The sequence below is a fragment of the Cryptomeria japonica genome, chromosome 2 (assembly GCF_030272615.1).
Source record: "Cryptomeria japonica chromosome 2, Sugi_1.0, whole genome shotgun sequence".
Lineage (NCBI taxonomy): Eukaryota > Viridiplantae > Streptophyta > Pinopsida > Cupressales > Cupressaceae > Cryptomeria > Cryptomeria japonica.
The window spans coordinates 678807761-678879849 of NC_081406.1; the positions used below are offsets into that span (position 1 = coordinate 678807761).

Below are 72089 nucleotides of genomic sequence, written 5' to 3' on the forward strand. Positions count from 1 at the left end.
AAACTTTGTGAACTATGAATTGCTAAAATATTATTTTTATTTTTATTATAGAAATGTTAACAATCCCTTGAAAGTTATACAATTTTGTAGTTGAAACTTAAAAATAGTTCTTCAATATAAACACATTAGAAAACATGGTTTTTACACTAGAAATCCCTATCGATGTAGGAAAAAATAGCTTGATAGGCATCACTAGCTAGTCTATATTGGGATAGTTGTGTCATACACCTTACAAGTCTTAATATGCAAATTAGTTGTGCTAATTATGTTTATTTATTAGTTGTGCCTCATTTGGGAAATGAGGGCATCTTTCTTATGACTTGGCCATTATGCCATGTGTATACATTTGCATGACATGTGTGTAACAATACATGAGAGCATTATGTGATATACATGTGTTTAAGAATATATGACATTGTAAGTGTGTAACAATTTTTATGAAGCACATTAGAGAATGCAATGGTAGAATTACAAAGTGAACCAAAAACCTTGACCAAGTTTATGACAATCTATGATGCATGTCATAAAGCAACTTGCTAAAGGTGCAATATGATAAAATTTTGTAACCAAGATAGTGGGTTCACTATGTCAACTTATGAAAGCATCTTACATGTCCAAGAGAATATCTATTTTTATTTTGGAGCCCAACTTAGACATTGTTGCCCCCATATTTGACATACGTAAAATTTTAATTTCAAATTGATCTCAATGTTGAGTGAGGATCCAATAGGTGTTTACGCGTAAACAGTGAACACGCAATCCAAGATCGTTGCTAGTTAAAATATGAAAAATGGATGAATTTTGGAAATTACCAAGAATTGAGGGAAACCATTTGATAGGCATGTCATTAGCATCATTTTGTGTCATGTGGCCAATTTTTGCCTGAACCCAGTTCGTAATTTGTCATATATTAAACCTTATAATTTTGGTGTTTGTCGCCCAAAAATGATTAAAATATCTCATCCTAGGATTTGACATGAGGTGTAAATAATTGTGTTGGCCCATTTACCTATCATTGACGCGTGATTCAAATTTCAGGACATAACCCCCTACCGTATGAAAGTTATGTCATTTTTCTCAAGCATGAGCATTAAATTTAAAATATTTAAATTATTTTTTCAAATAAATAATTTAATATTTTAGATTATTTTTATTTTGGTCATTTGAGGGAAAGACTTGTCTAAAAACATCAGTTGCATTCCTCCTTTATTCCCCTCCGTGATCAATGGTTTCCGAGGTCAAAATCATAGTCTTTGAAAAAGAAGGTTAGAAATGCTCACTTTTTGAGCATTCTTAACCTCATTTCTTAACCTTTTGCCAAAATGGTTACAAATTCTTAGTTTTTGAGCATTCTTAACCCATATTTCTAACCTCTCACAAAAAGGTTAGGAATGCTCCAAAATTGAGCATCACTAACCTCATTTTCTAACCCCGTGGGCCTGTTTTGTCAAGAAGGTTAGAAATGCTCCGTTCTAGAGCATTCTTAACCACCTCTATAAGAGTCTTTAAAAAGAAACTTCAGACAACATGCTATGAACATTCATCAATGCATTGAAGAAGAGAGGGAGTTCATCATATGTTGCAGCTGCTCTAGAGGTATGAAAGCAAATTACAGGAGCCTCTAAAAGAGATTTCATCTCACAGTTGCAATAATGACAAAACATACATAATATATTTGTTGAATAGACTTTTGAAACTTTCAAGTGGTTGCAGTTGGCAAGGGTAATGAACTCCTCTGCAACCTATGCTAGCATCCTCTCTACATGTGCTGAAATGGAAGCTCAAGCTCTGAAAAGAGTATCGACATCCACCAAAGTATAATACATTTTATGCCCTGGCTAACATGTTTGCAAAAGATATGGAAGCAAAGACGATGCATGAGAAATGTTTGACATAATGATGTATAGTTAACACGCATACCAACTATGGTTAAAATTCATAGAATATAGAAGTTTTGTCGTGGCAATTACAATTTTATTGCCTCTTTGCTCAATAATCATAATTGAATGTCTTCAAACTATCACGATATATGGATTTATTGTGGTTTTAATGAGTTCAATACAATGATAAATGGTGATGAAAGGATAACCAAGTTTACTTTCTACAAATGGTATCTATTTCTCATTGCAATACAGATGTATTTTTGATGGTGATGTGGACTATTTAGATGGTGCCCGATGAAACACAATTATGGTGCAAATGTTTACCAAAAGAATTCATTGATATTGCTTTGGAAACCTTCGAACAAATGAAATTGTAGGCATTGAAGTTAAATTTTGTATCTCTTGCCAACTTTTCCTACCCACGTGTGTATGTAGATTGGAGTTTTAAAACAGTGTATGAATATCACCAAAGCATTATAGAAGTTGGGACTTCTATCAGACATTTGGTTGGAAATGCAAATGTGGAATCGCAGACATTTGTTAGACAGGGTACTTCGAATATATGTCATTGGATTTGTTGAAAAGCCTCTAGAATCTTTCAAATAAATGACAGTGGCATGCATGAAACTCAGTCCACGGCCTATGCCATCTTAGCTTTACATGTTCATCATAGCGTAATGTATGGAGATTTTTTGTTAGTTATTATACTTTGAAATTATTTGGTAAACTTGCATGCTAATGTGGAAACACATACAATGCATAATAGTTGTTTTACATAATGTATCAAGGAAAGGTGGAGCAGAGACAAGTCGCTGGAACTATTTGAAAGAATGTCTCAATGGAATGTGACCTCATGAAATGCAATGCTTACAAAACATGTAGAAGATGGATTTGTTGAAAAGGCTATAGAAACTTTCAAACAAATACGATAAACAAATATAAAACTGCATGCAAAAACCTCTGCCAGTATCCTATACCTACGTGTGCTAGAATGGGAGTTTTGGATCAGGGTGTAGACATCAAGACATGCAGAATAATATATTATAGTTGGGAATGCTTTACTAAAAAGAAAAATGTGGATGGGAAGACAAGGGATGTGAGCTATTTCATATAATGCATTGAAGATAATGTCATCTCATGGAATGAATAATTGTTAGATATACACCAAAATGAATTGTTCAAAAAACTTTAGAAGCCTTCAGGAAAAGGGCAGTTGCACATCGCTCAATTGTTTGATGGAACTCTTCAAAGAGATTCAGAGATATCTATCAAAGCATGAAGGATGAGGAGTTATTTTCAATTGAAAGCTTGCGAAGGAAAACTATTGACTCAATGGAAGGAAAGAATGTTAATTAGATGAAGTTGGAATATGTTTCCTTGAAGGTTAATTTGTTTATGAATGAATTATTCTTAGATTAGACAAAGATTCAATTTCATCTCTACAAGATCAATTATTTGATCTCTTTCTTAAAGTTTTAAGTTTCTAGTTACTTTTTTGTAAAAGTGACTTATGTCACTTAATGTAACCAAAAGTCAGAAAATAGACCTTATTTTGAAAAAGTTATGCAAAAAAAAAATATACAAGGCTTATTATATTTCAAAAAAGTAGTTAGGCAGTACTTATCGAGGTAGTTATAAGTGGTTACCAAGATGAGAGCCTATAAATGCAAGGAATTATCATTGTTAAAGGGGGGAGACTTTTTACAGAGGGGAAAACTCTGTTGGAATTCCAGGAGAAACTTGTAATGACATTTTGACTTGCACTGTGTATAGAAAGGATTTTGGACTTGTATATTTCCAAAAGGATAATGAAGAATATGTCTTAGTTTGTGTGTTATCATTGCTGATTTCTTGTATGTCAAATTGGTAGTCTTTTTATGCATATGTGATCTGTACAATTGATGTGATGATGCACAAGCAACCTTTGGTATCTCAGTTTGAATGTGTTGAAGTATCTTATCTCTTTGTATGTTGAGATTTGTCATTCTTCTTTATCGTCATCTCATGGCTAAGCATATTACCTTTTAAACTCCCCTTGTAATTTGTTGCTAATATTGAGAAATCTCAGTTGATGGTCGTATGTCTATTGTTGGGGTTTCTATCTTTATTTCTTTTTAGTTTTATGTTTTCTCCTTTGTGTACTTTCAGGTTAAAAGTACACAAAAATACTAAATACTCCTATCATACGAGGGAGCTGCCCCTCTCAAACGCAGAGGAAGATCGTGTTTCACAGAACAATCTCTCCAACTGTTGGAACGCTTGTCACTGCTCATTGGGCAAATAGGGTCAGTTTCAGATAAACAACCGTAGTGACAAATCTATTTACCAAGAGACATAGACAATGGAATTTGTGACATAGAGATGTGGGTGTCATACCTCTTATGATAAAGCATGGTTTTCCTAAAACTACTAATGGGTTTAATATTTATTTGAGTACTCAGGGTGAGAAGATAGAAGTTAGTCTCAATATCATATGCTTGTGTGGATCAATTTGTCTCTCAAGGTTGCATAACACTCAATCATGCCCTTTTCTCTTCAGATGTGAGGCGTTCTGGTTGCAAGTGATTTTTGGCAGCTATGGGGTGTTGGATGTTGGTTTATTGGATTGTTATTGGGATGTTGATATGAGATTGAGAGGTGAGTTGTCATTCTTGAAAGATGTGTTGTCATTGATGTCAACATATTTTCTCTATCTATGACAGTGTTGCAGTGAGTTCAGTGAATTGGTTTGGCCAATATGTTTGGATTCAAAATTTGTGGATTAAATGGTTTTTAGATGCTTATCTTCAGTTGATTCTGCTGAAGTTTCATAGGTCCACATGAAGATTTGAGTGAGTTATGAATACCAGTGTTGTGACTAGTTTTTCAGTTGTTTTGCAATGGCATTATGTTAGTATTTTGATTTGCATTGCTCCATATTGTAATATCTTGATCTACGGATGTGTATAGATGATTTGGGACATTTATGAGTATCTTCAATTCAAATGGTTTTTGGTTTGGAGGTCCACACATTATTCTTCTTGGTTAAGAGTCGGTTCAGTTGGTGTTCTTGAGATCTGGAATATTGATGATGATGATTCCAGTAATTTGAGTTTGTGTAGATGTTGTCGTGGTAATTCATGATGCTTGTGGATGTTTCTAGATCGTGTTCCTTTTTGTGTTGGTGGTCTCCATCAATCGATGAGCTCATAATTGATGATTTTCTTTGATATGATGATGTTCTTCATGTTCTTGGTCGACCAGATGCATGTAGCATGTTGTGGATGTTCGAAGCATGCAATCATTGAAGATGTTTCATGTTCGAGGGTGTTGAATTTGGTTTGTACTATGCCTTGGTCGACATTGCTTGGTTTTCATATGATTTTGTAGCATGTATGATTATTTTTTTGTTATTAGGTGGTTTATGTTGAGCCGATCTTAATGATCATTCCAAGGTTGATGATATGTGTAAATAAATGTAATGTAATCAATGTGAATGTGTGTAGTGTGTATTTAATGTTTATATCTTTTGGTGGTCGAGAAGAAATATAAATGAGGATGTTGTAATGTTCTTAACTGAAATTGTACTCAGGAATTTGAAGATCCTATTTCTTAGTTCATAATTTTCGGATGTAATCCGATCTTGTTTGTAAGGTAATGAGCCTTCCCAAGGTTGTAGCCCTTCCTATAATTTGAGCAGTGATCTCTAGGCAGTGTGTCTGAATGCATGTGCATTCCCCATTGTAATAATTCTAACAGAGTATACTTATTTTGTGGGTTCATTCCCACCATGGTTTTTCCGTTAATTGGGTTTTTCGTGTAAAAAATCTTGGTGTTATGTGTGTTTATGATGTGGTGTTGATTTATGTTTTCATGTGCATTCATCAGATCTGAGAATAAGTTTAAGTTGTGTGATTTTTTGTGACAACCGATTCACCCCCCCTCTCAGTCATCTACATTGTTACCAATAATTGGTATTAGAGAAAGTTCCTTTGAAGAATCTTGATCGCTTGAGGTGACCCAGGATGACAACTTTCAAGAAGGATAGTCTAAGATTTGATGGCACTAATTATTCTCTTTGGAATAATCGCATGGAGTGTCACCTGAGATGCATTAGCAAAGATTACTGGACAATTACAAAGAACAAATATACCATTCCTCAAAATGGTCCTTCAACTCCGGATGAGATAAACCAAGTTGAATGTAACATTAGGGCTATGGAAGATTTGTTGAGTGCTCTAACTAATTATGAGATGACAAATGTTTTGGGTTGCAGACTACTCATGAGATCTAGAAGAAGTTAGAAACCTTATATGAAGGTGACAGTTATGTAAAAATTACCAAGTTGCAGAGCATTAAGGGTATATAGGAGATCTTGAGGATGAGAGAAGATCAAATATTACCTCTTTCATGCAAAAGGTGAACGAACATGTGTGCAATATCATATATGTTGGTGGAACATTGGAAGAATTAGAGATTGTTGCTAAAGTGCTTAGATCCTTGCCAGGATCATACAAACACAAAGTTGTTGTTATTGAGGAGATCCGAACTTTGACTAATGCAACAAGAGACATATTGATTGGAAAGTTTGCAGCCTTTGAATTGAGTGAGTTTGGTGACTTCCTTCCTAAGACAAAATCTGCATTCAGGGCCAGTATTTTCAGAAAGGATAAGCAGAGATATGATTCGAGAGAAATTTCTACAAGGAATCAAAATATGAGTTAGAGTGGAAGAAAATTCTTGAAGAAGAGAGAGAGATTGAGGAGCTTTAAGCCCTTATTGCAAAGAGATTACCGAAAGGATCTGGTAAGTATGATGGACAATTGCCTCTCAAATATTTTTCATGCAATAAGATAGGTCATTTTGCCTCAAGGTGTTCGAAAAGGGTTCCTAAGTTTAATCCTAACAAATATAGATTTTAGAGAAAATGTTATTATGTTGTTGATGAAGGTGTAACAAATGATGATTCTAATAAAGGAGGTTCAAGTGATAATGAATGGGTGTTTATTGCTATCAAGGAAGATGATCCTATACCAATTGATTCTACTAGCTGCATAAAGGTAGAAAATGCTTTGGTCACTCAAGTTGAAGAAAAAGATGAATGGGTGATTGACAGTGGATGTTTTCATCATATGACAGGTGATAAGAGTAAGTTTGTAACTATGGAAAATTATAATGGTGGTCTAGTAAAGTTTGGAGATGATAAAGCATGTATAATCTGTGAAAAAGGTTCAATTTCTCTTGATGGTAAGAATAATACCAATGATGTCTTGTATGTAGAATGTTTGAAACATAATCTTTTGAGTGTTGGATAAATGGTTGACAAGGGATATGATCTACAATTCAAGAATGGAAGTGCAAAATTTTGAGTAGTTTTGAAACTGAGATGCATCAGGATCAAAGACAAAAGGTAACATCTTTCACTTAAATGTTGTCGATAAAAGTTGTTTGATTGCTCATATTGATTAAAGTTGGTTGTGGCATAGGATAATGTGTCAAATAAACTTTGATAATATTATCAAGATAATTTCTACTCAGGCAGTGAGAGATATTCCTATATTGATGAAGCCTACCAACCCTATATGCAAGGAATTTCAGTTAGGGAAACAAACCAAAGTTACCTTATGGAGAAAACAAAATTGTTCAAATGGATTGTTTGATCTTGTGCATACTAATTTATGTGGTTCTTCTAGAGTTAGGATCTTGCAGGGAGACAAGTATTACATGTTGTTGATTGATTATTACTCGCGGATGATATGGGTTACTTTCTTGAGAGAGAAATTAGAAGCTTTAAACAAATTCAAAATCTTCAGGGCGATGGTTGAGACAGAGAGAGAATTGAAGCTGAAGTGTCTGAGACCTGACAGAGGTGGAGAATTCACTTCTGATTAGTTCAATGCATTTTGTGAAAAGCATGGGATAAAGAGACGGTTGTATTCTCCTATAACCCCTTAGCAAAATGGAGTTGTGGAAAGGAAGAATAGAACCATCTAAGAAGCTGCTAGAACTATGGTGATTGAAGGAAATGTTTTGCATATCCACTGGAAGGAAGCTATGAATACTATTATTTATACTCCTAATTGGGTGCATATAAAAGGTGATACCGGTAAGACTCCTTATGAATTATGGTTTGGTCATGCTCCTACTGTTAAATATTTCAGAATTGTTGGAAGTAAATGCTGTATCAAAAGGGATGAAGATTTAGGAAAGTTTGATGCTAGATGTGATGAAGGAATATTTCTTGGTTACTCTACCAAAAGCAAAGAATACCAATGTTATAATAAGAGATTGAGGAAAATTGTTGAAAGTACTAATAATTTCAACGCTGATGAAAGCAAGGAGAATCCATTTAGATCCCATGGATATGATTTTGATGATCAGAATGATTTCTCTGACAAAGGGAAACAACCTCGGACCTAGAACCAAATTCAAATTGCTCTGGTGAATCCAGTTAAGCAAGGTGAAGGAACATGTATAGATGTTGGAGAAAGAACACAAGAAGCTGAAGTTCAAGAAAATCCTAAAAGTCCTAGGTATGTAAGGTTGAATCATTCAAAAAATCAGATTATAGGAGATAAGAATAAAGGTGTGCAAACAAGAAGAAAAATTGTTGATGAGAAGGTTGAGTACTGTTTGGTTTCAAAGATTGAACTTAAGAATATGAATGAAGCTTGTAAAGATGAACATTAGGTAAATGCAATTGAAGAAGAATTGAATCAAATTGAAATGAACAATGGGATCTTGTTCCGAGACCTAAGGATAAAATGTAATTGGAACTAAATGGGTCTCCTAGAACAAATTGAATGAGCAAGGTGAAGTTGTTAGGAACAAAGCAAGACTTGTTTGTAAAGGATATGCATAGATGGAAGGAATTTATTTTGAAGAGACTTTTTCTCCTGTGGCAAGAATTGAAGCTCTGAGATTATTTCTTACTTATGTTGCTTACAAAGACTTCAAAGTCTATCAGATGGATTTCAATTGACAGATTAAGAAGACATGGTTTGTCGGTTGAAGAAAACATTGTATGGACTCAAACAAGCCCCAAGAGCTTGGTATGCTAGATTGGATAAGTATTTTCTAAAGCTTAGATTCAATAAAGGTACTACTGATAGTAATCTTTACTTCAAGATTGATGATGATAACATTTTGATTGTTGAAGTTTTTGTTGATGATATTATCTTTGGAGGAGATGATAATTTGACTAAGAAGTTTGCTAATGAGATGCAAAATGAATTTGAGATGTCCATGATTGGTGAGATGAAATTATTTTTGGGATTGCAAAATTTTCAGTCAAATAAAGAGATCTTTATATCTCAGTCCAAGTATGTGAAAGAGTTACTGAAGAAGTTTGGATTAGATGATTTCAAACCAGTTGGTAATCCTATGGTGACCAGATGTAAGTTGACTAAAAATGATGATTCCCCTAAAGAAAATCAGACTAGATACAAATCTATGATTGGTGGATTCTATTCGACTCAAACCGGACCTAATATCGTGAATGTTGTTTGTCTTGTTGCTAGATTTCAAGCCGGTCCTAAAGAATCTCATGGTGTAGCTATTAAAAGAATTTTCAGATATTTGAAAGGGAAAATTGATTTTGGTCTATCGTATCCTAAAGATGATGATTTTACTTTGAGTGCTTTTACTAATGTTGATTGGGTAGGTGACGTGGATGACAAAAAGAGTACCATTGGTGGTGCATTTTTCTTGGGAAAAATATTGGTTTCATGGATAAGCAAAAAACATAAAGTTCCATTTCTCTATCTACTACTGAAGCAAAATACATTGTTGTTGCAAACATTTGTACTCAAATGGTATGGATAAAGAAGATGTTGGAAGATATCAGATTAGTGTATGATGAGCCCATTGCTATGTACCGTGACAATTCAAATGCAATTAACATTTATAAGAATCCGATGATGCATTCTAAGTCTAAGCATATATCTACCAAGTTTCAATTTTTAAGAGAGAAGGTAAATGAGAAGGAAGTCAGATTGGAGTATGTGTCTACCAAGGAATAGATGGTAGATATCTTCACGAAGCCTCTGCCTAAGGATACTTTTGAGTATCTCAAAGAGAAGTTAGGGGTTATTGCCCCTCCTGATCAGAACTAAGATGCATTGTCTTACATTAGTCTGATGCATTTCATAGTCATATCTTGTGATCCAGATTGATGAGTGATGGCTGCTACTCAGGGGGAGCAGTGAGTGGTTCACATGTTCAGTTTTTTAATTGCTAATATGTGCATTTTCCATTGATGTTTAAAGGGGGAGAGAAGTGTGTGAAAAATATAATATTTATCTCAGGGGGAGATATGTGAGCTATCCTCTTTTCTTAGTCATTGATTTGGAACTTTTTTTACATCAGATGTTTCCATCAATTCCAAAGGGGGAGATTGTTGGATGTTTGTTTATTGGATTTCTATTGAGGTGTTGATATGAGATTGAGAGGTGTGTTGTCATTCTTGACAGATGTGTCGTCATTGATGTCAACATATTTTCTCTGTCTGTGATAGTGTTGTTGTGAATTGGTTTGGCTAGTATGTTTGGATTCAGAGTTTGTGGATTAAAGGGTTTTTAGATGCTTAATTCTAGTTGATTCAAGTAAAGTTCTAGAGGTCTGCATGAAGATTTGAGTGAGTTATGAGTACTGATATTGTGACTAGTTTTTTAGTTGTTCTGTGATGGCAATATGTCAGTATTTAATATGCATTGTTCCGCATTGTAATATCTTGATCCACGGATATGTATAGATTATTTGGGACGTTGATGAGTATCTTCAATTTGATTGGTTCATGGTTTTGAGGTCTACAAGTTATTCTTCTTGGTTAGCAATCAGTTCAGTTGGTGTTCTTGAGGTTTGGAATATTGATGATGATGATGATGATGATTCCAGTAATTTGTGTTTGTGCAGATGTTGATGTGGTAATTCATGGTGCTTGTGGATGTTTCTAAATCATGTGCCTTTTGTGTTGGTGATCCGAATCAATCGATGATCTTGTAATTGATGATTTTTTCAGTATGATGATGTTCTTCAAGTTCTTGGGCGACTAGATGCATGTAGCGTGTTGCAAATGTTCGAGGCACAATTATTGGAGATGTTTCATGTTCAAGGAAGTTGAATTTGGTTTGTGCTAGGTCTTGGCTGACATTGCTTGGTCCACATATGATTTTGTAGCATGTATGATTATATTTTTGTTATTAGGTGTTTATGTTGAGCCGAACTTGATGATCATTCCAAGGTTGATGATATATATAAATAAATATAATGTAATCAATGCGAATGTGTGGAGTATGCGTTGAATATTTATATAATTTGGTGGTTGAGTAGAAGCACATAAAGGAGGATGTTGTAATGTGCTATACCGAAACTGTACTCATGCATTTGAAGATGTTATTTCTTAGTTCATAATTTCCAGATGTGATCTGATCTTGTTTGTAAGGCAGTGAGCCTTCCCAGGGTTGTAGCCCTTCCTATAATTGAGTAGTGAGCTCTAGGCATTGTGCTTGAATGCATGCGCATTCTCCATTGTAATACTTCTAACAGAGTATACTTATTTTGTGGGTTCATCCCCACTATGGTTTTTCCTTTAACCGAGTTTTCCATGTCAAAAACCTTGGTGTTATGTGTGTTTATGATGCGGTGTTGATTTATGCAAGTTAATGTTCATTCATCAGATCTGAAAATAAGTTTAACTTGTGTGAATTCCCCCCTTTAGTTGTTTACATTGTTCATTATTACCTCCAAAAGTTGTATTTATTTATTAAATGCAATGCTCTAGATCATCAAGGGGACATTTATATAGGTTTCTAGGTGTAATCCAATTAAACAATATATTGTTAAGGACTACAAATCAAATAAAGAGGCCTTTTCAATGGTGCACTTGGACAAGTCAAAGCAATTGTATACAAAGATTGTGAAAAACCACCTCAGCTTCCCTTCTTTGTTTTTGTTAGTTCAAAGATTACATATGCCTAGTTTGGGATTCCAACAAAAAAAAAATGTCCCTATAATGCCATTGAGTATGTTCCCTGCCACCAAATCCCACTAAAACAATATGGGCCTTAATAATACACAAATCATAAGGCCTTACACTTCAATGGCAACAATCTACATCAACAACATTAATTGGTATAACAAGTATTTCTAATTTCTTTCTAGGCAATTATGAACAAACCCCAATTCACATTCTACAATTCTTTATTTCAAATATTATACTCTGGTCATACAAATTTGAACTTATCAGAAGATACCTCGATATACCATTACACACCAAGATGCAATTGGTAGTTATACAATATCTACATGTTATAAATCAAACTTTTTCTTTAATTATTATTATTTATACTTAAATTAAGGGCACAAGTTCCACAATCACATTTATCGATTAAAAAGAAAAGAAAAGAAAATAGTACAAAGGGCATAAGTTTCCCTAGGTTTGCTAGTGATCAAGTCTTGTCGAATGTAACGCTTAGATATCATAAGAGACAACGCTGGGGTCATGCCCCAGTAAAATGTAGAATTTGGCGATATAGACATCTCTTAATCCTTGACTCTTAGTCAAAGAGGTTTCAACCTAAGACTCATACTCTCATATGAAGTAGCTCAAATAATTTGTGAAAAAAAATAAAAATCCTCCATTAATATATATATATATATATTTTAATACCATCGTAAAGGCTAACATCCCTCTGATATCCGCGGCCAGAGCTTTTACTTTATCCCTTATTATGCATCTCAGTGCTTTATAAGTACCGAAAACGTATCTTGCAACTCATTTGTGGGTAATAGGAAAATCAGATTTTAATACATTAGAAAATGCTTTCCTTATCACTTCATCCATTAGCAGGTTACAGTGAAAATCTGTCAGCAGGGAAATCTTCTGCCAAATCTACATGCTATAATTTGTTGTTTAATTGTTCGAGGATGAGTTGTAAGACAATTTATTCAGAATCTTCTTCAAAGTTTGGTGGATTGAATTTGTGGGTAACAAGAAGTCGGACTATCTCAACTCATGCCAAGAAGAAGTCTAGCAAACCTCAGCTGGTTAAGGAGAGTTCAACCACTGGGGATGATATTCTTGCCGGTTTAAACGAGGCAAGTTATTGTCAGCATATGGTTTGATTTACTCTCATTAGTTTCTGGGTTTTATATTAAATGCCAATGCCAATGGTCTGTGTGATAGTATCTACAACACGCATATATTCACACATACATTTCCTTGTTTGTGTTCTTTAATACCAATGCCGTTATTCTCTTTTATGGATTTTTTTAGGCTTGTACTCTTTACAGCTCTGAATTCTGATGAGTTGGTAATTGTTAACTTCACTTTGAGCATATAGGTCAATTGGACCTTTCGAACGCATCATTCTCTTGTACAGTTTAATATGTTTTTTGGACATTGTTGTACAGTGTACTTTGGAGTTGAAGTCCTATTGGAGGCAATGACAACCTACAGATGAGCTCAAAAGAAATATCCGTCAGTAAATTATAATTAGGCGAGGAACTGTTTTGGGCATCTCTAAGACCTTGCGATAATACGTCTCAAGTTTCCACCATCTGGACCCTCCTTGAGTTAAATAAAATTGATTTTTGGTTAGACAAATATCAATAACGAAGGCAACGGAAAATCCAATGATAATCAGAGGTAAAGTCACAAGCTCCTCATTGCAAACAAGAGATGTATGCTGAAGAGTCCTTGAAGACATCATGACTATAACAGATGAAAAAAATGAAGCTTTAGGTTCATACGTTCAGACTGAGAGTAAGAAAAGTAATTAAAATTGGAATATATAAGATATTGTTGAACTTGAATGTAATTGACATGTGTCCCTGCTTCAAGGCGAAGGAACAAACACAGAGGAAATATGGCTTCTCAAATGTGAAAAGCCTTCTAGGTTTGGCAAACTTGTTTGTGTTCAGAAGAAACCTAGAAGGTGCTTATTGTTCGAGTTTTATAAAAAAATTAAAATGTTCATTCAAATACAGAAATAACAAAGAGGATACAGTGGATACTAACAAACACTTACATTGGATCTAAACTTCACTAAAACTTCAGAATACAAACTATGCTATAAGTTTCATCTCATCAGCCATAAGTTCTTGTAAACCTAACCCTGCGATCTATTTCTTCCTGTGCTTAAAATGAAAGTGAAATTTTGCTCTTCCTTTTACACTTATTACTTTGTCAAGAAGATTCATGACTTAGATGTGACTTGCTGTCAGCATTCAATGAGATGATCATCATGGTATCTGATGCAAATAGCACCTCTGTGCCTACAAGTTCTCACTAACAGAATAATAAAAAGAGGACTGGAAATGAATTCAATTGTTTCAAACAGCCATAGACACAGGAAAATATCAAAAAACAATAGTAACCTGCGACACGTACTTCCATTAATCTCCAAAAAGGTAAATATAGAGCACCAAGATTGGTTCTTTCTGTGCTGAAAACAAAAAATCTATTTCTACTGCTCGTATACTCACCTCTACCAAAAATGGAGCATTATTTAGCCATCAAATAAGAAGAAAAACAAAACCCACAACTTTTCTCCTCTTACAGCAGCCAAAAAGTTGTTGGGATTAAGATGTTTCAACCTTAGAGTCCAAACATGTTTATTTAATTATTTTATTTTATTTTGCACATACTCTGAAAGTCCTAAAGTTTAAGGAACTATGTCATAGGCTTGTATGTTGGGATTATGACAAATTTCTATTATGACTATGATAGTTACTAGTTCGGTGGAAGAGTCATCAAGAGTTATTTTTTGGCAGCTGATATTTATGGTGGAGTTCACTTTTTACAAGTGGTGTGAGGTAAGGAAGGCGCCTATTCTTGGTCATGGTAATTTTTATATTGTACTTACATTGTATTTGGCAAGATGACCGTTATGGATGAGATAGGTGTTGTTTGCTTTGGAAGTTGCTATGTGCAACGTGTCATGAGATTAGCAAGATGTTGTTTATGACACAACTTACCTCTTAGGCATTGAAGATGGTTTTGAAAACCATGAGCTCCCACCTCTTTGTGTTGAGCTCTATATATATGTCGATTTGATAAGATAGGTTGGTTATTTTCTAAGACATCATTATAGTGCCAAAATTGCTCTAGAATTCTTTGTTGCTGTAATTACTCTTAAAGAGCATTGGCTTTGTGCATTGTATTGTAACTGTTGGTTGTTGCATGATAATACAATTGAGTATAGTGTTTAGAGTTGTGGGTTTTTTCTCGAAAGGGTTTTCCCACGTAAATCTGGTGTTATGAGTTTATTTGTTTAAATATGAATTTGTATGTGTTTATCTATTCTGTAACAGTTAAAGGGTTTGTAAGAAATTTTTGCATTCACTCTCCTGTTAGATTTAGCATTTGGAAGCATTTTTCTACACTTTGCTATCTTTCAAAAGTGGCGAAAAAGAAAAACCCAAAAATAGAAGACAAAGAAATGGAAGATTAAATGGTCTACAAGAAGCCACCAACATTTCCACATTAGCTATGAGAAAATTCTGTTAGGTCAGATCCATCTGTTACATTATCTTTCCCATCTTTGAAAGATTGTAAACTCCTAGTTTAGAAGAATTGGACTATGTTGCCATTCATATGAGAGTGCAAACCTTTTAGTAGGCTTGTCATCAAGGTTTTCTCTTGGATTGTTTGACACAATTCTGGGTCATTATCAAAATTTCCAACCCCAATCTTCGTGTGGAGGGGAGTCCAGTGCTGATTCCACCATTCAATTTGACCAATAAAACTATGCAAAGTCCTCAATGTAGAATCCACAAAATAATCACTACTCTAATCATTGATAGACTTGAAATTTTTCCTCTCATTCCAATCATAATTCACATCATTGCTGTTTTACTGAGTTAAATAGTCACTTTTAACCAAATTTCTCTTCACATTCATGGGAGATTTATTATGATCATGCTCATATCCCCCCAACTCACTATTCCATTCAGCCATACTACAGTCAACTGAAATTTCAACATCTACCTTGTGAGGTTCACCAATCATTGTGTTAGTTGAATTTTATTGCAAGTCTGCCTCAAATTTTGTTTGAACTTCACTCTCCAAATCATTTGTCTCTTTTGCTTCGAAATTTTCCTTCAATCCCTTTTTGGCTGATTTTCACTTTTTTCTTCAAGCTCAAATCTAGCTTCTGCAGAAAAGACAAAACTACCACTTCAAATGCTCCTTCCTCTTTCTATGATTTTAAGATAGTTTTCCCTCTTTCTTGCTGAACCTCATAAGTATTATCTCTACCTTGATGGATTACATTCCGGTCATATTGCCATGGCCCATCCAACAACAAATGACATGCATCCATCTACACCACATCACAAAGCACTTCATTCTCATATGGACCAATTTTGAAAGCAACAAGACAAGACTTATCCACAAGCACACTATGACTCTTCTTTAACCTAGAAATCTTGTAGGGGTTAGCTTTTGGAATAAAAGCAAGTTGTAATTTATCAACCATTTCTATACTTACTAGATTGTCAATAGATCCACCATCTATGATCACCTTACACACCTTGTCCCTACATTTGCATTTTGTTCAGAAGACACTCTTCCTCTTCCAATCAGCCTCGGGTGTTTCTTAGCCCCCAGATATTAAGGTTCTTCTAAACATCAAGTTTTCTCGACTTAGCCTCAACTTCTTCTGACAATTGCTTTTCTTGTTCTTGAGCTACCATCACCCTTTTAGGGTTGTGAGGGCAATTTATGGCCTTATGGGATTTATCACAAATAAAAAACTTCAAGGGCTGCCGCCCTCCAGAAGGCGATCATCATCATCCTCTACCTCCGAAGCCTCCCCTTCCTCTTAAGTCAACCTTCACATTTTTGCTTTCTTCTTACTTTTCACTCATGGTAGGTTCTAAAGGAACCTCTTTCCCTTTATTTTGATAGCTTTCACCCATTTTACTCACCATTTTGTCTTTCCAGTTTAGTTGCTCGTCAACCATAAGGCATATTCATATGCCTCATCTATAGTAGGAACATTTACCGATGCAAGCTCATCTTGAAGTTGAAATTTGAGCCCATTCACCTGCTGGGCTGCCACTTGTCCTTCACTCTCTTGTATATCCATTCAAATTTGAAGCCTCATAAACTATTTAGTATAAGTCTTCACTGGCTGATCCATATGTTTTAAATTTTGAAATTCTTTAAACAATTTTTGTTGGTGATCTGAGGGCAAAAATTGAGCTTTTAGATGTTTTAGCATCTTAGGCCAAAGCTGAATTTTATCTTTTCCTTGTCTTCTTGAATTCTACACATTTTCCCACCATAGGGCTGCATGCAATTTCAACTTGGAGGCAATTTTTACTCTTTTTGGATCATCTTCATCTATTTCTTCCATCTCAGTGTATTTCTCTAACTCTTGGATCTAATCTAAGAATATATCAAGGTCAAGGTCTCCTTTGAAATCTGAAATATCCAACTTCATCTTAGAGTTCTATTTTGCCAATGCCTCAATAAGCCTCTCCATAGGATCTAATATCCTAGTAGCATTCTCCAAGTTCTCTGGTTCCTCTTCAAACTCATCCAAATTTTATCTTGCCTCAAGGGTTTCTAATCTTTGAAGCACTTCACAAGTGTTCTTTCGAGGGGTTGCATTCCTTCTGCCTCTTCTCCCCCAATTGACACAGACTCCCCTCTCAGCCATCACGAATTGCTCTGATACCAAATCTCATGCAAATAGCATCACTGTGCCTGCAAGTTCTCACTAATAGAATAATAAAAAGAGGACTGGAAATGCATTCAATTGTTTCAAACAGCCGTAGACACAAAAAAATAGCTACAAACAACAGTACCCTGCAACATGTACTTCCTTTAATCTCTGAAAAGGTAAATAGAGAGCACCAACATTGGTTCTTTCTGTGCTGAAAACTAAAAATCTATTTCTACTGCTCCCATACTTAGGTCTACCAAAAATCTATTTCTACTGCTCCCATTACTTAGCCCTTAAAAAAGATAAAAAGAAAATCCATAACTTCTCTCCACTTGTAACAGCCAAAAAGTGGCGAAAAAGAAAATCCCAAAGATAGAAGACAAAAAGAAACATAACAAATGGTCTGTAAGAAGTCGCCAGCATTTCTGCATTAGTTATGAGAAGATTCCATCAATTCAGATCCATCTATTACATTAGTATTCCACATAGGGAGAGCAATTATCAAGTCGGAAGGTTGGATTTATCCAGATACTGGTATCAAGTTCTCATCCTTGTCCTTCTTCAAACTCTCTAGGATAGGCTTCATTACTGAGGGAGTTGTAGAAACATTCTTCCACCAGGCACCTTTTTGCTTTTACCTTCTTCTTATTCGATTTAAACCATCCTTGGCTCTTGCAGCAATACTGCCTAGAAAATGATGTTACATCTACACTATCCAATGACATTTCAAATATTACTATTTAATATGCATATTTAAAGGAGTTTTTGCACTTGAAATTAATATTCTCATAATTTGATTTGTGACTTCTTACTAAATCTTTCCACTCTAGGATCAACTCATATAGAAGTCCTTGGCTTGAAGCCATCGGTACACAAAGGCAAGCACTATTCAGAATCTTTAAAATTTTCTCTTTTACACTGTGAAAGCTTTAAACTTGCCAATGGAGTTGCCCAATCGTTGTAATGGGTTTTGCCTATCAAAATGGAGAGGAAGGTTTTCCAACCTCACCCAAATGGATATCGAAGCAAAGATTTACTAAACTCAGATCAAAACTAAGCTATCAAGGCTTGAGGCATAACCCGAACCCTTCAGAAAACTAGGGACCTGTCTTGATAATATCTGTATTATACCTGAATTTGGAATGCAACTATGAAATTCCTTTGGCATTTAGATATCATTTTGGAGTTGGAAGGGATTGACTGGTGAATATATATGATACAGGAACATCCCTAGGCATTGTGGAATATTGCACCATTTTGGAATTAGTGGCTTTGTGGTTTAGTTAAGTTGTTTGTTTGACTATTAGTTGGTGGTTATAAGTCTGTGATAGAGAAAGTGCATTTTACTACAGTTTGGAGTTGGCTTTTGCAATTTCATTAGTAGTTTTTCAAGTGTGAAATGGATGTCATATCAAAGTTTGAGAAGAATTGGATAAAAGGAAGATCATCATTCAATAAGAGAGCACCTATTGGGTTGACAATTCTGCGTAGTTGTTACATTTTTCATATGTGACAGGTTGTTTGGAGTTTGTAACCGTAAAGGAATATTTGTGTAGTTTATTGGACCATGTAAGATGTATGTTTAGCATTTCATATAGGTTATCCACAGTTTTATCATTTGAGCATGAAAGTTTGTTATTTCTAGCTGATGACACATTTTATGAGTTATTGGGTTTTGCGCCACCTTGTGGTCAACATAGATCATAGAGGAGGCATGAGGATGTCATTTAATAATTTATATATGAAGGGGGATTGTTTGGAAGTAAGCGAAGAGGTAAGGAAGGAAGCAAAGTGAAATTGGGAGGTCTGAGATTGAAAATGTGAGTAGGAATAAAGGAGTATGATGTGGGGCACGAACTAGAGGGAACTAATAGTGTGGCATTGATGAAGTTAGTGGAGGTAATTTCTATAGAATAGTGTTTGATTAATGCAAGTGTACTTGAATTATCATTGCAATAGGAGTAATGTGTGTAGCTTATGTAGCAAGGTTGTGGAAGTTGTAATCATTGTTGTAGTCGTGTAAGTTTGAAATCAAGAAGATGCTATTGTTAGTATGGGGAAATTCTATGTTACTGCATGTTCTGTCTTGGTTGCATGGCTAGATAGTCCTTCATTGGACCCTTTAACTGTGATTGCATCAAGTTGTATAAGAGAAAGGTATTCTATAGCAATAGCATCAGGTAGAAGATTCTTGGAGCTTACTGATTGTAAGCAAATAATCAAGCTGTGGTAGTCTATGAGAAGCTTGTTAATAGAGACAAGAAGCCAGTTAATACAGTACTCACTATGAGAAAATTTATAGGAGTGGTTGTGGATAGATTGTTGACATGGAGGCACTTCTCATCAAGTCAAGATGTCACCAAAGAGAGGGTGAGGGCGTTATTAATGTTGCTAGCAGAATGGAGGAGGTGTATGAGATGAATTTGAGCAAGATCGTTGGAGGATCCTTGACCCTAGGGCCAAGGAGAGCGATGAAGAGCGGGAGCTAGATTATGTAGACTCTAGTGGAAGCAAAGAGGGTAAGGAATAAGGAATGCTGAAGTCCATAACCAACATTGGTAAGAGGACCAGAGTGGATATTCCAAATTATTTTGGAAATTTAGATTCCAAGGAGTTGATAGATTGGATCACTGATCTTGAAGATCATTTTGAGTATGAGGACATCGTGGACCTGGATACGGTGAGATTGGCAAAGACCAAATTGAAAGGTCATGTTGCAATATGGTGGAAGGAAGATCAATAGAGAGGAATAGGAAAGACAAGCCTAGCATTGGAAAGTGGGATTGGATGGCGGAGAAGCTGAAAGACAAGTTCATTATGGCAAATTACCAATTAGAGTTGTTGAAGGAGTTGCACAATTTGACGAAGAGAAGCATGGCTATGAAAGGATACATCGAGGAGTACTACTCACTGACAATTTGGTCTAGACATCATGAAGGAACTAAGAAGGTGGCAAAGTATAACGATGGCCTAAGGGAGTTCACCAAAGAGGAATTGGGTATGTGGAATATCTAGGTAGTAGAGGAGGCCTACTAGTTGGCACTCAGGACAAAGAAGAAGCTGAATTGATAGTTGGAAGAGAAGCAAAAATTTTAGAGAGAAAAAGAGGAAAGGGATTAGAGTAGCAAGATGAGGTGCAGTGATAGAAGAGCAACCCCAAGGGGTCAAGAGAGAGGTATCTAGTACCACAATGAAAGGGAAAGCTGAACTTCCCATCGCAAAGAGAAAAAAGATGATAGTTTCTATTGTAGTAGTAGGAGAGCTAATGATAGCACCTACTGTAGAGGTAGAGAGGGTGATGGATGTTATTTAAAAAATGAGGGGACTGATGAGACATATTATAGAGAAACTCAATGAGGAAATGGAGAGTATTCTTAGTAGGGTAGACGAGGATATGAGAGGAAAAGGCATAATTTGTTTAGAAAAACCTATACTAGGTGTGGCAAAGGACATATGGCATTTGAGTGTCAAGGAAAGAAGATAGAAGATAGTGTGCAAACTATGCATAGGGATGAGAGTTCATCAAGGAAACCCAGGGACGTGTCCCCAATCTGAAAAACCCCATCCCCATATCGGGGACATTTCAGGGACTTGGGGACTACTACCTGATGTCCCCCTTTCTACCCTAAATCGGAAATGGTGTCCCCTGTCGTCGGGGGTGTCTAGCCACCCTGGGGACGTCTAGGATGTCTCCCAACCATCCCGGGGATGTCTGGGACGTCCCCCAACCATCTCGGGGACGACCAAACATCACCAGCGTCAAGGAGACTTTAAAAAAAAATCACTTTCAAGCTGCAAAAAAGGCATTTTTAATTGTTTTGTGGGCCCCTACCTCCCATGTCACCCAAAAAGTCATGAGGCAAAATATTTTGACTCATTATGATTTGTATGAGAGGAAAAACAATGGAGCAGCAAGAGGGTTTGAAGCAAGCAGCCATTGAAAGAAGAGGAGCAGCAACATAGAAGGAAAAGAGGTTGAATCTTCGGTGGGATATTGATCTTGAAGACGTGACCCTTGTTGATGAGGAGACACCTAGGGGATTGGTTGGGATTTTGTTGGATGAGGTGGACGTGGACCATGACAATTGTAGAGATTCAAAGGACTCTGATTTTGATGCAGTGCTAGGAGCTGCAGATTAGGGGCAGCAGTGTACTTTGTTTTTTTGTATTTTCAAATCATAATTGAAAATTAAACTATATGGCAGTACTGTAGCCTTTGGGCATTTTGTATGTTATTTTTTTAGTATCACATACCTATTGACAATGAATTCTGAATTATGAATGCATGTTGAGTATTGACAATGAATTTTGAACACAAATGTTGTATGTTAAAACTTAAGGTTCTAAAATGTTTTCATATGCATGCTATATACTTTCATATGAATATAATGTATATACGCATGCTTTCTCCATGTTTTCATATGAACATCTAAAATTTTCCTATATATTTAAAATTTTCCCTATATTTTATATAGCCATCCCCTAGCTGTCCCCAAAATTGGCAAAACAAATTTCTGTCCCAGAAACTTGTTCCCCCGTCCCTAGCCGTCCCTGTCCTAAAAACTCGAGGTAACATTGGATGTCACCTATCTCAAATAGGGCCTTGAATGTGGAGATTCACTTGTTTTGAGGAGAGCCTTAAGTAGTGATAGAAGGGATGAGTTGGCAGAAGAGTTTGTTTAGGACCAAATGCAAGCTAGGAGGTAAGTGTTGTGATTTTGTGGTGGATAGTGGAAGAACATGCAATTTGGTATCTTTGGAAATGGTTGACAAGAGGATGAGGCATCTACACTGGTATAGGATTGATTGGATGCAGTAGGGAGACAGGATACCGATGGAAGAGCGGTGTTTGGTGAGGTTCAACATAGGAACATATTATGATGAAGTGTAGTGAGACATTGCATCAATGGATGTGTGCTATCTATTGTTAAGGATACCTTAGTGATTTGATATAGATGTGTATGATGGAAGAGCTAACACCTACTCTATACAAAAGTATGGTCAAAGACACAAGTTGATAAAAGTGAGGGCAAGCGAGGTGCAATTTTACGACAATGCTAGAGTGTATTGGGGAGGAATGGTATGCATTGATTCCAAGGATGTGTGACATTGCTAGATTGTCAAACAACATTGCAAATGCAAAAGAGGTATTGCAGAGGAGAGAATGTGAGAGCAGAGCTCATCAAAAAGTGGCCCCTGGTGGATAGGATAGATGAGGGATTGTATTGAGGAACTTGTAGTAGTGGACAACATAATAGAAAGGTATGCGACAACCAAGAGAGGGGCTAATAAATGTGAGGGATTGGTTAATAGAAGAGATGAGGATTGTGAGTGATAGTAAGCCAAGAGGATGTGGCACAAAAGATGGTTGGTGGAATAGAGCACCGCAATCATAGAAATGGAAGTTGAGTGATATGGCAAGTGGAAAAGGCGAAAGTAGTACACAAGGTGGGTCATTTGAGGCATACTTGAAGTGGTGGAAGGAACGAGTTAAGGACATAGTAGGTTGGAAATCTCAGGAAGGTGTAGGTTATCCTAGAAAATGAGGGACTTATTTTCTTTTACCAACCTTGAGTGTTTGATTAGAAGCATCCCTGGGCATTGTGGCAATCTTGCACCACTATGGAAATAGTAGCTTTGTGGTTTATTTAAGTTGTTTGTTTGTCTATTAGTTGGTGGTTACAAGTCTATGATAGAGAAAGTGCATTTTATCATAGTTTGGAATTGGCTCTTGCAGTTTCATTAGTAGTTTTTCAAGTGTGAAATGGATTTCATATCAAAGTTTGAGGAGAACTGGATAAAAGGAAGATCATAGTTTGATTTGTGAATGCTAAGTGAATTGGCAATACCGTGTAGTTGTGATGTTTTACATATGTGACAGGTTATTTGGAGTTTGTTACTACAAAGGAATATTTATGGAGATTCATTGTATTGTTTAAGATGTATGTTGAACACTGTGTGGAGTTCATTCACCATTATACCCTTTTAGTATGGAAGATTGAAATTAGAGAAATGGGAATCGCCCAAAATCGCCAAGTTTGGGCGATTCCCTAGTCGAGTTGCCCTCTTTGAGTTTGCCAAGTTCGGACTCGGACTCGGACTCGAACGAGTCCAGAGGGTCAAACTCGCCAAAATTGCCAACTCGGTGAAATCACCCAAAATCGTGAGTCTCAACAGCTGGACTCTGCCGACGTTGGGCATAATGAAAGTAAAGAAAAGAACACAATTTAAAAGGTTTTTTTATGATGTTTTTTTTTGGTTTATTATGCTACGCCCCTAAAAGTGAACTTCATCTCATTCATTTGGCAAAATAGGAGGACAAAAGTGAGTTGTGAAGAGAAACAAGGGTTCATTGAAGAAAAACCAGCAAGGAGGAAGCTCAAGATTTCATCCATTCATCACATTGGGGCTGCATTGTACTTTGACTTGGTGCATCAAGAGTTGGAAAGGAAGAGTTTGCAGCTCATTTCAAGCTTCTTGTAAGAGGTAAGTTTGATTTTTTGAGTTTTTTTTTGTTTCTTGTAAGCAATAATTTCATTTTCTATTCATTTCATTTGAAAGTTTTACATTTTTTTCCAAAATCTTTTGTATGTAGGGTTTGTAAATTTTTATTTTTAAAAAAGTAGGGTTTGAAATTTTGATCAAACCCTACATTTTTAAAAAAAAAATTTACAAACCCTACCTTAGTTTTTTTGAAAAAAATGTACAATGAGAATGAATGTACAAATTCTCAAATATTAATTTTTTTTGTATTTGTAATGTCTTATTGTAGCAACCTTCACTTTCTTATTTGCCTCAATTTTCACAAAACTATCATACAATGTCTTCTTCTAGACCCCCACATAGAAAGGACCCCGCTTGGATATTTCATGAAGATTTTCTCAGGCAAAAAACAAGGGCAGACAAAGTGGTGTTTTGCAAAACAATATTCCATGGAGGCATTTATAGATTGAAATACCATATTGTTGGTGTACATGGCCATGATGTCGAGCGATGCGTAAAAGCAACTATTGAGGCTACATGCGAGTGCTATGTAATGGTTGAAGCACTTGAAAACAAAAAGGAAATGGCAAAGAAGCAAAAGGAAGATTTTGTGGCTATTGGAAGTGGAACAGCTTTAGGTTGTGTTGGAGGGCCTTCTTCCATGCCTCCATATCGTCCCACTCACCGTGCTACTGCTAGCACTTTTGCTTCTAAAGGTGGCAGTGCTAGTGCAAAGCAGAGAGAGGCACAGTAGAGCCAGAGGCAGACAGTGACACAGATATTCTTGATGTTGGTGAGGGTGGCATGGTGTCATGGGGAGAGACTATGGCTGCCGAGTCATCCAGGACCTACCTTAGACGCCTTCGTAGGGGGGCCGGGGCCTAGGGATGTAGGCTCCTCTGAGCCATAGGCTTGTAGTTGTTTTACTTTTGGTATTTGTATGGAACATTTTGATTTGATCATATGATGACATGGATTTTTTATTCCATGAGTTTTGTAATATTGTATACATTTGACAATATTTATATATCTATGTTTGTTATTTCGTTCAGCTACAATTTGCGTTTATGCTTATGTGATTGATGTATACTTGTGTATGTAATCAAATTAGCTTCTATTTGATGATGTTATTGTGTCTTTAAGGTGTATTTAATAAAGGGTGCATGAAACAAGTTTTAAATCCTTAAAAATCTCTAAATTTCTCTAGTTTTTCACTTTGTCGATTCCAGCCAAGTTTGTGCCGAGTTTCGACTACGAGTCCCAAGTCCCGAGACGAGTAGGCCTCACCGAGTTGGGTCTGAGTCCCGAGTCCCGTTTCTTTGATTGATATACATGGTCGATGACATGTTTCATGAGGTATTGGATTTTGTGCCATCTTGTGGTTGACATAGATCATATAGGAGGCTTGAGGATGCTATTTCTACATGAGTGGGGATTGTTTGGAATTAAGTGAAGAGATAAGGAAGGAAGTAGAGTGAAATTTTTTAGTTTAGAGATGGAGAATGTGAGTAGGAATAAGGGAGTATGATGTGTGGCACAATCTAGAGGGAACTAATAGCGGGGCATTTAGGAAGGTAGCGGAGGTCATTGCTTTAGAATAGTGTTTTGAGTAATTTAAGTGTAGTTAAATATTCATTGTAATAGAAGTGTCACGACCCTCCTCCCTCACAAAAATATTAAAAAATAATTTATTTATATAATACTTAATTATTTAAAAAAATTCTAATTTCTATATGTAAATCAAAATTAGGATAACAAATTCATTTCAATTTGGATGGCTTTAAAAGCATCTATTTATCAATATTTGTCCTATGTAATTGATGGGAGTTATAGATTATGTCTTTAAGGTGCATTTAATCAAGAATGATAAAAATAGCGAGCAGAGTGGGAGTAGAGGAGAGTATAAGAACAAAAGATTTAGGGAATGAAAGACATCGTACTTGAGGGGAGGAGGAGAAGAAGGGGAAAGGCATGGTGAAGAATTTAGAGTGTTTTTGGGCAAGGCATAAATTATTTTTCTTTCTGCAACCTTCATATATGACACCTTTCTTCCATCATCTATCTATCAATATCTGTCATACGTAATTGATGGGAGTTACAGATTATGTCTTCAAGGTGCATTTAATCAAGAATGATAAAAATAGTGAGCAGAGTAGGAGTGGAGAGTATAAGAACAAAAGATATATGGAATGAAAGACATCATACTTGAGGGGAGGAGGAGAAGAAGGGGGAAGGCATGGTGAAGAATTCAGAGCATTCTTGGGCAAGGCATAAATTGTTTTGCTTTCTGCAACCTTCATATATGAAACCCTTCTTCCATCAATTTACTATTCAGATTGCATGATAGTTTTAAAGGCCTTATCACCCAATCCATTTAGCACATACCTTGCCAATATTCATGCCATGAAAGTCTATTCAAACCATTTTGCTGCATAGATCGCATAGCCTAGTCTTGCATCTACTTTTTGCTAAGTTGCAGGGTTCGCCCCCCTAGACCCCCGGTACTGGTCCGGTTTGGTCTTGGTCTAGGGTCTTGGTCTGGTCCACCTGTGGTCCGGACAGGGTTCATGATTCACAGGTTTGGTTCGGACCAGGTCGAACCCAGGAGGACCCAGGTCGAACACGGGGGTCTGATGGCCCAAAAATGGTATTTTTTTTGCAATTTTTTGTTTTTGAAATCCACCGTATAAAAAATTAAAATATAACCCTAAAAGTGAGTTTTAAAACATTAACTTGGCTCATTTCACACAAGCAACATGACTACAAGCAAGGGGAAACGAAGATGTAGGATATAGAGCCAGAGCATCCTGATTTGGATGCTTTCACTTCTCAACTTGTTGCATTTGATGATTCGGATAGCAAAGTGCAAGTGTAAGTGGCATTGGCATTGGTTCATCTAATGTCAATGTCAATGATGAGGAGGAGAATGAGGTTGATGAATTAGAGAATCCATTTGATGATTAAACTTTAAATTGTTGAAATTTGAAACAATGATACTTGAATATTTTGTCATTTTGATATTAAACTTGATGTATATGATGCTGTTATAGTATGATCATGATGCTATGATTACAAGTTTATGTTGGTTTTGCTGTTTATAAAATTTACATGTTTTTGTACTAACGAACCCAAACGAACCTAAACCCCTTTTCAAAATTTCGCTGTACCGGTATACCGGTTCTTCGAACCCGAACCGACAACTTAGACTTTTTGCATACATTTTCCAAGTGCTCAAATTGGAGCATGCATGGTGGCTATAGGCAGCGAACATAATGACACTTGTTTCCTTTCCAATCAAATGCATTTGTAAAATGGCATAGAGAAAAAGAGTTTGAAAGTGGTAAAGGAAAAGTGAGGGATTTGTCACATGATAGCATAGCCGACTTAGTGAACTTTGCAGATATGGAGTCGTTTGAAATTTTATAGTTTAATTTCTTGTTTGATCTATCCTTTCTCTGCATGTTGAATGATGGAACGGTGAAGAAATTACTTAGAATCCTTTCATGATGTCATGATATGAAACCTTTGAACAATTATTTAGTGCCAAGTATTGTTCAATCTAGCATAGATAACAATTTAGGATTTTGACAATCAGTTACTAAGACGTAGTGCTGGTATATCTTGATTAATTATTTCTGGTTACTCACTTTAACATTGTGTTTCATGACTGTGAAATCGTAGTTTTTGTCCATGTTTCTATCCTTTACTTGCAATATTACTAAATCTGTGTTACGTGATTATTAAGTCATGACAATTATAACATCTGCTAAAATTTCTAATAACCATTATTCTAATTCTTGCCTATATTTAAAATTGATCATGCCTGATATAAAGGTAGTTTGTCAAGAAATTCATGTGTTTGAAAAAGTGTGCATTTTCTATGATGTATTTTGATAGACAACCCACTTGCTTATACTATTGTGTATGTACATCTGCTATAGCAGTTATAACTATGAGGTTTGATGATAATATTAGGCCTTTTTAATGAAAGTATATTGTGTATATAGTCTTGCATGCAATGTATCCCATGAGCTCATGTGCCATGTTTATGCTAACACCTTTTGCATGCATGCCTACTCGATTGGCCATTACTTCATCTTGCAATCCTTATGTTCCTTAACATGAAACCTTTGGAGACATTCTGTCCAAAAAATTGCATATCCTTTCAGTGCGCATCGATGGATGTCCATAGCCCTTTTTCAAAGCTCTCATTTTGGCACGGACAGGAAGGGAGAGTCAACAATTCTCTTTCTTCATTTATTTGAGTAGTCAAATAAGTGTATTTGGCACCTTTATTTCAATTTTGCACGATATTAAGATTCAGTCGTACTTGTCCTTTTTAATAACTTTTGGCTAATACTCTTAACAAATATGAAAGCCTTTTGGCTTAAATTTTATAGAACTCATATAGATCTATGCTTTCACTGTTTGCATGCACGTTTATATATTCCTCCCCAACTATTATTATCGGTCACAAAATTCTAACTCAATGCATATCATGTAATCATCTACAATCCATGTGATGACAGTTCTTGGAAGTTTTCCTGCATATTAAAATAGTTTTCATGCCTTGTCCATGCATGCACATTTTGCATGCATGTGTACCAGGATAGTTACAAATGCATCTATTAAATTCCTCATTGCATGCTTTCCTTTAATCTTTGAGTTTGCATTTTAAGTAATATCTTTTTTACCCTTCAGATTTCTCATATGAGAGGCTTTGTAAGAAAGCCAAGCACCATGCATCTGGAATGTATGATTGCTAGGTAGTAGTCATCTTTTACTAGAATTAAATTCTAGCTGTTGTTTAATTCCTTAGGATAGTGCATTTGCCTTAATATAAGTATAATTTCCAAAGAAATGGCTAGTTTATTTTATTTTTATCTAATTGATCATAGATAATGCTTGGGACATGAAAAGAGTATATTTAGATATATATTGTAAGTAGCAAGCTAAGTAGGCTTGATCTTGGGGTGAACTCCATGAGTAAGCACGCTTGAGTTAGAGTAGTACAGGGATGGCTGACCTCTTAGGAAGCTTTGATGCTTCACCCCTATGAGCATCACCTAGATGCAATGACTGCTAAGTGGAACATTCATTCTCATGAGACATGGGTTTATGTGAACTACTAATGAAATGACAAGGAATGCAGTCCTTATCATCATGCTCAAAGATGTGATTGGATTTGATAGCTTGAAGGAGCTGTAAGAGGCTTGCGTGTAAGCAAAGTTCAAGATTCAATTAATTTTCATGATTCAATAAGGTGGATAGCAATAATTAATGTATAGAAGCAGTCCTACAATAACATGAAAAGAATAAGATTTCTTCATAATTCAGCTAACAAACAATTGAAATTAACAGATTGCAGTGGTTTGCATTACAATTATTTTGTTTACTCTTTAAAGCTGGTACAGTCGGAAACAACATCATGAGTAATAATAAGACCTGAAGCCAAAATTCTGTGTATGTAGCAGACTTTAAAAGTCAAAAGATTTCACATTACCCGAGATGATACTATGTCTCAAGATACCTCAGAGGCCAATGTGCCACTATTGAATGTGCTTGTGGAATGCTGAGAATAAGTTCAAAAACTGTCAAACTTTGAATGGGAATTAATGCAAGTTGTACTTATACATAAATTACCTAGCAACAATTGATTTCAAAGGTTCTGCTGTATAGACATTTTTGTTTCGATTTGGATAAAACATGGTATTTTTATGGAGTATCCATTTGCAAAACTTATAATGTCTGCATGAGAGCACAAAGTGTCCTGATTCCCTGGAATTCTTTTTTTTGCACTATGCTGTAGGGATGCCTGAAATGCTTCTTTTATATTAGGGTGCAGTGACACATTGAATGTTTCTTAACATCTCATATTCTTAGTCTCACATTTTGGCTCATATATGCCACAATTCAGATCTCAAACGAAGCGGTGAAAGCTATGACTAAGCAAAACTCAGAGGCAATAGAGGAATTGAAGGACAAAGTTGATTATTTGGAAAGATATTTGGTTGAGGAAGGTGAAACTGAAGCTGCAAAATTTATGATGATAATTGGAGGAATGCTTAACCATATAGTAAGATACAATTTTAACTCTCAAAAAACAATATTATGGCCTTTTCTTCCTCTGAATTGCATTCACGGGCCATATTTTTACGTTTTTAATTGGCCAACATATTTTCCCTATAAGTTATCATTTTAGTTTGAGAATAACTAATACTAATTGTGTGAATCGGGTATTCTTCTGCTGTAACTTATGCTGCCTGCTGAAAAAGGTGAGTACAATGATGTTACAAGGCAAATAACTAATACTAATGGCACGAGTTGTATATTTCTCTTCTGCAGGTTCCTGCTGAAAAAGATGAGCTAAATGATGTTTATAAGGCTGCTCTGAAAAAGATGTGGAATATTGTTGAGGATTCAGGATGGATTCTTAAATTTGAAAATGAAGAAACAATGCAAGAGATGGTGCGTTATTGAACTTTTTAATTGATCCATAAACTGCCTCAGATACTCTCAGATAGCTCACCAGTTACAGATATCTCTAATTTGGCAATTCAAAAGAACCTCCATTGAATGAAAACAAGTGTTACAGTCCTTATAAACGTGGGGCAGCCATAGACATGCAATCAAACATTATACCAAAGCAACGAAACACATGAAAATGATGCAACACACATTGGACAATGGCTGAAACGCAAGGATTTGGTCTGGAAAAACCCTAAGGGGTAAACTTCCAGTTTGGATGAACAAATCTCTATCCAACTCCACTATCAACAGTTACGTACAATCATGAAAGATGAATATAGTTCTGATTCCGACCTTCACAACTCCTCAACAAGTTACAAGAGTATTAACATCCATTGTCGTGCTGCTCCATTCCATCCTCGCTCCAACAATGGCTTGGAATCCATAAAACTACTTACAAATTAAGGCAAAAAAGAGTGCCAACTTTTATGAAGGCTTCAAAACCTCCTTAAGTAGAAGCTCGTTCATCCCACAAAACCTGAAGCACAAATCCCAAACACTTGGAAGTGGAAACGAACAGCCAAAAATTTTCAAATTCCATGTAACACTCAGACTGAACACGTTTGCCAGTTTCACACCAATACGTTTGCTGGGACAAACATCATGTTTGCTGCCTGTAGAAGCAGAAAACTTGTCAAAACTAGCAAAACATGTCAGTTTTGCAACTACATGCAAGATCATCTTTTTCCCTAGAATGCTCTAAACCCCCTCAAGTCTTCAATAAACCTACATATATGTCCTCAATGTGCCAGATTGATAAAAATCTGCTCTTCCACATGAATGATCACCTTGATTGAAATGGAGAGAAAAAATGATATTTCAATCATAACCAAGAACAAAGTTGCAGATCATTAATTCTTTTAACTGTGACAATACTAAATCTCTTGTGCCCTTTTTATCCTCCTCACTTTTATTATATAAACCCGAAATAAGTGGATAGGTAGCACAATGCTTGTGATCTATATGTTCTTGTCATTGGAAGTAATTTGATCCTTTTTAGCTTATGGAGTTGTGTTCCCCAATGCTATTACTAAGGTTCTTCTAGAATGAATAATTTCTTTCAACACCTTTCCATGATTGGAAAATGCACCTATACGAACTGCAACCTTATCCTTTTTGATTCTCAACATAATTTCATAGATATAATGCATAGGTTGCTATTAACTTTATATGATACTCCGGCCACTGCACGCTGACCTTGAATAACAATAGTACTTTCTTATTTGAATTCGAGAGAGTGTAATCTTAACCATGATCATACCGTATAATGCTCCCTAAACTGTCACATCTCCTAGTTATTATTCTGTTATCATTGAATTTCAAGGTTTTATCAAGAAAATCATATCTATAGATGGAATTGTCTTTACCCAATGCCTCAAGCTTTCTCCAAATATATAATCACTCTTTTTCTTTTATGAGTTGTGGTTAGTAAGCAGGATTCTAATTGTTGTATTTGTTTTCTCCTTTGTGGATGAGGTTGGGTGGCAATGCCACTTTTTACTAAGCTTCAAATTCGCTCAAATAGTTGTAGTGTCTTAACATGTTCGATCTTTATTTGCAGGTTGATGATGATCTTATACCACCTGTGCTAAATAAACCTTACTAAAGCTTGCCATCATTGGAATGCACCAAAACTAATGCAGTCTTTGTGGTTGATTTAGCTCAATTGAGAAGCTAATACGGCTTTTGCAAGGTTGTGAGGCAAAGTTGCTTGTGCTATAGAAGTTGGAAATAATAATATCCAATTAGAAGAATAGTATAGATGTGCTGATAAGGGCAGAGATCATAAGGAGAATTAAAGCGGCCCCTTGTATCTAAATGGTTAGGATAAGGTCAGTTTTGAACCTATTTGGCAAATTTCATTTCCGATTACAGTATCAGTACAAGATAGGATGGTAAGAGAGTTAAATTGGATTAGCCTCTGTTGCAGAATCTAAAATACTTGTGCCTTACAAATTTATCTCATGCAAGGCAAAAGTTCAATGCTGATTCCTTTATTACCAGAGGTTTGTATCAATATGAAAGGCCACCTTAACAATGATTAATTGGATGCAATTGGAATTACCTAGCTTAGGTTTAATCTACGGGTCTAATTACCTTGAGTGAGTGTGAAGTTTGAGATTCTTAATTTTTCCTTTGGAGTGCTAGACCATTTTTGGAGCATGCCAATTTAGATCCTAATAACTTGCATTGGGTAATTTTTTATCGATCATTTTAGCATTCATTTTAGAATTTAGCTTTCATTTTATTCAACGTCCAAAGTGAAAGAGGTATGAGTGAAAGCAAGAGAATGGGTATAAAATTCTATCATAAATGTTCTAGAAATGGAAACACACAAGGCTTTTCTAATCAATATCAAATTTAATGAGATATAATGTTGCAACCAAGAGAGACATCATTAGCATATAATTAATATTATGTCTCCATTACCCTACATGATTGTAACTCAAAGTGGGTTAATTATAATTTACTTTGTTTTGCCATGCAAATGTGTTTGTGGATGCCAAGGCATTTCTCCACAAATTTTATTTTGACATTTTATAATAGGGTTGACTTTGATATAGTAACTCTAGAACATTAAACTTCCAAATTAAGTATTGCTAAATAATTTGATATATATTGGACTTCCATTGATCAAACTTGATAATAATTTCTAGGTGTTACATGGCATCATTTCACCTTGTTAGTTAATATTATTGTTATAGTGAAATCATTTGTATGAGAGAGTGCCATAATAAAAAAAAATAAGATGCAAATACTTCATAATAATAAGCCACTTTTGAAAGGGAAACCTCTAAAAGTTTTAAATAAGAATAGATTATTGAATATGATGCTTATAGGTATCATTAGGCAATATTAGTACCATATCCCCTTAACTAACCAAACTTGCAATAATTATATTTAGAAAGTTATGAATGACTCAATTGAAGATTGTGAGCCATGTAGTTATCACGTATCTCAATATACACTATAGGCTAAAGGCATCACAAGCCCCTCCCTTTCACACCAATGTCCTTGATGTTGACTATGTTGGGATATCGCTACATAAATATTTTAGCCTGTCAAGACAAATCCTCACTAGGCAAACTCTTCCACTTGATCAAATACTTTGTGTACACTTGATTTGTTGGAGGCCTGCAAAACAACAAGCAAACATCAAATGCACCCATGAAATATTTTATCAAGAAATCTAAATGAAGAAAACATGTTCATCAAATCAAATTGCTCAAAACCATCTCATGGTCCTCTATCTCCAAGGATCTTCAAGATTCAAGGTGGCTTTCAACTTGGAAGAGCACTTGATCTTTTAGATGTCAACCTAAAGCACGAGATTGAAGGATAATCTAGGATCAAAATGGATGCAAAAGATCCTAGTGATTAGATGAAAAACTATTGATATGATATGGATGAAGAACTATGATAGATGATATGCAAGATGGAGGTGTATTTCCAAATTGAAAGTTTAAGTGATGTAATTAAGCTAAGATGAAGATGAGATATGAGAATACTATGGAATTAAGCTAAATGATAATCTAAAACATGATGCAATTAGGATGGCTTAGATGCTTGAGGGTGAACAATTGAAGCTCCTTGATAACATGCACAACAAAATAACTATAATATGGATGCAAAAGATGATTGATCCTAAGATTGAAGAAATGGGCTCTATTTATAAAGAAAATAGAGAAATGGATGGCCAAGATTGAGCAATCTTAACAAGGGCTAGGATTGAAAATTATCAATCCATGAGGGGAATTCAATCCAATCCCAAGTTGACAAATGTCACCTTGAGATGGCTTGAGAGGATGCTAAGTAAGCATTGGAGATACCATCAAGGGATAACATCATTGGATAATGCCCTTATCCAAGGGAGCATGCTATTGTCCAAGAGTTTAACTTTTGTGCAAAGTTGAGGGATGGCCAAAGGGACAACCATCATGGGCTAGGGTGATGTCTTGTAAGAGGCATTAAATGTTCTTTGAAGACTTTGGATGTTAACTTGTTGAAAGCTAGATAACCTTACAAGTTTGGAAGACTTAACAAGTTAACTTGTTGAAGAAGGTAGAGTCTTCAACACATTTTGAAGATTTTCTCCAAATTTGGAGAAGTGACTCCCCCAAATTTAGGGATGTGAAATGATTAGAGGAAATGGGCTAGTTAATGAGGGATTAGAGGGGTTCTAGAAGAATATTAGCATGCTAATGGAAAATGTAGGAGAATGCAAGTGGAGGGAAATAGACATTTTCAGATAAAATAAAAGATTTATTTTAGCCAAAAGGGGTGCAACTTGCATTTGTAGGATTTTGCAAGTGGGGGGACTATTCACAAATAAATAATGATTTATTTATATGCAAAGGAATTTTAATCAAATGTAAATTCAATTTAAAGGGAAAAGGGCGTTTTAATTAAATAAATAAGATTTATTCAATTAAATGGTTAAATGGCTAAAGGGTACTTAATCAAACTTTAGTTTAATTAATAGGTTAGGCTAGAAGAAAATGATTTTAATCAAATCTTTAATTTGATTAATAGGCTGATTGGAAGAATAGGGATATTAATTAAACCTTAGTCTAATTAATAGGCAAATAAATGATGATTAAATGAATAAAAATTCATTTAATTAGTTGTGCAAGTTTTAGGTGTCTACACTCTGTAATCATTCTCATGTGCAACCTCTTTGTGTGTAGAGGATGATTCAAGGTACAAAATTATTCTACACTCCTCATCAAGCTCTGGTAACTTTGTATATGTTAAAATTAATTGCTCAATAACTTTCGTCAAGTAGGAAACATAGAAGTTTGAAAGCATTTTTGCCAACGAAAGTAACTTCATTTAGTATGCCACTCTTCTAATTTTCTATTGGATGCATTAAGGCCATAATACTTAGGGGAAATCTTTTTTATCCTTCTATTTCAAGAACAACTACTTATATGATTACAAACACATGAAAATCCAATCTCCAACATCAAAATGCTTTTTCACTACAATGTTGGTCAATTTGTTGCTTGGTGTATTTTTTTGCAATTGCCAAATTATCTTTAAGACCAAAGAGAGCATTTTATCAATGTTGAATGTGTTTGTAATCCCAAGAAGGATCCCTCATCAATGAGATATAGATTAAAGGGGATATAATTTTATAGGTATTTTTTATGTCACAAAAAATTGCTTTTTTGGAGGTTTCTAGAGTATAATTTTGGGTCAAAACTTTCATTGGTCTATTAGAATTGTTGCCAAAGGTAGTGTTTAAAGAGAATGCTTTTAGATATCTTTGATCTCTTTCCAATGAGGTATGGAAGATCAATTTTCAATCATCGAGCTAGGAGATATGACCTTTCAAAGATAGGGTAAAATTCAGTATCCAAATAGATAACATAGGACTTCATGTCAGGGTTTGGGGGTTAAGGGTACACCTTACCTTGGTCGCAAATAGAAGGGAACTCAATCCTCGAATGCTCGAAGTCTGATGCTTGAAGAATAGTTAGGGGCCTTTTTGGAGGTTTCTAGAGTATAATTTGGGGTCAAAACTTTCATTGGTCTATTAGAATTGTTGCCAAAGGTAGTGTTTAAAGAGAATGCTTTTAGATCTCTTTGATCTCTTTCCAATGAGGTATGGAAGATCAATTTTCAATCATCGAGCTAGGAGGTATGACCTTTCAAAGATAGGGTAAAAATCAGTATCCAAATAGATAACATAGGACTTCATGTCAGGGTTTGGGGGTTAAGGGTACACCTTACCTTGGTCTCAAATAGAAGGGAACTCAATCCTCGAACGCTCAAAGTTTGATGCTTGAAGGATAGTTAGGGGTTGCAATTCAACATATCGAAGTTTGACAAGGAACCTTGGAGGCCCAATGCCTGAAGTCTGAAAACTTGGGACCTCCAATGTTCAACGTTTGAATATTTTAATCGAGGATCGGGTGTCGGGGTTTTGACCTACTAAGTTTGAAACTCGAACCTTGGAAGCTTGACGTCTGATGTCCAAAAACTATTAGGGTTGCAAGCCCAAAAATATTCCCTTTTGAGGATCGGGGGTTAGGGTTCACTGATATATTTTCCACACAAGAGGAACTTCGAAGTTAGAAAGTTTGATTCTCAAAACTTGCTAGACTTAGAAATTTTAAGGCAAGGAAAAGGCTTTCGTGGGTCGGGGATACACTATACTTTTCTCATAAGTGAACTTTTGAAGGCTCACCCTCAAAACTTGAAGCATGAAGCACTTAGGCAAATTTTTAAGTATGTAAAGAACACTTTTGGAGGTCAGGGCTTGGGGTTGCACTAGGCCTTGTTCACACACTCAACAACTTTGTGAGGTACAAACTTGAACTACGATGCTCGAAACATTTAGTCATTTTCTGACTTTTTGGACTATGAAACAACATAAATGAAGAACAGGGCAATATTCCTCAATTGGGTTCAACATAATACACAGTCAATTCATAATAACATGATTAGAATCTATATATATATATAAGCATCATAAACTATTGAGTCTACATGTATAGGCCACTGCAATGATAAGCATGCAATATCCATATGATCAAAAGAATATAATTGTAACAAGGATGCCAACATAAAAGAATAATCTTACACACAATTCAATAATAACATATATAGTATTGACAGTGGATCAAAATGATGACAATAGAATGCAAACACGGGAGGCATTCAAATTTCTCTCATTATTATTATTATTATTAGTTTTATGGTTGCATGCATGAAAAATGGTATATTTTATTCTAAAAAGATGGATATAAACTATTTTTAAAATCAACACAACGACAAGCTTTTTTCTACTTATTGTTAAGTGTAATCAAATGAAAAACATGAAATACAACTAGTGAATTAAAAAAAAAAGTGATAATTTGACTAGAAACAATATTTTTCAATCAAAATAACACCTAATAAATCATATAAGATTATGGGGAGTTTGTTGGTTTTATTTTAGAAATTAAAAAAAGTGAATCAATTTCTTGTTGTAAAATTGGCATGAGTTGTATAATAGTTGGTGTTTTCTTTGTGGTTGATTGTTGTCTTGTTTTTTTTTGTTTTCTTATGTTTTGACAATTGTATGAATACTTGATACTAATGTCTTATCAGTAAATTCGTAAGAAATCTTATCTAAATATAAGGAAGTCTTTGTAACCTTTTTCCCACATGGGATCTAATGTGTATTCTCCATTTGATTTATCCAAGTGTGTAGATATTTGCCATTGAACTTACACATCTACCTTTGGTAGTGCATTTTGAGATTCAAAATTAATGTTGACCATGAGTTGAGGTTGTGCTACATTTAGATCCAAATTGGGTTGTCCCATAGATCCACCTTGGGGTTGTTAAGTTGGTCATGAAACCAATAACTTATTGACCAAGTTTGAGAGAATATCCAACTTCTTACTAATGTTATCCAAATCACCTTGTTTGACTATGTCAAACTTGATATTTTGCATATTCTTCTCTAGCAGGTAAAACTTGTCACCCAATGAAGAAAATAGTATGTCTAAAGCCCCACAAAATCCAAAACCTAACTTCCTATAACATCTTTTAGACATTTTTTACTTAGCATGTATGCATTTTTCTCTAACCTTTTGTTTTTGACTTTGTCATGTTGAAGATTGACAATTTAGAATTTCACCTTTGATCCAACTTTGATTGATAAATTCATCTAGGTATTTTTCACAAATTCAAAACAAATTTAAATATATTGAAATTGCTATTGTGACTTAATATATTGTAATCCTCATTTTGAAAAAAAACCCTCCAAGAAATCCAATATTTTGTAGTCTTAAAAGCAAAATTGGTAAAAGCCCTAATTTCATAATAACTTCTTAAAAAATGCTCCCAACTACCTTAAATTTGGACTCCAATTGCTACAATGTACACTCGATCAACCCTCCAAATTTAAGAAAAATATACACCCTGTTTTTTTCTTTTTAGGTGCCAAGAACATGCTCTAATATCACTTGTAATAAAATTAATCGCACAAAAGAAAAAAAACAAGAAATAAGATGCATATACTTGATAATTATAATCCACTTCAAGGGGGCAACCTTCAAAAGTTTTAAATAACAAAATTAGCAATACAATGCTTAACTACTACTCACTTCCTCATATATATTATTGTAGTGTTGAAAATTTCATGCTTGTGCAGTTTTACATTTACGTTTCAAACCCGCCTCAATCTAGTGTTTAATAATAAATTTTGATATTTCTATATGAAATATTTTATCTTGCATTCAAAGAACACAAGATGTTTTCCTTTTGGCTATCCATGGAGGTTAAAAGAGCCAAACATGAGTTTGATTGGGGCAAATCCCCAAAGAGCCCCAATTATTTTTCTCATCTCTGTATTGAACAATTTGAAAAGTTTTGAAACGACTAATAAAGGACGACAATGCTACATGAGGATGTCAATGCATAGAGCTTCAACATCTGATGTCGAGTTTCTCTACATTTGTATCTTTATTTGTAGTTAAAATTAGACTTATTCCTTATATTTTTTGTAGGTTAGTATTTACTTTATTCCCTCTATAGTTTTAACTTAAACCAACTTTTGATTTTAGTTTAAAATATATTCTTCATTTCTATCTTGTAAATCTCTTGTTTTATATTGAAATTTTGTTTGCATAAAGTAGTTATCTTTTTGTTGTATCAAGCTTTTAATAATACAATTAGCACTCTTAACTTTTATGAGGCTAACCTAGCTTACAATAATTATACTTGAGGATCCATAAATGACTATTAAGAGTTATGTGAGCCATAAATAGAAATCACATATTCCAATACATGTTATAATCTAAGGGTGTAGCAATTCTCTTTTACAAAATATCTTATATCCAACAAATAACATACTAGTCATTAGGGCTTCCGGATAATCCATGCTAATACCCATGTTAATGCAAGAAAGATGAGTAGATTTGACATGAGAATTGTGCAATGTTGTGATCAAAATTATTACAAATCTCTTTAACCTCTATGATAGCCACAAGAAACTTAGAAGGGAGGCAATGTACAAATTTTGGAACCTTAAGCAATAAGTGACATCTATGTTGCACTAGCACAAGTAGCCTAATCTTAGATGCATGATGAAAAAAATTCTATTAAACATGGCATTAAGTTTAATCTTACAGATATGGCAAATGATAATTAAAATAGGGCTTCTTATCACCTATTATGGTTGTTACCACCAATGTAGTGAATGATAAAAGCGATTTTTGTTTGTCATGTCTAATGTTATACAAGGATTGCAATCTTTGTTAACAACCATATTAATGTGAATAAATAAAACACCCCATCTATTTGTATTTTTTTAATTTTTACTTCTAATAACATGCCATTTATTATATTTTTATATCAAATTATTGTCCAACAAACATGATCTTAGTGATTCACACTATGTTAATGAACCCTCTTGTTTTTGTAGGTGCATATTTTAGATGTGAAATACAAGTGCTTGAAAGATTAGGACATTAACATTTTTGTAAAGTTTTATTATAATTTTATCTTCATGTTTTAGATAACAATATTATACATTTTTGCTATAATGGAAACAATATATTGGATATCAATTGTTAAGTGAGTTTTGTTTTGTTTTATTATCTAATGATGTATGTTATTATTATCATGTTAGTAAAATATATACTTTTTGGTTTATCTCTTATAGATATTTCAATATAAATGGTTTATTAAAACTTATAATATTATAGTATTTGTAAAAGAAATATTTTTAAAAAATATAAATCATTTGATATCAGCTGAATTTTTGTTTGCCTAAAAAAAATATTTACTATATTACCTTCGGCAAGTTTCAAAATAATTTACTTAATATAAAATAATTCTTAACTAAAAATAATTATAGATATTTACTATATTACCTTCTGCATGTTTCAAAATAATTTACTTAATATAAAATAATTCTTAACTAAAAATCATTATAGATATTTAATATATTACCTTCTGCATGTTTCAAAATAATTTACTTAATATAAAATAATTCTTAACTAAAAATAATTATAGGTAACATCAAATCTATAGCTTTTCCTCAAACTTAAACATTTAAACAAGTTCATATTACAACTCATAACTCTGCTCTATTACTGGGTGACATTAAGAACGAACCAGAAGGCTATGTTTCCAACTTCATACAAAAATTTGCGTGTTTAACTTATAAGCAATGATATCTAAATGAGATTGCTAAAACATAGAATTTTCTGATTTGATCTTTGGAATAAACTCGGGGAAATTTCAAATTTACAAACTCCACCATAGGTGGTAAAACATCAAGGCTTATTTGGGGCCCGGAGCCTTTTTCTTTCCTGCTACCGCAAACCTCTTTCCTTTTAATGTCCGGCAATTGTTTTTAGTTCGTTGCCCTCTGCAAGGCAAACCTGCTTGATGCCGCCGTCCTCTATAGCATCGAATTTCAATTAACCTCCTGATGGCAAGACTGTTGAATCGGCGCTGCAAATTCATGAATTCAATCACAATCGCAACATAAGAGCACCCATCTTAGTACCAAAAAGCATTAATAAAAAATAATTTAATAAATTACTAAGAAAGATTATGTCAAATAGAGCAGAGCCCTTCTTGGACAAGGATATAAAAAAAATGTTTGTAAGAGAAATATTATGTCTTTACATATACAAACAATATGAACTTGAGTGTGGACATATTGGACTAGGAGATTACTTTTTACAGAAAGACACACTTCCCTTGACAAGAAACGGGGATGCACTTATGCTTTGATTGGAGATAGAGATACAGATTCGGCAGCCAGCCAGTAGCGATCACAGGTCAAGATAAAGAAAACGCGAGGAATAGAGATGGATATAAACACTTACTGGGAATATAAAGGAGTTAAAATTGAAACAATATTTAGTGTACCAATATGCTGAAATCAGCACAGAAATTGGGCTCATGTTTTTTAAAGCTTGGATGCTGAGAAGTTCTCCAGCAAGTGACATAAACTGGTTTGATCCTGGTGACTCGAGAATCCCGCCTAATTGTATAACTAATCATTCCAAGCATGGAAACAGTGAAAGATTAATAGCCTAATAAATTTTTAAAAATGTACCAATATGCTGAAATCAGCACAGAAATAGGGCTCATGTTTTTTGAAGCTTGGATGCTGAGAACTTCTCCAGCAGGTGACATAAACTGGTTTGATCCTGGTGACTCGAGAATCCCGCCTAATTGTATAACTAATCATTCCAAGCATGGAAACAGTAAAAGATTAATAGCCTAGCATTGTATTTCTAACAAGAGGATTTGCCCTATAACTAAACTAGTGAGACTGCATTACACTTGCCAAAAACATAGGAACCATCTATAGCCTTGTACCAATTCCAGAAAAATCCTGAACTCCAGATCATAGAGACAGAAATCCGGAAAAAAGCATGTCAATCGGTGTACAGGAAAGATGGCAATCTGATTTGAAGTGGATCGCCAACTTTGTTCCCTCTTCATGCGCACATTTCCCAATGCCCAATAGACTGGTAATTAAATCGATGAAATTAAAAAATTGCAAATAAATCTGGATGGCAATATGTCTCCTTTTTTATCCGTAGCTAGGTTTGTCTTTTGGGAGCGTAATAGTGGCAAATATGTAGTTACTTTCAGCTTTCAGTTAGGAATGTTTGTGTTTGGAATAAGGCGGCTGTATCAGGGTGTCTTCCAACTGAGCAGTGACTGAGGCTTTCAGTTAGAGCGGCTGCATTTTGAGTTGATTTCATCCTGTCCGTACCTGTTAGTCAGCACAGTGGTGGACAGGAAAAAGGAAGGTGTGTGGTCAGTTAGTTAGAACTGAAGTTTCTTTCAGTCAGGATCAGTTAAATTAGGAATAGCCTTGCCAATTAACTATTGTCAATTTAGGGAGGAACATTTTAGTCAACTGCCATCCATTAAGAAGCAGAATTAAATAGATGGAATACACTTGAAATTTGATAAAACAAAGTCATTTCTTTTTCGTGTTTCAGCAAATGTTGCTTGGAGACAAAATCCTTCAGGTGCAGAGATTAGGCTTCTTGAGGATGGAAACCCTTAAGCAGCAAATACACACTCAAACTGACATCTAGAATGTGAGTAGTGCCTAGTTCTGCATGTGGGTGTGTTTAGTAAGGCGTATTGGTTTGATGAATATCTATATGCTTATGAACTGTTTTGAGGAAATATAAAAAATAAGTATTGTTTGCTATAATATTTGTGGATTTGTTATTTTGTATGTTTTTAGTTTGAGCTTTTACAGTGGTATTAAAGCTGTGATCTTGCCAGCCTGTGAAAGGGAATAGAACAAAACAAAATCAGATACCAATATTGCATGACAGTGACTGACGGAGGAGAGCAAAAAATCGCACATGAGGATAGAGCAAGAATTCTTCAACTTGATGAGATCCTTCAAGGATGGTCAGCAACAACTCATTAATCTCTTTGCCCAGAGTATGCAAATGCCTGGACCAAATCATGTCACTATGCCTCCAGATAATGATGCACAAAGGGAATCCCCATTTTCAGCAGCAAACCAGAACACCTCATTCAAATCAGTCAGTGGTACTGAACTATCAAGATTTACTTTCTTGCAGAGGATTTTCAACCACTTTGACCAAAATGATGAGGAGATTGGTTATGAAAACAATGAATTAGAACAGCGGCAGGTAGCAGAGGAGCAAATTGTTGAGCACAAACCTGAGTAGTTGACGGAGGAGAATACCAGCACTAGCAAGGGTACACTTGTAGCTCTTTCTAGAGCACCCGAATATCCACAATTTCACGAAGTTGAAGCCCAAACTGATGGCAATCTATGCAGGTGTACTGGATATTGTCCCTTATTGGATGTTTTCTAAACATTTGAATGCAGACAATGATGGTAACTACAAGCAAGTAGATAAAAGAAGTAGTTATTTGAAGTTAGAGCTTGACATGGAAGATGTTTGTGATAAGAAGCCATGGGACCTAGCACATGGGAGCTTGGGAAAGGGATAAACACATTTGATTGCAGTGTATTCTGATGAAAATGGAGAGCTTGAGTTATGCATGGCAGTACAAAGTGTGGATAATGATGATATTGATAATGAAAGAGTGGAGGATGAGGTATCACTCATAGGTCATCTGTCACCAGAGGGAGTTGGGTGATATCTTAGCTTTGTCTTGCTTTAAGGCAAGCAAATTCAGGAAAGGAGGGTTTGTCACGTCCTCTTTTCAACCAATAGGTAGGTTTATCTTTTGGCAATGTAGGAGTAGAAAGTATGTAGTAATTTTAGTTTTCAATTAGGAATGCTTGTGTTTAGAATAAGGTGGTTGTATCTACGTGTCTTCCAATTGACCGATGATTTAGTTTGGTATTGTTTTCATAACTATTAGTCAGTTAGAATTGTAGTGGACTGGGATAAGGAGGGTGAGTGGTCAGTTAGTTAGAACTAAAGTTACTTTCAGTTAGGATGACTTCAGGTTAACATTTTATTGTTCGTGGAGATGTTTCCCAATGCCAATAAATTAGTGATTTACTTGTGAATAAATCACAGTTTATTAAAAAATTGCACTCAAATAAATCATGATTTGCTTTTGGATAAACAAGTCTTTTAAATTTTTGTTCTTTTCTACTTCTTTTGATAAAATTAAATTTTTTATTCATATTGCAAAGAGGCTAGAGGCTAGTTACAAGGAGACAAGATGACCAGGAGAAAACGTACAACTATATCACTAGGAGAAACTTAGGAATTGCTATTGGAGTCATCCTCCTCTTTAATGTTCGGGATGTTCGCACCTATAGCTGAACATTCTTCAATAGTACGAAGCTGAGCACGTATTTTTGGTGCTAGAATTCTAGTGTTGAAAATAGTGTCCAAAGATAATGCCTCATCTCTTCACGGTCTCTTGTATTGGTAACAATCTCATTCAAACTGTTCATCTGATCGTTCATAATACTTCTTCTACAGTCCCCTTCCATATATAGGTTGAGAGACATCAGCCAAATTTCCCACCTCTGACCAGTTTCTCAAGATAGCCATTTCCATAGGATCCAACTATTTAGATTTTGAAAGTAGCAAAATATTCAAGTTGTTGAAACATGCTTCTCTAATCTTCCTCCAAATTTGATCCTTGGATTTACTCATATTGTTAAAGATCCTCCTTTTCCTTTCTAACCATACTTTAAAAATAATAAAACTGGGGACCATAATCCAAAGAATTTGAAGATTATTCAGAGCCACCAGACTTTGCTAAACCATCAAATACATCTTTAAGGGAGATTGGAAAACCCATTTAATATGAAAACTATCGATAGTTTAGCTCTACTCCAATTGTCTTTTACAAAGTCACAATGACAGGTGAAGTGAGCACCCTCTTCCTCATGACATAAGCACAAAAGGCATTCACTAGGTCTAGAGAAGCCTCATTTTTGCAATTAATTCCGAGTAAGCATTCGAGAATGATAGGGAATCCAAAGAAAGACAACCAAATCTTAATCCAGCTTTGATAGACTATTTGAGAAAGTTTGTTGCACCCATCTTTGATTAAATAAAAACCTGAACTGTGCATGTCAAATCCCAAACCATCTGCCTCCTGACTCCAAATATGCCTAATATTGTGGAAAATAATGAAACGTTCCTTTCCTAACTTTTCACAAGGCACCCTCAAGAGGGGGAAAAGGTTGTCATCTCCTAAAAGTACTCTCTAGTTCCACCACCTCATCCTAGAAGTCCTTGACATTGTCATTAAAGGGTAAAGATAAGGATACTCGAATGGTTTTTCAACAATCCTTGTGTCTTCCCAAAAGGCAATATTTCTGCCATTTTGAATGGTAGAGAGGTTGAACCTGCATATGACATGCTTGACCTCTTTTATGCTCTCCCATATGGCCAATCCTTTAGGAACATCATTATTCTCGATAAAGAGGATCAGATTGTCACCAAACAAGTATTTCTCTTCCACACTAATTCTCTATATCAGAGATAAATTTCCAAACAAGTTTTGCTAGAAGGGCTTGATTGAACATAAGGGTATCCTTGATACCTAGACTACCAACATTTTTAGCTTTACAAACCTCCTTCCACGCAACAAGGAGATATTTGGAATGAACTCTAAGTCTCTATATCAGAGATAAATTTCCAAACAAGTTTTGATAGAAGGGCTTGATTGAACATAAGGGTATGCTTGATACCTAGACCACCAACATTTTTAGCTTTATAAACTTCCTTCCACACAACAAGGGGATATTTGGAATGAACTCCAGTGCCTTTCCAAAGGAAATTCCTCATGGTAGTGGTAATATTAGAGACGATCCTTTTGGGAGCTAACAAGAGGGAGAACTATATATAAGAATGATCTAGATAGCTGCTTTTAGAAGCACTACCCTTAGCCATCTTCCTTTCCATCTCGTAGTCTGACTAAGCCAGTCCAGGATCAGAGTACAAAGATGCTTCTTGTTCCAACCTCCAAATGGAGGAAATCTGAGGTAGGTATCAAGAAAGGGTCCTCTCTTGAAGGACAAATATCTACAAATAAAGTCTTGTTCCTGATCCTTCAAGTTCATACAAAAAACTTAATATTTCTCCTTAGTAAATTTCTGACCTGAAACCTGTTCATAATCTCTGAATAGGTCTTTAATAATTTGGCATTCTTTTATCAATAGAGATGCAAAGAGCATTTTGTCATCCACAATTGATGATGAGAAGTCTTTTCCCATTGATAAAGCCCGCAATCCTTTAAGAACTCCTCTTTCCTTGAGGACACCAGTTCGCCTACCTAATGATTCCACCATGATATGAATAAGTAGGGAGAAAGGGAGTTTCCATGAAGCTCGATAGTGACATTTGACAGTCATTGATAGGACAAAAAGCTTATTAAAGAGTAGCATCTTTTAAACCAAGCTCTCCAATCATAGCTAAACCCAAATTCCTTCAAATTCTATCCGAGAAAATTCCAATTAACTTTGTCATAAGCCTTCAAGATATCCAACTTATGGAAAATGCCCTTTCTAATGCTAGCCAATTTCTGCTCTTTTTTACATTCCAGATTAAAATTTGGATTTTGTCAAGCACAAGTGCACTCCAAAGATTTGAACTTGTATTTGAAAACTTGCGTACAATTTTCAAGAAGTCATTCAAAAATTGTAAAATAATTGATTTTTCTTTATAGTTTATAAACAATTATTTTTTAAATCTCCCCTCTTTTAACACTGCAGATTAAGATTTGTTTTCTCAAGCACAGGTGCACTCTAAATATTTGTACTTGTATTTCAAAAGGTGGTCACAAATTTTGAGAACTCATTAATCATGATTGTTAAACTTGAATTGCTGCACCTATGGCCTCAATGCCTGTATCTTTTGAAGGGTTTTAAGCATCGTTAAAAGCTAATAAATTATAAAAAATGGTATGTGCCATGAAGGTCCCCGTTACCTTGGAGGCTATAATTTGGGCTTGATGATGGGGTAGTACCCCTCAATCCTGCCTATATCACAATATGAAATGTGCCTAGGGTGCTGCCCCTTGACACCGTTGGGGGCTGCCGCAAAAATACCTTTGCTCTAGTTTTAAGAAGCAGAAAAATATAAAAAATTGTTTTAGGTTGGCAAGATAGATAAACAACATTTTTTCCCTTCATTTGGTTTGAAATAACAAATATAACAATATCCCCCTATTTTTATCATATTTCAGCATTTTATAGTTTCTCAAGTTTTTTCCAAAGTAATTGAATTCTATCTATATTTCTGGTTTGCCAAGTCTATCCCAATTCCAAATAATGCTACTATGCTCCACCTAGATACAGAGGTAAAATCACTTTGACGAAATCTGATGGAGTAAGGGAAAATTACAAGAACTCTGAAACTACATTCATCTTATACTCACTGATTACTATCATACATTAAAAAGACGAGCTACAATACTACTGTTGGATGTTTTTCATGGGTCCCAATTCCAAATTATATATTTGGAAATATCTAGGTTGTGTGCTCTATCCACTTATATACCAAAACATTACACTGTTAACATATGTTGTAATAAATATTTCAACACTTTCTCCTTATTACAACACAGTCCAAAGATGCATGGGGATTGGGACAAACAAAAAGTCCAACATAGATACAATCAAATGATAATCAAGGATGCACTCATCAGTTCCCCAAGAAGACATGAATTGAGACACACCCTATAGTCCTACATACACACAATTGGGTGAATAGGGGCTCACACAACATATCACAACAAAACATTATGTGCAAACAAGGACACACTAAACTATTCGCCAAAACAACATAAGTGAGAGTGAGCCTTGCTATGCTACCTCAGTGGAAATTGGCCTCACTGAACCACTACAAAAGTTTCACCATCAATGGAAGCTAGGTCTCATTAAACAACAATGAATTCTATTCAGAAGGACAAATCAATAGTTCAGTTCAATAAACATATGCATCCTCACCATGCTCATGGGGAAGGTATTAATCACATGCAACATAATCATAACCTTCATTGTTGTTATCACCAATGAGCAAAGCCTTGTCTTTTAACTATCCATCTATCTAGTCATTGCTCTTTGTAGAGAGTTCAATATATAACCCTGTTGCTTGCAGTAGAATCACGCAAACCTATTCTTTGATGTCTATCTTGTACTTGAGAATAAAGAATTTTAAGCTTGTTTTTTACAACCACCATAATTTCTTCTTTAAACAAGTCATTATTCTTAGCTCGAATCTCTTCATCGATCAAGGATGAGATTTTGTTTTCCCAAATTGGATTAGACTTGCTCCTTAAGCATAATCATCTACTATAGCTTTTATTCCAGCTAATTAATTTTTCAAGAACAAAAATTACTTGCATGTTGACGGTTAAACAATGTTGTCTTAAACAATCTCTGCTTCAAATTCATCTTTGCACCAGTAGCTTGTGATCCGAACATACTACTAAAGACAATCCCAATCTACCTTAGAAGACTTTGAGTCTTTGACAGGTCTATGTGATGGAATTTATCTTGGAAAATTTTGGAGGATCTATTTGATGCAAATATACATCAGACAACCCCAAACCAATTACACTCATATCTTTTTGATATTTCATGGTCTACTTTGTAGTCTTGCCAGCATTCTGCAATTTTAGTGTCTTTCCACCAACAAAATCTCATTGATATTTTTTGATTAGGCAAGCTGTAGCTTAACTTGCCACATGTGGAAATCCTGGCCATCAAACAAGTTATTGGCACTTGTCTTCTGCATGGAAAAATTCCCTCCTTCAACATAAAGGTTCATAAGGATGCTGATTACTTTGAAAATGCATCTCATTTACAATGGACTCAGAAAGATGACCTCTACAAAAATACATTAATGAACAACAGAAAAATTATTAAACCTAACCTTTTATAGGAGCTGGTTTTTGGATGCTTAACAATGATGTGTTGCATATGCTGAAATTTTTTTGTCAGATAATGCACAATGGAAAAAAAGTTACTGAATTAACTTGATCTACAGCCAATTAATCCGCAAATATCAAATTCAGCACAACATTTTTGTTGTTGTTGTGAAAGGCAAGGTTTACTTCCGTGTTACTGGTTCACTGCTGGGAGTCACTGGGTCCGGTACAGTTCAAACCCAATTCACGGTCTGGTCCGGTCCACTGTGGGTTTGGACAGGGTTCTGCCCACAGACTATGAGTCTGACCTAAATGGACCCAGGCAAACCCAGGATGTATTTTGTCCATTCACTCGCCATGCCATTCCACCAAATTTGCCGATTTTCTAATTTTTGTTAACTTATTTTTTACTCCAAAAAGGTCTATTCGCCTCCCTAACCCTAAAATATGACATAGAAAACATCTAAAAGGCAATACCAAACTCATTTTTCATATTGTGAATGAAAAACAAAAATATTTTCCTCCATTGCTGAGCTTATTTCCTTGTTTTCCATTGCATGGATAGAGTTGAAGATTGGTAGTTGATCTCTCCAAGCTGGTTGTTGTGTTATTCCTACACATTTGCAAGCATTGTTGTCAAGGAGATAGTAGAGGAAAATTTCTTCAAAAGAAGTAGGTTTTTTGAAGTTTTTTTTTTTTTTTGAAGTTTTTTTTACAAATGAACTCTCTAGTTTTGTTTTGAAATTTTTGGTTTGTTTTCATTCTTCTAGGTATCTATAAACATGCTTATTTTTAAATTTTTTTTAAATGAATTAACTATTAAGTTGTTTTTATATACAATATTTTCAAATTTCATTTGTTTCAATTTTTTGAATGTGTTGTTTATTGAACTTATTATCTTAGGTATTACAATGGAAACCATTTCTAGCTTTGTGAACCAAACCCACTTCAAAATAGACCCAAACTCTCCCCCTTTTGGAAATATGTTGAAATGGTACAACTTCTAGGTGGTGAAGGTTATGTTTGGATTTGAGGTAATTGTACAGTTAGATATTTGAGCTCATATAGTTGAGTGAAAGTCCATTTGTGCGAAATCCCTATACTAGGAATCAAATTTTATCTAGGCAGAAAAGATAAAGGCCATGTAGATGAGCTAGTCTTGGCATATATTGAAAAGCAAGCAAAAAAACCCAAGCATCAAGCCATAAATCTAATCATCCTTTGCTAAAGAAAGGATCTCAAGGGATGAAACCCCCTCCACTGCCCTCTAATTTTGAACCTACAAAAACTCAAAGAGCCATCTATTTTTGTCCATAACCGAAGAACAACCTGCGATCTCTATACATAAGAGATCAAAGGGACTGTTGAAAAAGGCATTTCAGAAAGAGTCTAGAGAAATTGCCAATCAAGACATAGCAAGATGTGTCTATGTGAATGGATCGGCATTCAATGTTGTTCACTCACCATATTGGTAAAAAAATGGTGAAATCAATTAATGAGGCTCCAAAAGGGTAGAAGTGCCCAAGTTTTAAAAAGGCACGTAGCACCTTATTGGATAAAGAGGTGAAATTTGTAGAGGAATCCTTAAAGCCCACAAGGGATTCGTGGATCTAAATGGGAGTGTCCATCGTTTCTGATGGATGGAAAGATGCAAAAAATCACCATTGATTAATGTTATTGCAGTGTCCCCTAAAGAGGCAATGTTTTTGATAGCAATGGATTGTGAAGGAGAGGTGAAAGATGGTCCATTTATTGCTAATATTCTTTTTCAATTCATTGAGGAAGTGTGCCCTAAAATGTTGTGCAAGTTATAACAAACAATGCCACAAATTGTAGGGCTGCTGGGCTATTGATTGAGTGTTGTTATTCCCACATTTTTGGACACCTTGTGCTGTCCACTCCCTCAACCTAATGATACAAAAAATTGGCACCAAAATTTATTGGATCAAACAAGTATATGCTAAGGCCACAGAGATCCAAATGTTCCTCACCAACCACCATACATCACAAGGCATATTTAGAACATTCTCGAAATTAGAGTTGCTGAAGGCAAGTTAAATTATAAATATGTTTCACTTTAGTAAACATTTTAATTTTAATTTTCAAAAAGGTTGCTGAGATCTGTTTTACCTCCAACACAATTGTGTTGAGATGACTTGTGAAGGTTTATGAGGCACTTTCTAACAAGGAAATCAGCCAAAATTGGTCCATGGAGGCAATTTAGCACTACAAAGGCAACAAATATTAAGCAAATGATCCTAGATGACATTTGGTGGAATTGTGTTGAGTGTCTCCTCAATTTCATTGAACCCATATTGAGCATGATCCATTATATTGACATGGACAGGCCTTGTTTGAGTGAGCTACTTGATGGCATCAACTCAACAATTAAAAATATGAAAGTCATCATAAATGCAAAAGAGCAAGATTCTAAAGAAAAATTCTTCAAAGAACTACACGAAATCATTGTAAAGAGATGAAACAAGATGACCACTTTGTTGCATCTTCTTGCCTTTGCATTGAGTCCCAAATATTCTAGTACTCAGCTCCTTTCTGTTGTCACAAGAGTTGCCCCATATAGAGATCTTAAGTTGCTCAAGGTTACAAGGCAACACTTCGCAGACTCTTCATTGGTTGTGACATGCGAGATTGTGATGTCCCCTTATGTTAAAACTTAGGAAATAGGGACAATAACTTCAAAGATCAATTGCAATAGACTTTGCAATAGACTTCTTTCCACCAAAAATCTCTAATAGTACTTAAAAACAATGATAAACAATGCTAATCAGCATAAGAATGATAGATTCAATACACCGTTGATATTACTAATAAGATGATGATATCAGTACAAAATATCATTGAGGTTTCTGATTCAACACTTAGATGTATGCGAGAGGGTCTTGACCTATATATCTGTACTTAGTGCAATGTAATTAATGTAAAGATTGTCTCTGCTGTATCCAATATGTTCACTGGTAATCATGCCAGAATTATCTCCCTTCCATAATAATCCCTTCTACATTTCTTATTCGTCTTTTATATCTTTAAGTCACTCAAGAAGGGTTGTGATTCAATGAAAGAAGGCATTCCTTCCCAATGGACATGTCTTTATTAATATTACACTCTATGCTTTATTGCCATCTTTTTCATGATTAAGCGCTGCTTTGTTATATACCCAATTGTTGCCGCCTTGTATACTATTTGTTTCTTTCTAGCATATATACATAAGTCTGATTGGTCAACATATAATTCCCAATGTAGTAAATAATACCTTAGTCTTCTTTAATTAGGGTCAGTTTGCTAATTTATTTGCCATATGGTCAATTACGAGGCAAATCGATGCCTTAATCTTTATATCCATTACTAACATCGTCCCTACTCACGATCGAACGATGCTTTTAAATGATCATTCTCATCTCCGTTAAATACTTCAATACTCTTCTTTGACCCGTTCATGAGAATCCTTCTAAACGGTGTTTGAGTAGGAAGCGACTCTGTGATTCTTAGAGTGCCCAACCCATGAAATAGCACCTTCCTTCCACAACGATTACATATAAAGATCCGATATGTCCTTAATCGAGATCATTGATTATTACTGGTGATGTTTAATGTCAATATTGAAACAATTGTCTAGGAATAAGATTTGTGATATCTCATTCACCCCCTTCGGCCAATACCATACCATTGACTATCTATTCTTTTGCAAGTTTTGTCTGCAGTTGATGGGGGCATCACAGTCTCCCCTCCTTGAAATTGCTTGCCCACAAGCAATGAGAGACGTTAGACTAATCCTCAGTAGTTTGTATTCCTCATTTCATTTGGTTGTCTCCAATGTTCGCTCGATGTCTTGGATTTATCTCTGAATCAAAGCGAGGGTAAACTAAACATATATTAAGGTGAGGATTAGAAGCATGAAACACATCTATGATCTCCAATGTAGTTTAGATCGTTCTAGTTATTCCTATATCAAGTGTGAACCAAACATGGAGCATACACATGAAAACACAAAGCATACACATGAATATATGCAAACACGGAGTATACACAAGTACTTAAAATATACGTATGAATATATGCAAGCACGAAGCGTACAACAAATACACATGTTGTCAAACCTTGTTTGAAATCCTGCATTAAGTTAGGAAACCATTGGAACTAATAATATAAATTTCTAAAGAAAGATAATTAATCATAAATTAACTTGACTAGGATCTTGCCCAACTTCCTATAGGAGCTCAATCATAAGAAAATGGGAGTAAGAGGAATGATGAGGTGTCCAAGAGCTCTACCCTAGGCCAAAGAGCGGAGTGAAAGCCAAAGCCCCCTTGGCCTCATGGGACCACCGGTCAACTACCATGAGGTGGGCTACTTAGTGAGGTATCCTATCATCGTTCCCCTTCATCACTTCCATCCTTATCCCCTTGTTAATAATCAATTATGATGGAGTCAAGAAGGATACACTAGGGTGTCCTAAATATCCTTCCCCTCTAAGTCCAAGAGTGGTGGACTCCGTCTTACACCCCCTTGGCCTCATGGGACCATCGGTCAATTACCATGAGGTGGGTTACCTAGAGGAGGACCTCATCACCATTCTCCCATCTTGTACTTCCGTATATTACTATCATGACAATTTGCTCAATAGATTCTTCATGGATTTCTTATACATTTCACAATTGTGTAATTTTAAGACAGTTTTCTCTCTTCCTTTCTTACTCATTGCTGTTGGAGCTCCTTAGGTGTATGTATTCATGATCACTAAATCTGTTCATCCACAAAACTCCATTTGTTTGTTGTCTCATCCTCTTTTGATTGAAGGAATTTAAGATTACCCTCATCATATATTGTTTTCTTGCAGGGGTTTTCCCCTTCATGGGGTATAACTTCTGTACGATGGCCTTCACCTTTTCTTTCGCACTTATGTCCCGGCTCCCAATTTTCTTTGCACCAATAGCACAAGCTTTTATTCTTACATTTACTCTGGCTACAAGCATGCCCCTCCTCCCAAGGATCTTTACACTTGTAACACAACTTTTCCTCTTGATGTCCTTCATTACAAACATGCCCATGCTTCCATGGATCTTCACATTTAAAGCATGGTCTTTTCTTTCTAAGTTCTTCTCGAGTGGCTTGAGAAAGAAATATTCCCTCATGCTTGTCCTCCTTATGGAAATACTTAGATGTAAGATTTTTAGACCTTTCTTTTAAAGATGAGGTGTCAAATTTTAGGGCCTTTTGAATGGCTTCTTCCAGGTTTGTTGGTTCCATGGCACTTACTATGTTTCTGATTGATTCTTTGAATCCTTCCACAAAGAGGTAAGTGAGTCTCTCTTGAGATATTTTTGGTACCATGACAACCAACTTTTGGAAGTCAGTGGCAAACTCCTCTACTTTCCCTTGTTGTTTAAGTTGAGTTAATTCTTTGAAATACCATTGTGGATGTTTTTGGTCAAATCTCTTGATGATCTTTTGTATAAACTCATCATAAGTGGTTATGTATTGATGGCCTTGGGTGATAAGACCATAGTGCCACCATTCATAGGCAGTTTCTATCAAGTGCAACACTGCAGATTTAATTGCATTTTCCTCGATCATGGGGCTTAGTGATAGGTTAGTATCTAGCTTTTGGACCCATGAACATGCCAAAAATTTTCCGGATCCATCAAAGGTAGGGAGAGTTATTTTACTTATTCTTTCTTTAAGATCCTTGACAGAAAGTCTTTTTCTTTTCATGTTAGGGATGGCCTTCAATTTGCAATCACAATAATCTTTAAAAGACACATTCCCCTTTAATTCCGCGTCAAGTCTAGAATATGCTTCTAGGATTGCATCCACATTATCCATAGGTCGTGCGTTTGCTTCTTCTCCTTCTTCCCCCTAGTCTTCTCTAGGTAGGAATGAGGGTCTTGTTGGCCTCATATTGTAAGTATTATTATTATGATTATTTTCTGAATGGTTGGAATTGGTGTCCCTTTCATTACTCTGGTGGGGTCTAGTCCGATTGTTACTGATTGATTGTATAGCTTGAAGGAGAAGTTGATTGGTTCTCTCATTTTGTTTAATCAGTTCTTAGGTGGTTTGAGCTGTTTGCTCCATAAAGGCTCTCAAATCATTGCTTAGCTGTTCACCCATCTTGTTTCCCCTTCTCTGCATTAATTAATAGTCCATAGTATGGCAGGAAAGTTTGCTCTGATACCACTTGTGACATCCCCTTATGTTAAAACATAGGAAATAGGGACAATAACTTCAAAGATCAATTGCAATAGACTTCTTTCCACCAAAATTCTCTAATAATACTTAAAAATAATGATAAACAATGCTAATCAGCGTAAGAATGATAGATTCGATACACCATTGATATTACTTATAAGATGATGATATCAGTACTGATATCATTGAGGTTTTTGATTCAACACTTAGATGTATGCGAGAGGGTCTTGACCTATATTTCTGTACTTAGTGCAATGTAATTAATGTTAAGATTGTCTCTGCTGTATCCAATTTGTTCACTGATAATTGTGCCAGAATTATCTCCCTTCCATAATAATCCCTTCTACATTTCTTAATCGTCTTTTATATCTTTAAGTCACTCAAGAAGGGTTGCGATTCAATGAAAGGAGGCATTCCTTCCCAATGGACATGTCTTTATTAATATTTGTAATGTCCCAAAGGAGGCATTCCTTCCCAATGGACATGACAATATTACACTCTATGCTTTATTGCCATCTTTTTCATGATTAAGTGCTGCTTTGTTATATACCCAATTGTTGCTGCCTTGTATACTATTTGTTTCTTTCTAACATATAAACATAAGTCTGATTGGTCAACATATAATTCCCAACGTAGTAAATAATACCTTAGTCTTCTTTAATTAGGGTCGGTTTGCTAATTTATTTGCCATATGGTCAATTATGATTTGTTAGGCAAATCGATGCCTCAATCTTTATATCCATTACTAACGTAGTCCCTACTCACAATCGAACGATGCTTTTAAATGATCATTCTCATCTCCGTGAAATACTTCAATACTCTTCTTTGGCCAGTTCATGAGAATTGTTCTAAACGGTGTTTGAGTAGGAAGTGACTCTGTGATTCTTAAAGTGCCCGACCCATGAAATAGCACCTTCCTTCCACAACGATTACATATAAGATCCAATATGTCCTTAAACGGGATCACTGATTATTATCGATGATGTTTAATGTGAATATTGTAACAATTGTATAGGAGTAAGATTTGTGATATCCCATTCACGCCCTTTGGCCAATACCATACTTGGACTATCTATTCTTTTGCAAGTTTTGTCTGCAGTTGATGGGGACATCACAAAGATGCAGTGAGGGCTGAGTTCATGGGTTGTGCATGCTCCAATGATTGTAGTCTTGATGCTCTTTGGGACTAGTATATGGTCGATGCTCATAGTTGGTGAAACTTCCATGATGAAACATACACACACCTACAACCTCTTGCGATCAAAATTTTATTCAAGTTTTATTAAAAGAAAAATTCTTGTAAGTTTTATTTATATTTGAATTTTTTAAGTTTTGGAACTCTTAACTCTCTAATTTTGTCTTAATAGGTTGGTAGTTTATTTGCATCTAAAAGGAATTGAAGCACATACTTCTTCATCCAATCAATAAAGCAGTATAGACTACACTCAAAAAAGGCAGAGGACTTGGTGTATATGCATTCAAACTTGTGGCTCCTTACACACAAACAAAGTGAATACAAAGAAGTGGTATATCGAACTATGTATTGACTTGGATGCTTCCATTGTCCACTTTGTTGCACTTGAGGTTGCCTAGTGAGCATGAGAGTGCTAGTGCCAATGCTAGTGGTAGTGGTAGTTCCAGTGCTATTGCCGGAGGCACTATTTGTGGTTCTTCTAATTTACCGCAACATAGACCATCTAATATGGGTGATGATGATGATATTTGATCAATGATGGTTGATTGTTGATGGTTGCCATTATTATTTTATAACTTTTAAAGTTTAAGATATATCATGATATTTGAGTTTGACTAATATTTGACTATTAATATGGTGATGTATATTTTGAACTTAATTACTGCTGCAAGAATCTATATATTTCTGATTTTTATATGTTTTTGTACGGACAAACCCAAAGGGAACCAACCCCCAGTTTTTTTGACCCAACCATCAAATCTGAAGCCAAACTGGTAACTTAGGTTTACTTCTATTAGCAAAAAAATATTGTGCCCATGCTGGTTAATCTCTTCCAACGCCGTCTACTACATACTTCATTTTAAACAGCTCTCTCATTCACAAGGGCTTCACTTTCTTCAGACTGCTACAAGTTTTTAGGGTGTTTTAAGTACATCATAGAAGTGTCTTAATTCCCTCACAACACCACAATTCTTTATGTATTTTCTGATCTTATGTAAACTCGACAATAATTTTGTTTATTCTCAGCCTGCACTACTCTCTAGGCAAGATAACTTATATCTTGCACAAAATTAGAGTATTCTCTAATAGCATATGTTGTCAAATAAACATCCATGTCAACCATGCAAAGTTCAAGAATATTTATATAAAAACTTGGTTTGCTGTAATCCTATTTCTCTCAATAGAGCCCTATCATCAAGCTCTTATCTCTCAACTTATTCTAATCTCCAGACGAATGTTATAATCATTCAACAAACACAATAACGAGTTTATATAATTTAAACATATATACTAAACCATTACACCGTTAAACCTATAAAGTTATAGAAACTCCAGCACTTCCAATGTTTCCAGTGAGCTATCTCATTTAGTTCACTCAAAACATGGGATACAAACTTCAATACCTTCTATGCAGTTTATCAAGAAAAGCGTTGTTAATTACTACCACATTTCATTTTGTAAGAAAAAGCATCAAATTTTATAATGGACCTGAGATTTGAAATCATCTTAAGACAACATAAAGTGTTGAAATTAAATGAAGTAACATACCCACTTGGTAATTTTTTGGAAAGAGTCACCCCTAATAGCATATCTGCCTAAAATTACCCCACCGAGGCAATTTACTGAATCCATAAACATAAAAGCAACTATTTGAACATTTTAAGTTCAAAATAGATTACCAGGTCTCCTTCAATCATGTACTTGTTGACCTCGCCTCGAATTTTAGTAAGCTCTTCCTCAGCGAGGTCACGAGTGACCTTGTTCTCCATACCCAAGTCATGCAGTACCTGCCTGGCTGTGGTACGCCCTATACCATGAATATATTGCAGAGAATACTCTATTCTTTTGTTGTTGGGGATTTCCACTCCTCCAATACGAGCACACCGTATGTCCAACCCTGTAAACTGTTAACAAATAACCCTGAGAAACTCCCAAAAGCACAGGAACCATCCACCAAAGTAAATGTGGTCGTATATCCATATAAACAGTGCTTTGTTGAGGTACGAAAAGTATTAAGAATTTGCTACGATATAACAAGGGTATTTAAGAAATAACACAGGCAGAATCCACCAAAGGTAAATGTGTTCGTGTGTACATATAAACAGCGCATCGTTAAGGTATGAAAAGGGCATTTAGGATTTGCTACGATATAAAAAGGAGTACTTATGAATTGGTGTTTAATACCTTGGGAATGAGCGAGAATTTCTGCGGCATGCGAATGTTGGTGTCCCTTCCTCTGCTAATACCACTAAATCCAGGAGGCAATTGTATTGCCATTGCAGCAGCCATATTGGAGTGCTTCTGCTTCTGCTTCTGTTCTTGCCGTTTTGCTTATTTCCTTATCCTGATATATATTATGTGCCAAAGTCACTGAATGGTCGAGACGAGACTCACTCATTTGTTTGGGTCACGGGGTCCTATGGATAATAGGACCTAATCTTTCCCAAAGAGGGGCTATAGTTGTGTGGGATTTTGGAAATATGTGGTGGTGGTATGAAATTTTACAAGAATTAAAATAAAATATGATATAGTCTATTTAATTATTTACATCATATCAGCATTTCTAATGAGAAGTATCAACATAAATTTGTATAAATTTGATTATAATTTTTTTAATAATTTAACATAAAAAAATTATTTGTTGTTTGAATGATACCTATCACATTCTTATTTAAAATATAACTTATATGCAATCTAAATGATCTCAATATCTTTGGTAATTATAAATTATTATCTCTAATTTTAATATCTAAAAAAGAAATACTATTTATATTATAAAAATTTACATTATTATTTAAAATATAATTTATATTCAACCTTGTATTATTTTAGAACCTTTTAATAGCCTTTCACATATTTTTTTAATAATTTAACATAAAAAAAATTATTTGTTGTTTGAATGATACCTATCGCATTCTTATTTAAAATATAACTTATATGCAATCTAAATGATCTCAATATCTTTGGTAATTATAAATTCTTATCTCTAATTTTAATATCTAACAAAAAAATACTATTTATATTATAAAAATTTACATTATTATTTAAAATATAATTTATATTCAACCTTATATTATTTTAGAACCTTTTAATAGCCTTTCACATATTATGATAATATACATGGTATTTATTGTGCAATCATGAAATTCATAATGGTTGAACAAAAATATCATTTGTTCAAGCAATATCATAATCTTATTTGAAATAAAACTTATATGCAACTTAAATGACCTTAATACTTTTTTGTTATTGGATTAAGAATATAGTTACATACATTTTGGTAATCATATATCTTTGTCTCTAATCTTAATATCTAACACAAATGATCCAAAAATTGAACACAAAATTATTATTTATTGTTATAGAAAAATCACATTATTATCTAAATATAATTTATATTAAACTTTAAAAGATTATACAAAGGTATTTTTTATGTTTACCTTTTATATTTGTGATAGGACAAACATATAATATGAAGTCTTCCAATGCATATACATTACCACCAATATAGTTGTACATATGAATAATATTTTTCTATAAATAAATTACTTGTTTGGTTGAGTATCTTATTTTATAAATTATACACTTATATTGAATAGCTATGATATTTTATATGAAGTTCACTTGTTAAGGAATGTATTTATTATTTTTATATGGAATTCATAAGTTCTCATGTCGAATAAGAGTCTATCTTGACAAACATTCAGTAATTTGTTGATTTTTATGTGAGCTAATTATTGATACTATATAATATAAATATTGCAAGACTAAATCATATAACCCCAAGTATTTAACACAATAGGATCCCACCCAACTATTGGCCACTCTCCCCTAATTTCTATCATTGTATTTGTGTGATACTTATTGAGGTGGGAGGAGACCATTTCAAAATGGAGGAGTCCATTTCAAGTATTAGCGGATATCCCCAACCCAATTATACAAGTATTCTCTCACTCTATTTGTCTCCCTCAATCTCTAGACCTATTTCTCTCCAATCACTCTCCCTCTCCCCTCCTCTCTCTATCCCATTCTCTCCTCTATCTCCCAAGCTCTAAATTTTATAAAATTTTAGACTGTCAAATTTCATTAATCAGAAGGTTCCTATAACAATTCTCTCTCTTTGTCTTCCTGAAGCTCTAGACATGTCTGTCTCTTCTCTCCCCTAGCTCTAGACCTATCTTTGTACCTCTCTCTCTCACCCTTTACTCTCCACTCTATATCTACCCTCTCCCTCTCTTTACAATTACCACACTCTCTCTCTCTCTCTCTCTCTCTCTCTCTCTCTCTCTCTCTCTCTCTACATACCTCCCCATCACTCTCTCCCTAGCTTTATTTCTCCACAGACCTCTCTCTCTACTTATCTCTATCTCGCCTTTCCCTCTCTCTCTACATACCTCTCCTTTCCTCCCTACCTCTATTTCTCTACATACAGCTCCCTCCCTCCTTCCCTCTCCATTCATCTCTATCTTGCCTCTCTCTCCCTCTCCATCCTCTTAAGAAATAATGCTTTAAACCCACATGCAAATAATTCATTTCCTACATAACCCATGAGAGAAAAGCGTGCATACAAGCATACAGAATCACCATAATGCAAAGATCAAAATAGACAAGCCACAAGATAACACAAAATATATCATGGGTAAACCCTTATGAGGGAAAAACCCAGCGTCCAAAAACATCCATACTCCATTATATTAATCAGCCATAAAACAACATAGAGTTACAATGAATAACTTTGAACCATCAAGCTCTCTTGTGCGTTCCCATGTGCCTAAGCATGAATTCACACATCCCATGCCATGTTTCACAAATGCAATCCTTCAAAGGACTCAATACAATGATAGCCCAAAACCATCAGCCAACCTTAACCACTAAACATGTACGTGCTTATATAGACAAAATCTCACACAAAAACAACTAGTGGTAAAGTAAAACCATGTGCTAACTACCACTTGACCCCACATTTAATATTGGGTACTAAGTTTTCTCTTTTTAAATATCTTTCCCCAATATTAAATAATTACAATATAATAATACCATGTTACAATATAACTCATCAAGTGGCCTTGAGAATACTCCCAAGGAATCTCTACATGTTACACACCCATGTGCAACATCAAATGAATAAATATTACATTACATGTCCATGGGAAACACACATAATAAATAAATATTACAATTAAAACATTATTATTCAAGGCGCACAACACCTTATTTCCCAACACATCCGCCCCGTCCCGTCCCGTCCCCGTCTCTCTCTCTCTCTCTCTCTCTCTCTCTCTCTCTCTCTCTCTCTCTCTCTCTCTCTTTTCCTACCTCTCTCCTTCTCTCTACTTATATTGTGAATAACAAGCACAACACTCTAAATTTCCTATACAAGATGTCCTCTAGCAAATCCATTGCATTTGAATGTGTAGATTATATTACATATGATGCCTACAAAGGAGTTAGTGATGCACCACTAGTAAATGAGACAATGCAAGTTATGGTTGGGTGTGTGTTTGTTCGGAAATAAACAGGTTTAATACCTAAGATTCGGAAGATCAATATCTATCCAACAAACTAATCAAAGGATGGGATTCAAGGCTTGGATAGCCGCAACATGAAAATTTGAAACTCATGCAAATTTGAAAATTATGTTACCTTAAATGTGGAAAACCAAGATCAGATCCTTCTTCTTTATGATGCCAAAAATTAGCCTGTAAATCATGCTTAATAAACCTATCTTGTGTGAACTTATAACAACAATAAACAATGATTAACATCAACATAAGATAATAACAATAAGGCATAAATCAACATCATAACATCCACGCATAACACAAGATTTGTGTGGAGAAACCTTTGCAGGAAAAAAACTCCACCAAGAAGAGAGGACAAACTTGCATTATTAACAATAAATGTGATTACAATATAATTGCTTCCATTCTCGTCTTTGCCTCCACAATAGCAGCACCTATTTACATGTGAGCAAGCTCCTTATGCCTCCCATGTAGGAAAAAACTCCACCAAGAACAAAGGACAAACTTGCATTATTAACAATAAATGTGATTACAATATAATTGCTTCCATTCTCATCTTTGCCTCCACCATAGCAGAACCTATGTACATGTGAACAACCTCCTTATGCTTCCCATTTATTCTTTGTTCTAGTAGAGAAATCTACATTCAACTATTACATATATAAAATCTACACCTAAAGACTAAATTTATAGAACGACAAGAGCTTCAAAACCACCAATAAAGGTTCCCAAAGAAGCATCTTCATTCCTCATGGCCACAACCCTTGTAATACCTCCACATAACTCAAAAAGGCATTGTTTTAGCTTCCAATACTTTCCCTCCAACTTAGGCACCCATCTTGCAAGATAAACATTACATTAAATGTAATAAATGGTCAGATACTAATCCCTCCAACTTAGGCACCCATCTTGCAAGATAAACATTACATTAAATGTAATAAATGGTCAGATACTAAGAGAGACTTGTTGCCTCTTACATGTTCCCACTTGGAGAAGTCCATGGGTCACTCTTTTCCACTTCCTTAAGCCATTAATACCTTATTCTAGACATCTATAAGTGGGGAAAATAATATTAAATAATTGTTTTCACAACCCATTTTTTACAGCTACTAGTGGAACCCATCACCCCTTATGAATATATTACAAATAATGGTGAGAATTAAATATTACAAATTAATTTTCTAATACATCCTATGTGCCTTAGGACACTTTCCAAGGATGTTGGAACCATGCCATAAGATTTACAAGGTAGATGGCACCTTTATCCTAACATTCTTCCACTTGACATCATACATTGTAAAGACACCCATAGGAATCATAAAAAGGGGAAAGCATCCCTTAGCCATCCATATCCATATGAATCTTCACCATGCTCTCATGCTCCAACAAGACACCTGCAAAAGAAACCGTGATAACCACCATCAATAAAAAAAATCCTCACATCCTCCAACATGTCACATATGGAAGAAAAAGGAACATGCCAAGGTGAACATGTCAATTGTCACAAAAACATACACCATCTCTACATGAGCATGCTTGGATTATATTCAAATGATAACAAAGGCTCTTAGTAACTACCTTACTCATACAACCTGGAATAACAACCACAACAAATTACACTTCATCTAAGCTAACCATACCTTAAACCAAGGTATACCAACATAGATAAAACTTCATGCCATCAACATATCAACTCTAAATCAACAATCAAGTCTCTGTTTATCTAACCTCCTATCTCAAAGCAACATACCAATGCACAAATGACAACAAACATGGTCAACTAACAAAACCTCTATCACCACCAAAACAATATCATGGATAAAGACAATCCACATTTGAATCATCCCACTACAATTGGATACGTGATTGGCCCACACAACTGCATAACTCATATATCCAAATTCAATGAAACATGCAAAACCATCATCACATTAGTAATAAACAAAACTAAATATCACATAGGATAATCAGACATATATCCACAAACTCCCACTTCACGAGTAATGTCAAATCTAAAAAAGATGAAAGCATATCGAGTCTATCTATAGTATTTCACATAGAAGATGTGGCTAACTCCTCTATTACATAGTGTCACGGAAACATAAACTGATATGCAAATCTTGCAACCAAATATGCAGCAATACTTTCACCATCTATCTCCATAGCTCTCCCAAGTTCTTCACACTCAACCATGTGAATACAAACATCCAAGAAGAAGAACACGACATAAGAGAGAACCTGCAAATCAAACCATATACTTGTTCCACACTAACATGTACCAAGTTGTGTAATGTAAGATCTCCTTCACCATTCCCATACTGAAATAATATCAACATCTAGCATTCAATCAAATGAAACATGACAACAATAAATGTAAACCTCTCATACCAAAGGTACATCAAACAAACCATTCATTCCCACATCAAAACAAAAGGCAAACCTTACTTTCTTTGACACCCTAGATTCAATCATGAAGTCCTTGAAACCCCAATCTATACCCAACTTTTTTTTTCAAGTCTGATGATGTCCCTTTGATCTACAAAGGAATCTATAGCAATGAAGCTTTGATACCATGTAGGAGTTAATGGTGACTCCTCAACACCCCCAAGATTAGCTGCTAGACTAAAATAACTTCAAAAAGAGAGAAAATGGCATGAGTAGATTGCTTCAACAATGCAAGATTGATTGGTTGAATAATAGTTGAATATGAAATTATGTACAATGAGAGGGCCTTGCTTATAATTAGTATAATAATTAGGTTTGTTAAATTATCATGTGTAGGTTAATATATTGGTTATATGAATAATTGTTTGTATTGAAGTTAAATATTTAGAGGGGTGGCTAATGGAGATATAACCATCCTCCTATAATAGAGGATGTGGAAATCCTATAAATATGTAATAATTTAGTGAACATCAATAATGGAGACTAGAAGCACTATTATTTGATGCAGAAAATTCGTTTGGCTTCTATGAATTCTAAATACATTTTTATGCATGTATGTGTCCTACAATTTAGATACTCCCCCACTTCTGATGAGCATCATCCTAGCTATAAATGCATTCCAAAACCAATGATGGCAACCTAGAGAATCTCATCCAAGTCTCCCAACCAAACATCTTTAACTAGTGGTTGTAATTTTCCTAATTTTGTTTCTCCCCTAGATAATGTAAAAACAACTACAAACATGAAAGCAATGCCCAAATTTACTCAATATCTATGATTAGTTGTCAAAAAATCCTCCTTGAGCACTTATGTGACTACATATAATAAGATACCACTCTTGGTTCTAAAAACCCTTATAAGATGCATCTCAAAGATCCTACCTATGAATGCTATTTTCCTTTGGTTGCTAACCATTCTCACATAGGTATCTACTATTTCCTTTGATGAGAAGGGAGAGATGAGACCTAAAAACGAGAAAAAGCTTCACCAAGAATTGTAGAGAAAGCTTGCTTGTAAATAAATAATTTCAAATTCCAAGAAGCACACTTCATGTTTTATTTATGATGTCAGTTGAGGCAGGAGAGAAAGCTCCATTTACATCATACCGAATTTAATTTTAGGAACTCTTGGTTGTGGACTAGAATATGAAGCTATCCAATTCATAATTTCAAATTGAACTTTCAAGATCTTTTTGCCATAAATGTAAATTCCATCCTTACTCAAAAGTGGTATGTAGGGGAGATGAATCTAAATTTAGTTTAACTATTATTCAAGTATCCTCCTTATTGCTAATCAAATATTTTGAAGTCATCTATACTAACATTAGCCAATATGCCAACCTCCCCATTAATCTATCTATAGATGTGTTTAATAGTAAAGTTCGTGAAAGCATCCAAACAAGTCCAATCACTTAGAAGTATATTATTGATTTTTTTTATTTTCCATTTTTTTTATAATTGTATTAATTATTACAAACGAATCTCATTTAATCTCCTCTTTGGAAGCACTTAATTCCTAGTAATTAGTTATTTGTTAGAAGGTAGTTGGTCAAAGTAGTTGAATCCAGATATGAATCCTATTGTATAAATGTGTACTTTGCCTCAACGAAATTCAACACTTATTTCAAGTTTGCCCTCCAAATCTTTATCCACATTGTCTATTGATTATTTGCAAACCATCTTTAGGTTTTTTTATGTTATTTGATATAATTCACAAGATCCATATCGCTTACAAATTTGTAGTCCAAGAATGAAAGCCTAGGATTGAACCTCATTATATATGGCCTCTAGTTTTTTGGAAGCAACACCAATCAATTTACTATTCTTATCATGAATTAAACAACTTGTACTAAAAGCACTTGGATTCTTGTGAGGCTCCATTAAATTTCAACATAAAAGTGATAAGGTACAAAGATAAATGCATACATAATACCTTATTACCTCAAAACTCTCTTGACTTCTTAGATTGGGCTTGCAATGAAGTGCACCCAAAGGATTCTCTCTTGATAAAATGATTTCAATGTGGCTTGCTCAATAGAAATTTTGACATAACCCTGGTAAGATGAAGGCTCACAAATAGAAAATTAGCATCATGAAAGCGTACATCAATTCTTGATGTGAAATGGAGGGTGAGAGATTGAAGTTATAGATTCTTGGTGAGGTGAATGGACAACTGAGATCTTGCCACAAGATAAATGGCTCACAAAGGTTGGTGCTCTCAAGCAAGAGCAAGAGGACAAGTGCCATAGGCAAGTTTTATGGGAGAGGGTGGCTAAGTAATGGAAATTGGATCCAATAGAAGAGGAGGGATTTGGTGTGCATTCTAATAGAGGCAAGATTGACTTTTGAAAGAGGTGGAGATTTGAAATAGAATTTATTTATAAGAGGGAGGTGGCTCCATACAAAGTCAGACTAAAAGGTGACATTTATTCTTCAAGGGATTATGGAGAGGAGTGAATGATTATTAGGAGAATGCCCAAACTTGTACATGTGAAGAGGGGTGGCACATGTTAGGTGATGACAACTCTAGATTTTTTAGGAAATTAAAATTAGAAAAGAGGGTTAGTGGGGATTAAAGGTAATTTAATTATAAATTAATAGACTTTGAAAGAGTTTTAGAAATGGGGGCTAAGGGTAAATTAATTTAATTAATTACTTTGGAAAAAAGATATAATTAATTAAATATTAAATTATAGAATAAGTGGGAAAATAATTAAAATATTTAATTAATTGAGGAAATGGGAAATAATTAATTAATATTTAATATGATTTATTACAAAAGGGGAAATAATTAATAAAAGAAGGCCAAGACATAATTAATTAAATATTAAATTTTGATAATTATGGACGAATTTGGGTGTCTACAGACATCTACTCTTGGGTTTAGAGAATTGATGTTCCAATCCCATAAACGAAGAGAACCTTGAGCCCTTACTGATTTTTTGTCATTTCATTATTCCAAAAGGAGAATAATTTTTGTTTTTCTAAGTGGGTTAAGATGACTGTTAACCACTTCAACAATAGCTATTTTCAATTAATTGCATAAGGCTAACTCATTCATTTCTTTGGATTGAAAGATTTTTCTATTTCTCTCCTTCCAAATTTCACATACAACTATAGATGGATAAAATAGATTCTGGTTTTAGAATAGGCCAAGATTGAAGTATACTAAGAATATTGTTTGGAAGGGACTAGCCCACCCTAGCCTAGCACACAACCATTGCTAGCAATTTATTGAGAATGGGCAATAAAGAAGATAATGATTAACAATTTTAGGATTGTTCTTACATTATATACATTTGGATTGACTATTATACCCAAGTTTCTGAAACCTATTTATTGTTAAGATTTTATTTTGTAACACATCCCATGTAAAGACACCTACTCTACGTAAACATTGCTTGTTCCAACATAGATGAGTGGGTAAATAATAATTCAAATTATCGTTCTCATCCACCATATAACCTAATTTTGCCAAGTATTCTCCTAATTTCAAGAAAATTCATTTAATAACATGTTCCTCTATTTTGAAAACTTTCCTTTCTTCCAATACTTGCCCCAATATATTCACTTGTTCCTTTTTTCCAATACTTGCACCAACATATTCACTTGTTCCTTCAAGAAGCCCAAGACATTCAAATCCTTCCATACCCATTTTGTTACCCCCTCAACAAAGGTAGGCATAAAACAATATGCTACCATTGATTTCCAAGACACTTTCAATTATTGTTTTAATAGTAAAGAAATCTTGAATTATATCTATGACTTGGAAGTCCCATTCCATGAATCGTCCCAAAAGTTTGTCAATTTATTATTTCTAATCTCCCAAATTATGTGATTTGTTCTTATATGTCTACAAAAGAGTAGAAAATTACAAATGTTTGAGCCTATCAAAGGATTGGAAACTTTAATAATTCTCAAAGGTCCAAAAACAAATATTTGTTTTGAGAAATTTTGGCCCACTTCAAGTTTGCCTTTGAAAAGATGTTCCAAGTTAACTTGGCCCCTAGAGCTCTATTTTGGGAGAATTGATTTCTTAGGTTGATTTTCTTCTTCTCAAACCCTTGCCAAAAGGAGCACATACTTTTTTTTTAAGGGTATTCAAAAAGTTTGGAATGGAGAAGTTTAAAACTTCCCAAAATTAAAAAATATGGCTAACAAACTAGCATTTCATCCTGACAAAAAAAAGACAAGGAATAATAAACACTACTAATATATAGTGATTATAGTGGATCTCACCCCTAATGCTATTATGTATGCTAGAATATGATCATACATAACATGTATGTAATGATGTTTTCTTCATGCTATATTGTGACAAGGTTTACAAGTTTATTTTCACACAATTTAATATGTAATATATGGAAGGAAAACATTGTAATGTGAGGAGTGGGAGAAAATGATTCAATGTACAAGATGACTAATAATCACTTCCATTATAACATTTCTTAAATAATGTTAAAACATTTATTTGCATGGACTCTAACTCTATATTATCAAAGTAAATTTCTTAAATAATTTTAATTTTTTATTTGAATTTGACAAATTTCTACTAAAGTAATATTTTTACTTTTTATGATGGTTTTATTTATCATATATACATAGCACATAAGACAATTTCCACGGAGGCACCTCGTAAATAGATTATACTCCCAATTTTGCGTACATAAATTGTCATAAAAGCATACGAAATTACGATATCTAGTTTTTCAATATCATCCTCAAAATCTGCAGTAATTTCTTTATGTTACAAATTTGATATCAGGTGGATGGACAATTATAGATGGTTCCTTGTTGCCTTTAGTGAAATAGTCTTGATCTATTCCAAATTTTTACCGTTAAGCCAGAGTCATTGCAATCCATGAAATCGGATCTCCTTGAATTTTTTGTTGGTTACTCTACACGGGACTATTAGACCCCATGCTTTCCATTAGATGTCTATTTTCTGTTAAAGTTCTGTCCTAGTTATATCGCAGATGATATTTATACCCCGTCTTTTATCTTATTGACACTTTACCGCAACAAAAGCATATGAAAGAACATTATGAGCCGGTCCACGACTATGGAAACCTGCACCAGCTTGCAAGATTTGATAGAAATCTACGAAAAAAAAGTCCCACTGAACTAAAATGACTATTATTTACCATGGAAAAATACATTCTTCAACTTCTCCTTCTCAACTAACTTACCAAGATCTTTATTGTTAAAACCTGAAAGAAAATGCAAATTTCCTGAATTTTAATGTACAATACTCTTCACATTTTCCACATGCCAACTGTTAAGCTGCAGTCATGCAATCCATGAAATCAGAACTTCTTGGACATCTGGTTGAGATCCCTTTAAGGGACTACTGAACCATATGCTTTCTAAATTTTTTTTGTTAAAAATCCAGTCTTAGTTGTATAAGAGGTTAGGTGTCTTAAACTATATTTCTTCTTGTTCAAACTCAACTGCAACAAAAACATATGAAAGAACATTATGAGCTGGTCCACAATCCTGAAAACCTGCAGCAGGCAGCAGCTTTCTCTGACAAGAGATTTCGAAGAAATTGAAGAAAAAGGTCCCAAAAACCTAAAATGCACATCTTTATTGTCAAAACTTGCAAGACAATGTAAATTTGCTAAACTGTTGATGTCCCAAGCTTTTAATTCGCTACCCAAAGATTTTGTTTTATACCAAGTGCCAACCAAAATGGACTACAGAGAAATGGAGGTCAAAAGGAAAAAACACATCAACTTATCAATGCCAAAATAAAAAAATAAATAACTACTGAAATTGATGTACTTTCCCCCCCAAAAAAAATTGTACTAGAAACAATTTTAATACAAAATACATGAAAAAATATAACAAATCATTCTATTTGAGGGATTTAAACATTGATCATTTTCACTAGTTCACAGTTTACATGTGGATAAATTTTCCTCCCAAAATTTACATCAGATCCATACAAGGGTCCTATACCCAGATGAAACATCATGAGTCTTTGATGTCCAAAACTTACGCTCCAAATCCCTCAAAATACGAGGTCTGTTTGCAGCAGTGTTCCATGGGGACGCATCCGCTCTGAAAATGTAGGTGTTTCTGAGATGGGGACTCCTAAAGAACGTCCCTCCACCGCCACCAAGTTTCCTCCGCCATCTCCGAGACATTTTCTCACTAGGGGGACATTTCCCAGAAGTTTCTTGTGTTAAAAACGCCAAAGGGGACTACCAAACATCCCCAAGACTCCCAGACGTCCCTCAATATTAGAGGGGACTTGCAATTTTTTCATACTGGTTGGTATGGTTGAGTCTATCTCAGGCTGTTTGGCATCGTTTGAGGGTGAACATGGTTGCATAGAGTGAGTTTTAGGAGGCTTTAAGGGGTTGTTTAGACCTACAATGGTGATGTTTTAGACCTGCAACATATTTTCCAGTTGTACCAGACCTTCATTGTTGTATACAGTAATTTAAACCAAAATGTGTATTCCAGACCTCTAGTGATCATTTCAGCAGCCTTTAGAAGGTATTTTCATTTATTGTTTTCTATTGGATGCTAGTTTCATGCAATTTGGGCAATCTAGAAAGTGTCTCTTGATAATTATATGATGGATTGTGGAAATCTCTTAGAACTAATCTAGAAAGTGTCTTTTCAATGTGCTGCCTTGTACCAACATTTGTATCAGCTTGTAATCGTTATCAGTACTTAATAGCAGAGATAGGCATTGTTTTAGTTTGCATGGTTCTTATGCTTGTTAAAAAATAAAAGATCATCTAGAGAGGTCATTACACATACAAAGATGTTTTTCATGACGACAAAATCGAAATAGATTTATGCTATTATTTCTATACCTTGAGCTGAAATGATAGGGGTAAGTTAATTAAAGCTTTTACTATCTTTAGGGTTAGATCCTTTTAAGATACTCCAGCACAATCTTTGTAGTTTCTAATTATAACTCATTGTTCAAAGTTCATTGCAATGTGTTTACTTATTCCTTATACAGTTATACATATACATATTTTTAAAACTAATCCCCATCCCCGAAACACGTTTCCCCATCCCCCCAAGGAAACCTCCCCAAACCCCATGGAACTATGGTTTGCAGAAAATTTGAAGGTAACATAAACTTGTATTGTTAGAACTGTTTTCCATTGTTTTAAAAAAATGGCTCAAGCTGGATAACTGCCAGGGAATTGTGATGGCCTACTATATTATCCATTATAGCTTCTTTTTTTCTAACCCCTTTGCAAGATATTTTTAATCATTTTATTCTTTTTGTCAGCAATTGCGAAGGTCTTTTTTTTCATTCCTAGCAACCGATACTGCTCGAAGATTGTGTAATATACTGTAATGGAATTGTGGCATTTGACTTAATTAAATCAAGGTTCTATGGAAAGAAATTACATGCTGGCATTAGTGGTGTTTCAATACCTCATCTGTGGAAGCTTGAAACTGTAAATGAAAGAATGTAGTATGCTAAAATGGCAGCAAGAATGGTTTGCTAGATTTAACCCAATAGAATGAAACTGGAGTAACTTGAAAGAATGAATTTGCGGATGAAGCAACATATGGTGGGCAATCAGACCTTTTTCGGTGCATTACAAAGCTGTCAAGAGCAGTATATAGGGTATATTTTTAGTTCCAGAAACTGAGTTACTTGAGGGGCAGTATGAATTCCTCCAAGATAACACTGATTGATTCCACTTGTTTTCCAGCATGCTTCCCACAAAAACTACTACATTAATTAATCAACTACAAAAGTAAAGCTATTAGATGCTCATCTAGTTATGCATTCAAAATAACATGACCCGGAAAAGAAGGCCAATAGCAAAGAAAGATGGTGTCGTTTTGCATCAAGCTCA

General features: G+C 34.9%; 3 protein-coding genes across 4 annotated transcripts in view; 1 reads left to right on the forward strand and 2 right to left on the reverse strand.

The window, feature by feature from the left end:
• The first annotated feature begins 12567 nt into the window (after positions 1 to 12567).
• LOC131036875 (uncharacterized) lies at positions 12568 to 32649 on the forward strand. The gene is made up of 4 exons (XM_057968882.2): positions 12568 to 12959; positions 29937 to 30095; positions 30365 to 30487; positions 32109 to 32649. Exons 1-4 carry the CDS (start codon positions 12681 to 12683, stop codon positions 32151 to 32153), a joined length of 606 nt encoding a protein of 201 aa, XP_057824865.1. The 5' UTR covers positions 12568 to 12680; the 3' UTR covers positions 32154 to 32649.
• Positions 32650 to 40613: 7964 nt separating this feature from the next.
• LOC131036849 (small ribosomal subunit protein uS13c) lies at positions 40614 to 58671 on the reverse strand. The gene is made up of 3 exons (XM_057968840.2): positions 58467 to 58671; positions 57962 to 58186; positions 40614 to 41005 (listed from the first exon to the last, which is right to left on the reverse strand). Exons 1-3 carry the CDS (start codon positions 58569 to 58571, stop codon positions 40832 to 40834), a joined length of 504 nt encoding a protein of 167 aa, XP_057824823.1. The 5' UTR covers positions 58572 to 58671; the 3' UTR covers positions 40614 to 40831.
• A 4243-nt stretch (positions 58672 to 62914) lies between these two features.
• Positions 62915 to 72089, reverse strand: part of LOC131036850 (pentatricopeptide repeat-containing protein At5g59600) — an 11920-nt gene continuing 2745 nt past the window's right edge. For both annotated transcript variants that reach the window (XM_057968842.1, XM_057968841.1), the window contains one exon: positions 62915 to 63198. The gene's annotated coding sequence lies outside the window, so the exon portion shown is untranslated. The remainder of the gene's footprint in view (positions 63199 to 72089) is intronic.

Bases quoted from the DNA above. Each gene is read 5' to 3' on its own strand.
- LOC131036875 (XM_057968882.2), top strand. From the start codon at position 12,681: ATGCTTTCCTTATCACTTCATCCATTAGCAGGTTACAGTGAAAATCTG. The intron at 12,960-29,936 runs GCAAGTTATTGT...GCCACAATTCAG, and splicing joins TTCTTGCCGGTTTAAACGAG to ATCTCAAACGAAGCGGTGAA. The intron at 30,488-32,108 runs GTGCGTTATTGA...CTTTATTTGCAG, and splicing joins AAGAAACAATGCAAGAGATG to GTTGATGATGATCTTATACC.
- LOC131036849 (XM_057968840.2), bottom strand. From the start codon at position 58,571: ATGGCTGCTGCAATGGCAATACAATTGCCTCCTGGATTTAGTGGTATT. The intron at 58,187-58,466 runs GTATTAAACACC...ATTTGTTAACAG, and splicing joins AATTCTCGCTCATTCCCAAG to TTTACAGGGTTGGACATACG. The intron at 41,006-57,961 runs GTAATCTATTTT...ATGAATTTGCAG, and splicing joins ACATGATTGAAGGAGACCTG to CGCCGATTCAACAGTCTTGC.